We start from the raw sequence: 61,994 nt of genomic DNA, 5'->3' as shown, positions 1-61,994 counted from the left end.
TACAACAAGAACACCTTCTATCGGCATTCATATGGAAAATGTTCAGAAATATTCTTCACTCCTGAGAGGCCTGCGAGGATAATGAAGGAACTTAAGTTTTTAAGACCATTCAAAGAAATAGTAGCGATATTGTATTAGGTGCGCATCATTCCCATGTTCCAGTATCTGTTGTTGATAGAATTATTAGATTTGTGGTAATTTTATCTGAAGTATTGGGTATCGTCGACTATTGCTCATCGCTATTAATGACTTTAAGCCGTTTTGCTTTATATCTTAAAGCAATAGCAGCTTTTGATCTTCTCATATTACTGGAACCGGAGGCCATGGCCAGACCATGTACCATCTAACGGAACATGTGATTTTCTGATCGTTTAACATCTAGAGAATACAGTAGTAAGGCTTGAAACTCACATTCGTGTAGGTAAAACTTATTATGCTAAGCTGGCCTTTTTTGCGCAGTGTTCGATTTAATTCCCTTGGTTGGTTTCGATAACATTCTCCAGTGCTGGTTTCATCCGATTGCAACAGCTCATACTAGTTTATGCCGATCTGGTCCCATCAGTGCATTGTCTTTGAACGCTTTTGGTCTTTCTGCACGAAGCAAGCTGTCGGCATCGTCGAAATCGCCGTGTTTAAAGTGACGGAATTACTACTTTACACTTACACGTTTTGCAAATAGCTCACTGCTTGCAACTAGTAAACACTCGCACTCACTCGTTTACTCTTACTCAACATGCACATTATGACTTTAATGGAGTAAATAAATAGCATATGTGTTAATGTCTTAAGTTCAAGCGTGGTGTTTAATGTTTAGGATTGCCAGCACCAGCTCATTCGCATAAAAACAACGGACGTTACTTATTTGCGTAGTTATTGAAATACGGTAGTTTGAAGCCCATTTAAAGATATTTGCGAAAGAGCCTATGAGAAATGACTACCTCACGGACACAACATCAACAGTGAACAACTTTCTCACAAGGTAGAACCCAAACCAAACCGCAGTAAGTGTTTAACACTTACAGAAATCGTTACATATAGAACCAGAACAACTGTTGTTTGTTGTCCAAATTTTTATTTACATTACACCATTACGAGTTTCACGCATTTTGCAACAAACAAAAGAAAAAACATTTACCTAAAATGCATATTGTATGACTTCCACCCCGGGCACTACATTTCAGGTAAAACGTTCACGGGTGAAAATCGATCTTGCTATTACAACACACACTATGGAAACTGTCTCATCTGTCTCGATGCATATTTTCATCACTGATCTATGCAACCCAAACTTGGTTCATACATTCTGCACTTTATAGATTCAGCTCGGAAAATATTCAAATTCATCTGCTATTCTCTTGAAATAGCGAAAAATAACTACAATTTCATTTTCAAAACATTTTCATGGTTCTTAATTTTTTCAGTCCCCTTGATTTGTGGGAACGGTTTCGAATTGGATTACTAAAACACCACCTTACACCCACCTATGACGAAAGGTAACTGAACTCTTCACCCTAGCCGACCGGGGTCCGTATCGCAGGAGGCTTGTTACCTGCTTTTCGCGATACCACCAGATTCATATGCTACGAAACACGGCACGAAAGACGGCTCGGTTGCATTACGGACCGACAACTGATTTGAAATTCTCAACGCAGTCCCGAGCGTCCCGAGCCCTGGTAGTAAACGGCAAATGCGCGCGCTCTTCTTGTGCATAGCTACCATAGGCATGTGGTAACCATGGAGTCGCGAAGCAAATAACACACTCATATTGCAACCAAGTCCAAACCACGGTCGTAGTAACTCGTTTTATCGAATCGTCGCCAGCGTCGCCTGGTGTGTCTACACTGGCAGCAAGGATCTGACACCCTTGTCCGGGTAGGGCGCGAAGGGCCAAGGGGTAAGTTGAGAGCAATCAGTTTAAGTGAACGCTATTTGCGACTTGTTTAGCGTGAATAGATTTAATTGCGATAGTCTTTCGAGTAAATTGAAGCGAACGTGCTAAAAGTTAGGCTCACTTGAAAAAAAAAATCATTTTTGGGATTTTTTATTCAACGGAAACTATTTATGTTGAAACGGAATGTTTTCACAGTAGAGAATTTTTTTGTTAGTCCTTTTTTAGATCGCTGTAAATAAACGAATTGGTGAATCCCATTTGCGTTTCATGAAAGCATTACGAAAACCAAAAATTATATATTAACAGTTAATAAACAAAGGCTGGTACTTGATTCGCCAGATGCAGAAAATGTCCATCCATGACCCGTGGTCGTTTAAAGTTGAGAAAGAGATTGGTGAATGAGCCGATTCAATTCGTTATTTACAGTATGTTAGTTTATAATAATAATTTTAAATATCCCTTCAGCTTACGGTAAATGCAAACAAACTATCATTTATTTTTACGAATATGTTGACTACTTATATCCCCTTAATTACTTCCATGCTCTCTGGCATAACATATGGCCATATGGTATCATTGATTTTACCGGGAGACTTTCTGCTGTCGGTAGTGACGGATTGACACTCGTGGGGCCCTAAGCGGCAAAATGAACGGGGCCCCTGTAAAATGCTTGATAGACATCGCTGAATGGCACATAGCAGTAGTACATTAATTCTGTCACGTGTAAAACAGAAAAGAACGTATGTGTCAGAAAAATCTCACATATTTCAAAAGCAATCATATCACTTTAAAAAAATGATTCCACAATATTGGAAACCGTTTTGGATTATTTCCGAACATATCAAAAACACCCATTGAAAAACTAGCAATACCATTTTTACTAGATCCCAGAAAGATGCTTAAAAGGATTTTTGACCCAAGAATGTGTGAAAGGACAATGGAGGAGTCACACTCTGCGAGCTGTACGGCGAACTCACTGTCGTACGGCGAATTACACACAATCAAAAGACTTCAGTGGGTTGGTCACGTCATTAGAATGACACCGAACGACCCAGCCCGTAAAGTCCTGTTAGGTCGTCCATATGTGATGGCGTTGATGCTTCCACCCGGCCCGGATTATGGATTGGCGACGATAGCGCTCGACGGCGCCTGCAGCTGGCATAGACCACGAAGCGATATTGGCGGCTGATAAGTCGGTAAGTTCTTCCTAGTTTTCTAATCATCATGAAAGATCATCCTTCATTTCCTTCATATCATGATGAAAGATCATGATCAATTGATACTAATGTTTTTGATATGTCCTTTATTAATTAAAGGATCAATTGATACTAATGTTTTTGATATGTCCTTTATTAATTACAATGAAAAGGTGGTGTGAGTGGGAACGAGTATAGCCAAATAGAATCTTTATAGATTCTAGGCGATCAAAGGTGTCCATGCTGGGCGATCAAACGAAACTTTTCTCAATTCTCTGTCACTTCATGCTTTGTAGACGCGCCCAAGGCAGGACCTACTTGATTAAAATTTTGTTTGGCATCGTGGACTTTGGGAAGTCTGAGGGTCTAAGTGTATGCGAAGCCTATGATATCAGCAACCAGGTACAGCAGGGCAAAATTGAGGCTTCTGGTGGACTCGGCCTCATTTGAGGTTGGGCCCCTTTTCGGCTCGATATCTTCCGGGACCGCTCAATCCGCTTACCGTTAAACCCTGTTGGCCAGCCAGGCTGTTGGATAGAAGCATTACATTTGTTACCATACTCGTGCGTCGAATTAAGATAGCTTTCGAGATAGGAGTTAGCTCCACTGTGGGTGTTCTCCTCAATGATCAACCGATGGGGATTTCAACGAAAGGAAAGCGATGACCTAATATACAATTGAAATAGAATCACTTTAGAGCTAACGATCGGCATCGTTTTAATGTACATTTGTAGTATTGATGAGAGCAAAATTGTACAAAGATGATCTGCACCACATAATACATGAAATAATATAGAAAATCTTAACAAAAATGCATTTTTGCACTCGTAGAACACTGCTCATGAACAATCGAGAAGAAAATCTTGGGGCTATAATACGGTAATAATGAATTGTGATAGTATACTGACAAATAATTATGTAGAAAGTAGATGCATCCGGAAAAATCTATAGCAATTCGTATTGTTTCTCCAGAAGTCCTTCGTAGTTTGGAGCATCCGAGAGTCATCCAGAGATGCATAGAGTGCCGGTGATGACGTACCCTTAACTTTGAGCTCTGCCCATAGTAAATAAAGAGTTCGGATCCATTTCGGATATGTTTAAAGTCGTTTGTACTCAAAAAGAGGAAGCATCGTTTTTTCCGTTTTCCGATCGTTTTTTAAATGCAAGAGGCATGTAATAATGTCTCTCACATGTTTAGATTATTTTCTTCTTTTTTTTTCTTACTTTCTTTTGTTTACATTGTTTTTTTCCATAACGTATGCTCCATTAGTTTGTTTCCCGTATCTTATGTTACATGCATTATAGCTTTACAAAGGTGTAGGTTGGAATAAAATAACGCAACAGTTAGTACATTATTGCATAAAAAAATCATTAAATCTCCCTCTCCATCGCTATTGCAAGCGTGTTCTTGCAGATAGACGAATATAGAAAATATTTGGGTGATTTGATAAATACATATCTGAGATAAATGTGTTAGTTTAGCTCACTTTTAGCTACTATTCCCTTTGTGTTTTTGCCGTTGTTTATCTTAAGTACTGTTTGCGTGCTAAATAAAATATGCCCTTCCTAAAGTAATTCCTTGAAAAAGAAATAAAAAAAACGTAATAATCTGTTAATCAATGCATGCACATTCGCTAATTGTGCGTAATGAATGTATGTGCAACATGAATCGTAATCTAAAAGATTGCATGGATATAATCATATAAAGAAGTTACATAAACTATCCTTCTGATATTGATGTAGTTCGTACACACTGTGGTTGATTATTCGGCAAAATAAGTCACATAAATTTTGGTTGGACAAGGTCTTCGGTTCTATATGAATTATGCATTTACGGGGCACAGTATAATTCAAGAGTAGTGCACCCAACGTAAAGGTCACTATGAACAAGCAGATCCTAAACAACATGAACATAAAAAAAAAAAACAAAATTTTTTGAGTTCCGCTACATATCAAGCCCATTAGTATTGCTACCTACAAATTACACTACGATAACTTAGTTCGATCGTACACGGTACGACATTGTATGTACACTAATGTTAAATAAAGCCATTATTTCTGATGCATCACTAACTATGGATGTGGGTGTGTGTAAACTTTCACGTTGCTTGTGTTGGCGTTGTAGATATCAGTAGACGCAGAATCATTTGTATGGTGTCTTTTAGATGTGTAGCGTAATAGTGATTACTACTATCTACCCTGTGCCAGTGGTTATTTGTTTTTTTTCCTTCTATACCACCACTTGTTTACTAATGCTATGCCATATACTAACTAAAATATGCGGTAATCAAATTATCATGCTTGACAAACTTTGCAATGCATCATTAGTCAAAAGAGAAGGAGCAACAGATTACTAATTTCAGTTATCTTTTCAAACCTAATACATTCCACCACCTAGTTTAATGCAGTGAGTAAATAGGTGCAGTAAATGTATACCATTTTCAGTAACATAACGCGCAAACCTTGTTGTTAAGGCGCACAGCCGTAATATAGCTGTTGCATACATACATACGATTGTACGCAGCAACTAAACAATAGCGCAACACTGTTGAAAAAGTATTTAAACAAACATAAAAGATTAAAGGGCTGCACCCCTCTACTTGATAGAGGGAAATATGATGTATGCACAAACCAAGGGTTCCGCGTACTGTAAATCCGCAGTGTCTCAAAAGAGTCGTGTCGAAACTCTATGAAGCTATTAAGTCAATCTAGGGCCCGTTCTGATGTAGCAGGTGGTGTAACACCTGCGGCCATACACTTTAGATCAAGCTTGCCAGCTTGTGATCTAAGCCTTAAGGATTGAAGTACTACAGAAGAACCTATATCCATACCTTGAACAATGAATGCTAACATATTGCCAGACAGATTTACATGTATCCCCGACATCTGACAGCTACATGCGATTTTAATTGTTTAATAATCTCGAAATAATCACAAAAAAACGTCAATGATACGCAACGAAATTTGTGTTACAGGTGATCAAATTGGGTATCATTTTTCCATTTTTGGAGCAGTTATATTACAAGCAGCCTTCAATATTCTCATCCCCTAACTTATACACGCACACACCATTGCGAATCACATATAATGGTTTAAACACAAAATCACCATCACATTGCCACACCTAATCCGTCATATAATACGGTGCTTTGAATTCTAGCTACACAGTGGACTATATCTGCTCGTATTTTTATATCTTCGGTAACTTATCCGCCACAACAAGTGGATTATTCTTCTCAAGCACCTTACGGCCCTCAACTTTGAAATCGTACGAACAGTTGTGGGCCTCGGCGTATCGATGCTGTGCGCAGAAAATTTTCTCACAGTGACACTTCATGATCATGATGACGCCCAGCTTCTTGTTGCACTGAGCGCACCGCAGCTTCTTAGATTTGATCTGTTCCGTTGTATGGTGTTGAGTTCCGTTTGCATTCGTTCCACCGGTTACAGCTTGCGGGTTGCGATCTGCAGGATAGTCCGTGAGCCTCAACAGTCTTTCACTATCATCACGAAAGATTATGGAAGATGCCGTCGTCGCGTCTGGCGGCAATGACGATGTGCGCTGTTCGCACAACCGTTCTTGATCGATGTGTTGAATGATTGAAGCGATACCTTCCTCCTCCGCGTCCCGCATATTCTGGCCGGCTTGCAGGAAGGCTCGATGGGCGGAAAAGTGTATACCTCCTTCTGCTACACCGTCGGAATCCGTTACTGATGAGCTACCCTGACCGTTTCCGGCTCGGAAGTATTGCTTTCGAGCATCATCGCCACTTGTCGAAGTGAACGACTTTAAATTTCGAAGCACTCGCAGCTGATGCTGTTGCAGTTCCAAGTTCTCGTTGACACCGTACTGTGAACGTTGCAATGTATGGTGATTCAACTGTTGCTGCGACGGAGGCTGCTGCGGATGCTGCTGCTTCGGATGTATATCGGGCAGCACAAGGGTCGTCGAGGCGTTAGAGGAAGAATCACATTTTCTTCCCCCAGAGCCAGATTTAATATTGATAAATTCTGTACTTTCAAATATGTCGCTAGTGTCAATCTCAACGAAATCGTCAAAAAACGAATCCATATTGAACAAACTTTCGTCCGAAGGGAAGTAATAGTCCGTCGGCTTTAGATGTGCCGAAGATGAGCTTCCATTATACTGCAATGAGGTTGAGTCCTCGCCAAACAAGAAGCGACTACGATCGTCAGCGGTTGATGTGGTTCGCATCAGTCCTGCACTACTACCGACAGTCGACGAATGTTCCTTAGTACGATAGTTCGATGTTCCCGTTGGTCGATTACCACCGGGAGAGAACGGCTTCGAAGGAACATCTACGCTTGGAGCCGAACAGCAACTTAATCTTGAAAATCTACTCTCAAAATCACCACTAACCACGAAGGTGCGATTCGGGTTGGCATTTTCATTGGATGCATTAACGCTGTTGTTACCGTTACAAGCGCCGTCCGCCGTTTCGTTTGCTTCCGAATCTGCGATGCTGGCTAGATGATCGCGAATGCTTGGCAAATGTCGACCGGCGCCTATCGACTGTTGCCGCTGCCTCAGGTACAAGGCATCGCTTCCAGCAAGAGCTTCATCACTGTCGCCCATACGCCGACGTGCCGCAGGGCCCGAGCACAACGAAATCTTGTACCGATTTAAATTTTCGTTACTTCGCACGTAAGGAACACTGCCATCTTTGCGGTACTTTAGCAATGTCGATGAAAGAACGCTCGAATCGTCGTTCGGTGGAGGCAACAATCCTGGATGCTTTTTCTTGGCCGCTCCATTGCTTACACACTCCAGTTCCGAGGTAGAACTCGAGAGGCACGCATCGTTCAAGTTGGTGTAGCCTCGCCTGTACTGCGAGGGAATTGTCTCGAGACGAGAAAGCTGTGGTACAAGTCGGGTACAACTCGCTCCTCCACGAAATCCGTTCAAAAGAGTTGGACTGCTACCGAACGCTTTGCGAAATTCGTTTAGGTCGATCGATTTTGATTTGTTACCGCCTGGTTTGTAAGCACCTCCAACTACGCCAGCACCATCACGCATTTCTGCAACATTCAGCAGATCATCCTCATCGGATGATATCGAAAGGTGACTATGAATGAAACTGGTCGAGTTCGAAGATTCGCGCGGTCTTCGTATGGAAGAGCACGAGGATGATGTAACTCTGTCTCGATCCTGCTCATTGTCCTCTTCCTCTTCTTCTTCATCATCTTCCTCATCGTGATCAACTTCCTCGTGGTCGGGTATGTCCTCTTCGTCCACCACTTCCTCGTCGTCCGCATCTTCGTCTTCTCGCCCGAAACGCACAGTGTCCCACGATGATAACTGGAGCCAGCCGTTATCTGTGCCCAGGTTTGGTATCGCCGGTAGTTTGATAAGGTTTGTGTAGTCGCCTGTGTCATTCGTTACGTTACCACATTCGGGAACACGATTCGACACATTCGCATCGGTATTAATAAACTTCAACTCTAGCTCGCTGATATCCAAATCCGAATGATGGCGCCGGGGATTTATCAAATGCGAATCGTTTGAACTAACAAAATTACCACCGTGCGGTTGCTGATGTTCTTGCCGATGATTCCAGTGTTGGCACCAGGCAGCAGACGAACTACCACCACCGTTCACTGTAGCGCCTGCAAAGCCTGTACTGTCACCACCGACCGCCGTACCAGTTAGACTACTATTGCTTCCGAACAGCGAACTCGAGCTTAACGATGTGGCGGTAGTCTGGCTTGATTTTACGCTTTCGGCTGCAATTTGCGCGAATTGAAGCAGGGATTCTGATGCTAACTTCGCTTCGCCAACAATCGCAGCCGATGAGCTGCTGGGTAGTGGTCTTAGTTCCAGCATCCCTGGTTCAGGCAATACACTTTGCGTATCCGGATCGAGTGAATCTGTACCTTCCATATCTTGCAGATGGGTTGAAGAGGTAAAATTATTTTTGGGTGACTCCCCTCGCCGTGCTGCGACTGTTTCCAGTTGCGAGTAGGAGCCAAGGAACGATTCGACCGGCGAATCTTCACGGATGAGTAATTTCGGAAGTTCGTAAACGCTGTTATCTATATTTACAAGAAAGTTGTGAAAGAAGAAAAAAAACCTTATAATAACCAAAATGACACAAAATAATAATTGTTGGAAGTGTTCAATTACCCTCTGACGTTGTTTTGTACAGCGTGCGGTACGACTTGTCCATTCCTCCACTGCCAGCATTCTTAAAGGCATATTCCGCCGAAGCAATCTTGCAGTCTAATGAATCTTCGCTTCTCGTCGCCATCTTCGGTATAGCGCCAGCTGCTGCAGATGCTGCACTAGCAGCAGTAGTTGCTGAAGACGTGCCGGAAGAAGTCTTCAACCCGAAGTCATAGTCTGGTAAATACTCATCGATGTTGTTCAAAGAGGGATTTATCTCTGGAAGCGATTTTTTACCCGTCTGCGAATGATGATACAGATGGTGCGGCACGTACACTTTCTTCGAGTAGTTCAGCATCAGCTTATTGAGCGAATCGTTAGAAATGGTGCGCTGTTTTGATTGTGTGTATTTCAGCAATTCGATAAGGTCATGCAACGAAGCGGACGATACACGACTCTCATCCAACTTGTGTAGTGACTGTGTCGTACATGCTGCGCCTCCACCTCCACTACCAGCGTGCCGTGTGCCTAGACTAGCGTGATTATTACGCAATTGGCTGCCAGCGGTACAGCGCCGAATGTTGCTGTAACCGCTATCTAGTGTCGTTTCTGATCCCATTCGGCTCAATATGCCGTTCGAATGGAACGATAGTGATCGTTCAAGACCGGCCGATCCGGAGTGTCTATCGCTTAAGCCACCACCGCTAACCTGTGGTGAACCTTCGCGTACAAAATCCAAATTTTTCGCGCTAATAGTTTTGAAGGAACGGTTTCTCTGCAGATGTTCTCTAATTTGAGATCGTTTTTCTAGCTCCAAGGTTGGTGAACGCCCTGCAGTAGTGGCGGCGGTCGAACCGTGCACTAGGTTGACCAACCCGTAGCTTATGGGTGGTATGGTCTGTTCTTGCTCCGACCGGCCAATATCAATCACAGTGGGCATGGATTTGCGGTGTGCGGAACTTGCTGTTCCGGCACTTGGTAACATGGATCCGATCGTTCCCACCATGGAAGCGTTGTGTCCACTGGCTACAAGCGCTGCGCCACCTCCACTCCCTGCCGTTCCTGGCCGATAGCCTATGGGTGTCTTTTCCTCTTTAATAACAGTCTCATGTTGATGCGGGTGGTGCTGATGATGATGATGGTGATAGTGATGATGCCGTTTCTTGTGTCGGTACTGTTGCGTTGGATTGCGAATTGCCTTGCTGCTACCGCTCTCGGCAAAATCGTTCAAACCAAATCCGGCACGATCTTCTAACTGTTCCATTGGTTTCGATTGTTGCAGATGTACACTTTCTTCCTCGTTATTAACCTGTGTACCGCCGAGTCTTTTCTTTTTCATACTTAACTTAGCCTTAATTTGATCCATTTTCTGCAAAAATCGGAGCGAATTTGGCAATCATTATACACTATACTTTTGTATGCAATGTCGTTCAATTTTCAAGTACCTGCTTAGTTATTGCAGCATCACGTTCTTTCTGGCTGATGAGGTTCCCGGGACCATATGAACCCTGCCCGGAAGCACCGCTTCCAATAATGGAACGCGACATCGACCCCTTCATGCCATCGCAACTTTTTTCTGCCCGAACCTTCATCAATCGATGAACGTTCTTTTTGCTGTCTTTGTAGAGAAGAAGCTTCAATCCTGGACTCTGCAGGTTTATTAAATCTTCGCTGTAAGTAGTGGAAGAGAATATAAGATTGTTATTCAACATTGTATCAACAAATAAATAGAATTATGCTAACAGTTTCATAGAAGAAACATTGCATGACTGGGTGCAATGTTTCGTTAAAATCCGATGTAGGCGGGATCGAGTCGAGACTTGATCAAAGAAAAAAAGACGGCAACACATACTAACGCATCACACCAACATCCCCATCAGGGCGACATCAATGAGTCGCGTGATTTAGAAATAGTTAAATATAGCCCCACTGACCGACCCCAGTGCCGCCAGCAAAACGGACTTTTTTTTTGGTGCTTTTTTGCCACTTCCTCCTCCCGGAGCTATCCGGCTATCCGGAAGAAGGTGAAGACTAATCTGCATTAAGAATAAGCAAGACACGCCCTAACACTAGAAAGCGTTCAAAAATAAATAAAAACCGATCGAAGCTGACACAAGACACAGCCACGAGTGTTTTCCGCCCATCGTGCAGCACAGTGACCGCAAGAGCTCGTGTACACAGGAAGGATATGAAGTTCCTGTGATATATTTTGGCACCGATGCAAAAAAAACCACGATGCTTGACAATACAGTGTTTTTTGCTTCTTTTTCGGCAAACCGTATGACCCCTAACGATACTTACCCGGACAGTACATCGCTCATGTCAAGCCAGTTGTCGTAGTCTGAGGATATCGTGAAGAGTCGCTTGGAGGAGATTGGGCCTCCCTTCATGCCGAGAACAAGCTTCACGCGCGAACCCTTCACCAGTGGGATATCTTTCATCTCCATCGCGTCGCTCAGCTCCTTGTGATTGTACAGCAAATGCTGCTGGCTGATCGGAATGCCTGTAAGCAATAAAGAAAACTTAGTAAATCAAAACCGTATTGAATAACCACTAAAGTTAGGAAACAAGGGACTGATTAAAGAATAGAAACATTTAGAAGTAACAGTGGTGATGGTAAATAAACTTACACACTATAACTCACATATGGAATCACACAGTAGAGCATAGTAAAAAAATAATAATAGTAATGCACAAATATACTATCCCTGGCATGTGCGCCGGCGTCAAAAGCTGCACCGCCATATGACTGGGATAGATGGGTTTATAAATAGAATCGTATTTTGCATCGTTTTGAAGGCGCCTTCCTTCCGTTTTGCTATTGCGGGGTTGGACCGGCCGCCCGTTCGAAGGCGATTCGAACATATACACGGTAAAATATACTGTTATGAACCTAGCACGAGCTTTTGCTTTGACACACGACGACAAAAACCGCCCATCGGTGAAAGTGTGGCATGGAATGAATGGAATGAAATTGAATGAATGATAAGACCCTTCAAGCTGTGCGATGAGGAACTACCTAGGATCCAGTGTCTTCCGTTCCATTGTTATTGCCAAAATAATGATTGACACCAAGTCAGAAATGGTGTCCAGCAATCTGTCACGGAGAATTCCCAAACCGAACGTGATGCAAAACCAACACTCCATGTAGCAAAAACGTTTGAGATAACTGCATTTGGGCCATGCTCGACCGAATCCGAACCAAAGCAATGGCACCTGAAGCAATGGAAGCTGATATGACCAATTACTGACTGAGTGATATAGTAACTATAAGCAGACACGTTTGAGGTTGAATCTAAGCATAAAAACAATAGCAACTTAACGCAGATTTGCTTATTGTTTACAACAATTGCATCAAACAAAGAAATGGAAAGATGGCATTAAAAAAAAACACACGATTCAGTATCGCAACGAAAGGATCTGGAGCAGAGGTTGAACTAATCCATCCCTGAGACTATCGTGTAGGAGACTTTGACTGATTAGATTGTCTCCCCAGCCATGGTGAGAACTAAGGAACTGGTTCTCTAACACGGCAACATCAACACCTTTACCGGTATCGGCAAAAATACTCGGTTCGAATGGACGACCGTCATAGCGCTCGATTTAATCTGTATGAACTGTCACGTATCGTATGGATGGTCAAAAAAAGGCAGTGAAAATTTCTTTCCTCAATTTTCACCCAACAAACAATAGCTGGGGTAGCATCTAAGCCAATGTAAAACAAGAAAAATTGTTTGCTGTTGCCGTAATTGGTTAGCAGTCTTCTTCTTAGATAAGCTCTGATCGTTTGAAGGATCATGGCTCATCAATCAAACCATGAATAAAACAGTGCAACGCACGGGATGACCAAAAGGCGAACAAACGCACCGGTATGATCTCGATTGCACCAGAAAAAATTTGTAGTAATAACCAACGCCGGCGTGTGCATGACCAACTCAATGACGGGTACCGTTTTGCATCTTTGTCATCGCGTCAACTGACAGAAACTACGTGGGAACGTGTGACTGATTGATAAGAAGACTCGGGGGAATCTCTTTCACGGTGCTAATGCACATCAGTGCCACCTTCATATGGTCCGTTACCATCCGCATGAAATTGTGCATATATTAGTTTACACATAAACACACACACGCGCATTCGCATCATTCCCTACACCCATTTCCAGGGTGTTATCAGTGCATTGGAATCGGTGACACGCGGCACAAAGTGCACGTGAAACGATCGTGGGTGGACTATTGGCACGATACAAGTGTAATTGTAAGTCTTGTATCGCTGAAAATAATACTACCAACGCATTAGGAAAAAACCTTTACCATTAACAATCTTGTTGTGTCTATTATTAGCGATCGAATTGAATTGTTTATTGAATTCTCTATCCCTTGCATTCCATCAAACTTGGACATAAAAAAGGGTTGGTCCCTTTCAGAGAAGATTGCATAAAACTTCAACTGTATTCTTAATACTACCGTTCTATACAGTATCACGGTATGAATCTAGTTTCAGCAGTATATAGATGAATAATTTCAACTTTTGAACGAGATTATAAATCTACCGTATCTTTAGATTTTTTATTCGTTCTTTTACCAATTGGAAACGCTCTTAGTGCCATTATGTGCTAAAATTAGAAACAAAAATTAGCTAGTTAATTTGTTTACGTATAGACTTACCTTCATATTTTTGAATTTCCGACTTCAGATATCCAACTGTGTCTCGATCGTTGACCGTCACCTCGAACTCGGATCCGGTCAATGTTTCGATTATGATGTCATACGATGGGGTCCACATGGTGCTGAGAAGGTTGAAGTTCAAAAGCTATGCAATAAAGTAAGCTCCTGCAGCCGAATTCCCTTCGCACGGATGTATGCACCAATCGGCGAATTAAGTAACTCTGTTTCTTCTTGGAACACAGGTTATACACTGGACGAAACGCACGTAAAACTGTGTTCAATGTTAGATAGCAAACGTTTCACTATTTTTTTACAGTGAAAAATTAACAACACTATTCTGAAGTGCGTGATAAAGGCAACCATACACAAGCTTACATTTCTAGCTCACTTAGATCACAGCCGGTGTGATAATCAGGCGGCAACACACCTGATAAATATACGTCGTTTCGTCCAAACTATTCGGTCATCTGCTGCAAACACAGTTTTTTGCGATGACTTGATGTTGATGGTTTGTCTCCCTGGGTAACATCCCACAGGCAACACAGAAAGATCACAATAGCAGTGGACACTTGTTCTGTCTCGAACGTAGGTTCCGTTGCAGCTCGCTTTATCACATTCACATCATGTAGGCTTCTCTCGGTTCTGGTATGTTCCGTGTAAATGGGGGTTGTCTGTAACCAGCGAAGATTAGCGACCTATCACCGCACTTGGACGATTCATTATCACTTCAACCTTTCTGCCTATTCCTCTACTCTCCTTCGTCTTCACCCCGGGGGCTGAAATCAAACTCAAGCTGCAACTACGTCTTTTGTTATGTTGCCGCGGATGGACATAAAATCGTGAGGTCGTTCCGTTGGATTCAACGACACACTGAAGAAACCCACACACACACTACACACGGGGGTTTTTCTCGCCCGCACAGTAACGGAGAAAATTTCAGCACTTTTTCAACACACCCAACACACTAAAACGAATCGCGAGCAGCCGCACGAACGGGAAAATAATGGTGAAATGAAACATCTATTTAATTTAAGAACCTAGGCAACTCCGTGTAAACACCTCCGCGTAGACAAAACGAAACTCTACCCATCACCGCCCTTCGACCGTAGTATTATTTTTGTTTTTCTGTCACATTCTCTCGCTCGCACACGGCGCAAAGTGGCGACGGTGGTGCTTCTCTTTCCTCCTTTTGCCTACAACTGACAGTTGTTTGAGCGATAACACACACTACTGCACATGCACGTACGTACACCACACGATGCACGTCACCTTGGTGCAGCTAAGTACAGGCGTATGTGTGAGTGTGTGGTTCGAGGAACGCAGTCTGCAAGTGTGCGTTGGATGGTGATTCGATGAGTAAGTGCGGTATGTAAACGTCGCCAAAAGAAGCGACGACGACGTTGAATCGACACATACGCATTAACACAGAAACGCCACTGCTACGGGAAGTGGTCCGCAATGATGGGAGGGATGGTATGCACGCGAATCACGATTATTGAGACTCGCGGCGACACCAATGCGAAGGTGAAACACGACAGGCGACGTAAAATAATGCGTTGTAGCTTTTTTGGGGCCCGTCGTGGCACCGTTCCGTGATGTCCCGTTTTCGATGACGATGACGTTTCTTCCGTTCACTGGCCTCTTGGTACATTGACGATGCACGGACGAAGTGTAGAAAAGCCTCGTAGATGCCAGATGCGGTAAATTAAGGGCCGTACTGCACACAGCTGGACCGCGATGGTGTTCGCAGCTTTCTCCACCGTTCCTCCTAACAGAAGGACACAGGACCTTTTTCACCAACGACGACCGACTGTCGATGCACTGCTGCCCCACTGCACCGTTCTTGGCACTGCCACATTAGCACTTTGATTTACCGGAGGTTAATGCTAACGCATGAAATACGTTTTATTTATGCGCACCAGCAATAGAGGTTCACTTTTGACCGTTTTTCTACGCCCATCTGCACCGAAGAAGAGGCAGCGCAACGCGGACACTTTCTTCTTTCAATAGAGATGCTACGTAAGACCAATAGGCACTAAAGTCGATGGTTGGTCATGGGCGTAAACGTGTGAATGACATTTGACGAGAGGCGTTTTAATTAACATTGGTAAATTATGTTTATATTTACATACCTAAAGCTGTTATTTTTTAACTGTAACATAAATTATACAAATGCTTTAATTAAAAACTTTTTTTTAAGAACCATCTGTTCAATTGACTTGGATTATTTTATTTTCAAAATCAAACCCCATTGATATTGTTGCGAAAACCCCTGTTATCCGAATTTTGACAATTGGGCGAAAAATGTTCGGGCGAAATGACGTGTTCGACTTGCCATCGTCAAGTTTACGTGGTTTTGTTAGTCCTGCAAGGCACGGGTCGTGAAAAAGGCAATTTTTAAACATGGTTCAAGCGTAAAACGATTGATTCTCTCTGTACGGAAATTGTTTTAAATAATTGTGAAGTGTCGTAAGTTGTCGCTGTTTGAAAGGTACGTTTTGGCCGGTTATACTTTAAGACTGTGCACGGTTCAATCATATCTTCCTTCCAGAACAGACACGATGACAACGTACGAGGAATTTATTCAACAAAACGAAGACCGCGATGGTATTCGCTTTACGTGGAACGTTTGGCCTTCGAGCCGTATTGATTCCACGCGTCTGGTTGTACCGCTCGGGTGTCTCTACCAACCGCTGAAAGAACGTCCGGATCTGCCACCGATTCTATACGACCCGGTCGTCTGTACGCGCACAACTTGTCGTGCTATATTGAACCCGCTCTGCCAGGTGGATTACAGGGCGAAGTTGTGGGTGTGCAACTTTTGTTTCCAGCGCAATCCGTTCCCGCCACAGTATGCGGCCATCTCGGAGCAGCACCAACCGGCCGAGCTAATCGCGGGCTTCAGCACGATCGAGTACACGATCACGCGTGCACCGTGTATGCCACCGGTGTTTCTGTTCGTCGTTGATACCTGCATGGACGAAGAGGAGCTGACGGCATTGAAGGACTCGCTGCAGATGTCACTTAGTTTGCTTCCCGCAAATGCGCTCGTTGGTTTGATTACCTTCGGCAAAATGGTGCAAGTGCACGAGCTCGGCACGGAGGGTTGCTCGAAAAGTTATGTGTTCCGCGGTACGAAAGATCTGAATGCGAAGCAAATCCAGGATATGTTGGGAATCGGTCGTGTTCCCGGTCCCCAGCAACCGGGACAGCAGCACCAGCAGCAAGCGATGCGGGGCGCAGCAGCACCAGTTCCGCCGGCCAACCGATTCCTCCAACCTCTGCACAAGTGTGACATGGCATTGACCGATCTGCTTGGCGAACTGCAGCGTGATCCGTGGCCGGTACCTCAAGGCAAACGGTACCTCCGTTCGACGGGAGCTGCACTCTCGATTGCAGTGGGTCTGTTGGAGTGTACGTACCCGAACACGGGTGGCCGTATTATGCTGTTCGTCGGTGGACCTTGCTCCCAAGGGCCGGGTCAGGTGGTGGATGATGAGCTAAAGCACCCGATCCGTTCGCATCATGATATTCAGAAGGACAATGCGAAGTTTATGAAGAAAGCGATCAAACACTACGAAGCACTAGCATTGCGCACGGCTACTAATGGCCACTGCATTGACATTTATTCCTGTGCACTCGATCAGACGGGTTTGATGGAGATGAAGCAGTGTTGCAATTCTACCGGTGGTCATATGGTGATGGGAGATTCGTTCAATTCCTCGCTGTTTAAGCAAACTTATCAGCGAGTGTTTGCCGCGGATCAGAAAGCGGAACTCAAGATGGCGTTTAACGGCACGCTGGAGATCAAATGTTCACGCGAGCTGAAAATCGAGGGTGGTATTGGATCGTGTGTATCATTGAACGTGAAAAATGCGTCCGTCTCGGACACCGAAATCGGCATGGGCAATACGGTACAATGGAAACTGTGCACCATGACCCCCAACACGACCATGGCCTTTTTCTTCGAGGTGGCCAACCAACATGCGGCTCCGATACCACAAGGTGGTCGAGGTTGTCTGCAGTTCATTACACAGTATCAACATTCCAGCGGGCAGCGACGCATTCGTGTGACGACCGTCGCGCGCAGCTGGGCAGACGCAACTGCTAATTTGCATATGATCAGCGCCGGATTCGATCAGGAAGCGGCCGCCGTTTTAATGTCCCGCATGGTCGTGTATCGGGCGGAATCGGATGATGGCCCAGATACGCTCCGTTGGATCGATCGTCAATTGATCCGGCTGTGCCAGAAGTTCGGCGAATACGGCAAGGATGATCCGAACAGCTTTAGGTTGGCAGAAAACTTTTCGCTCTTCCCACAGTTCATGTACCATCTGCGTCGGTCGCAGTTCCTGCAGGTGTTCAACAACAGCCCAGATGAAACAACCTTCTATCGGCATATGCTGATGCGCGAGGATCTCACTCAGTCGTTGATCATGATCCAACCGATACTTTACTCGTACTCGTTCAATGGGCCACCGGAACCGGTGCTGCTCGATACGTCCTCCATCCAGCCTGATCGGATATTGCTGATGGACACGTTCTTCCAGATACTTATCTTCCATGGTGAGACGATCGCGCAGTGGCGCAAAGATAAGTACCAGGACATGCCGGAGTACGAGAACTTCAAGCAGTTGTTGCAGGCGCCCGTAGATGATGCGCAAGAGATTTTGCAGACACGCTTCCCGATGCCGCGATACATCGATACGGAGCAGGGTGGATCCCAAGCTCGGTTCCTCCTGTCGAAGGTTAATCCTTCCCAAACCCACAACAATATGTACGCGTACGGCCAGGTAAGTGTCGTTTGTAGATAGAATATCTGAACAAAAAAAATCAGCTGAACACAGTTTAATCTTTTTTTTTTTATAATCAATTGTACTTAAAATATTCTAAATTGATTCCCATGTGTGTTCTCTTTTTTGCCAATGTGTGAATTGTGTGTCGTGGTGATTGTGATTGAAACTATTCAACATTGATCATGTTTCACACACTGATTACGGTTACCTCCTTCTCAACATCGCCATACGATTGCCATCCCTCTTGAAACGACGTACCCGACTGGTCGGACACACAACATTATTCCTATCCACAATCACTGCCCCGACACGGAACAAACCAAACAATATACTCGAATAACTTTGTTGCCTTCCCGTCCATTTTCCCCTCGTGACTGAAACTTACACGGTTTCATACACGTTGGCAGATGGCGGTACCGAGTGCGGTAGTTATTTTTTTTTTCATTTTTATTATTTTAAATTTACTTATACCACCATTGTAACTCAATCGGTTAAGAATATTAGCATACTATTTGGTATAATCTATGGGACTGGTATGGAACATCGTAAACTATTCTTCACCACACCGGGATTAACCTAACGGTTCTTTCATTCAATCCTACTCCCCCTACACACCCTATTCACTCTAATTATATATCATTTCAATACACACTGATATCGCAAATAAATTAATAACATCAACGGTTCGCTGTGATATACTATAAGGGGGTTACAATTAAAATTTGGAATGCTTCCATCTGCTTACTATTCCTATCCTTAATTTTGTATAATTATGATGTTTTACTTACTTCTGTTAAGATGTTTATGTTTTTGTTATGTAAAAATGGTAACACAACATGCAAATTAAATGAGAATTGTATATTATCGCATTTGTGAATATGGTTAACTTTGATATTTTATGATTTGGATTTTTTTGATAATTTTTTATGATTTATTAAACATTACATATTACTTATATTGTCTAAAATTAATAATAGAATTAAATATTAAAATTATACATTTAGTCAGAGGATTCGTAAATTTATAAATATATTTTATTTTATGCTTTACGTGTTAAATTCTATTACACATACTGGTCTGGTACAAGCTGGTACAGCAATCTTGCAATTTGGGTTAGGTATTTGGATTCAATGGGATGTAATATGCACTTCAAAATTGTTAAAACAAAATCATCTCTACTAACAAAACTTATCGGCCCTCGATCCTTATTCGATTCCATGATTGTAACGTATTTTTATCTCCTTCTTTCTCCATTTAATCAATCAATCTCAACCCCTTATCTAGGACGGTGGTGCCCCCGTGCTTACAGACGACGTTTCGCTACAAGTGTTCATGGAGCATCTGAAGAAATTGGCTGTTTCGTCCACAACCTAACTGCTTCAGGCCGCAACCTCGACATCAGTGCTCAATCCGTTTCAATTAAGTGTTGTTAACTGGAAAAGCCATTTGGACAAAGGAGGGGACGAAACAAGATCGAGCAACGGAGGAATGGGAGTGGGAACCTTCTCGTTACTACAACAGTATATATGTATCCATTTATAGCACCGGAGGTTCTTTTTGAACAGTTCAGCAGCAGTTTGATTTGTAAAATTTTGGAGCAAAACGCGGTTTAAATGTAGCAAAAAAGTGTTTTTTATAAATTTGTGGAGAAAATGCTCGTTTCATGTTAGACGGTTCGTAGGGATTGAATTATATAAATCTTATCTATTTGCTAGTTAAGTTAACATTCACCATAAAGTAATAAAGTGTATCCCTGCACTGCACGCATCAGTGCTCGTCCAGGGAAACTCTAACTCTCTGTTGTCTAGCATTGCTGCGGATTCGATGAAGATGATGACGGTCTCACCCTTTCGCCTTCACAGGTTCGAGAGGGATGAAATTATCTTTCGATATTAAATACACCTGTAAAAGTAAATCAATAGACAATAGTTTACGAGGAGATGCTTGAGTGGACCAATCGACTACTAAGGGTACAACAGCCACATGGATAGCTAAACCCCCAAAACACACACCCACACTCGTTCTATTGTAGCAATCCATCTTTATTACCATTCGCGCGATGCCTATTTACATTCACCTTTCCAAATCCCCCAAGAAATAAGTGTGTTTGTTGGTGTCCCCAACGGTGTCCCCAACGGAAATAATAAGTTTTGTGCCTCTAGAAATTTTCTAACTAATATCTACAGACAGGAATGAGGAAGAAGCAACCGATGCCGCGCATGGTGCGGCTATAGACCATTTGCATCTTCTATTTGGATGTTCTTGTCCCCTTCTAGTTGAGGAAGCGGATAGACATCTTTTGCTCAACTTCCGTTCGTTCCAAGGCGCGACAAAAGTCTTCGAATGAAATTTTGCCCCCACCGACGGTGTCCGCTTCCATGATCGTGCGCTCGGCGATGCTGTTCAACTGATCCTGGCTAATGTTCGCCCCTACCATCATCTGCAGGATGTTGAGAAGCTCGTCGCGCGAGATCGTTTCATCATCATCCAGGTCGTACATCTTGAACGCAAAGCGCAGCTTCTCTTCGCGACTGTTCAGTCGATTTTCCTTGTTGGGCTTGATCGGTCGGAAGTGTGCAAGGACACGGGTGAACTGACGGAAGTTGACACGATCATCGTTGCTATCGGCAAAGAACGAGTGGACGATGCGCTCGCACAGCGGATTGATGGCCAGCTCCGGAATGCGCAGGAAATCTTCCCGCGAAAGTGTACCGCAATCGTTACGATCAAGCGAAGTAAAACGCGAGTACAGTCGTTCAATTTGGTTGGGAGTAACTGGGAAAGAAAGGAACAAGATTTGTAAATGTAATTTAATGAAAAACCTATAACTAAACAATGCCGGAGGGCCAAGAATAGAAAAAAAGGGCTAAGTTATGATTGATACACCTTTTTCACACTCTCACACTTTTTTCTGTGCATATCAGCAAAATATGCAACGACACGCGCAACCTTTCCAATGACGTAGTTTCATCACCGTTCATAAATTTGACGAGCAGCAACGGGGGAAAGCTTTTAATTATCTGTGTTTTTCTAGAATTTAGTGGCGGAGGGTCGCTAAGGCTTCACACCGCAAAACATTGTATTGCCTAACGCATGTACAATATACTACAACCAAGCCCGCTTATCGCGCCCGTGTTTAATTACGAGCACTTCGGGACTGCGAAGGTGAGTTAGATAAAAGACTAGAACGGTGTGTCGCTGCGCTGGCGCTCCAATTCGCCAAAGCCCCCAGTTGAGGATGGATGATTAACTTAATGTTCTCTAACTAATTGCGCTGCACTGGCCACGGGTTCCGTAATGCACGCACGGTACACACACCAGATGCAATTCTCAAGGTTCTTCTCCAACACAACACCACTGTGTTTGCGGTGCAGTTATGATAATAAATGGGCCTTAAACTAATCTACTCACATCCTGTTTCTTCGTGAATTTGGGCAATTTCTTCCTCACGCAACAAGAGAGATGATTTGTTACCCATATTGGTAGCAGAAAGATAAACTGAAATACCAAAATTAATCACTTCTCGATATCCCGATCAAAACAGAGCGAACAAAACAACACACCCGACTGCAAGCTTCTTGCAACTGTGAATGTCACGCATCTGCTGCGCTGTACCTGACGTTTGCCGATGTTGACAAACGGTCTCGGCGTGAAATGTCAAGCGTCTGACACCTCCCCAAAAGAAAATCAAGCATTATTCTTTTCACACACGCAGTAAACTGGAAAAGTGAATCGGATTTCCCTGCTGTTCTAGTCCCAATTCACCACGTTTATGTAGGCGGTGTGAAGCCGCACTTTCGCTGTGTGAATTTTAACTATGAGTGCAAAGACTAGCGAAGAAGCAATAGCGCAAACCAAAGCAGTCAACGACATGCCCACCGACAAGCGGCGGGCGCACGATGATGGCACCACGGAACAATCCACCGCCGGGTCTTCAGCGCGCGAGGATGGTAAAGCCACTTTTACATTCTAAACACCTTCCTATATAAATTGTGCTTTAGGCAGCCCTTAAAATGTCATCTATATGTGATACGCATTCCTCCCCGGTTTTTGTTTTTTCACCACAAGAGACCGGTGAGGGCGAGGCCAAACACTTGGCGTCCGGTAACATCCGAAAGTCTGACTACTTTTTGTTACACCTTTGCGTCACATTTGCGTATCCTTTTGCTCAACTCACACGATTATCCAACATTTTTACCGGATGAAGGCACTCGTTACGAACGGTTTGGTTTCTAGTTTAAATTTCGGTCACCGTTCCTCGAAACAAACGGTCGTGTATCGGTTCGCGTCGCGTAAGTGTTTTATTTATGTTTTGCAGTAATGGTTTAGCTTTAAAAAAAAGCCGTGTCAAGGGGGCTAGACTCTGGAAAAATGATGGGTGAGTGTGATTTTCTCTTGTTTAACACCTACCGATACACGCTAATGGATTACAATCCTTCTTTACCCATCTATTGCTAAAAGCATGTCACGGTAGTTTAATGTTTTATATTACACTTTTTCCCATTTTTCTGCAGACACCTCTACGCCACCCGCAACGAAGCGCACCAAACGCTGCGACGACAGCAACACGGAGCTAGTCTCAATTAATGGATGTTTTTTCAGCGATGACTTTCGCGAACGTTTTAAAGTGGCCTGGCAGGGCAGGGAAAGCATTACCGGTCACAATTACCAGTTGAAACAGGACCCCTTCCAGCTGGCCGTTTTTCAGCACTTTCTCCAGGAGGATGTTAGCCGTGCGAATGCCACAAAACGGCTCGAGGCGGAATTCAGTACGGTCGATTGGAAACGGAAGCAGATGGATCTGTATGAGTTTTACCAGACCAACGATTTGTGCAGCCTCGAGCGGGATTACCTGCAGGCATTTTACACGGTGCTGAAGGAGCAGATGATGCCACTGGTGGAGGAGCTAACCGGGATAAAGCTGACGCACGTGTCGGCTTCCTGCTCGATGTACAATGCAGGCGATTATTTGCTAGTACACGATGATTTACTCTCCGATCGACGGATAGCGTATGTGTTCTACCTCAGTCCGTGGGATTGCCATAGGCAGTGGCGCGAAAAGGATGGCGGTGCATTGGAGCTGTTCAAAGCGGATGGAAATCAGCTGCCCGTTTTCCCAGTAACGGATAAGATATACCCGCAAAACAATCAGCTGGTACTGTTTCGGGTGTGCGAAAAATCCTTCCACCAAGTGGGTGAAGTGACAACCTTCGACTACCCACGGTTAACCATCAACGGATGGTTTCACGGACCAGCACCCGCCGGGAAAGGAAATGGTGCCAATGTTTCGCGCACACCTTCCATCATTGTCGATACACACTACATCAGTCCGCGAAAGATCGAAATCGATCTTGCCGAGTGGATCAATGACGTTTACCTGGTCGATGAGGTAAAACAGAACGTGCAGAAAAAGGTGGAAATGTTTTCGGAAGTTTCATTGGAACAGTTTCTGCTACTGCCCCGATTTGCGGCACTGCTGGAAACACTTGCCGACGAACCAAACCTGGAGTGGAAAATCAAAGGACCGGCACATTTGCGAAAGTACGAAGTGCTGAACTTCAAATCCCTACCCGAAGCTAGTCCGCTCGGAGCGATGTACGATTTGTTCACGAGCAAAACGATGTTTCGCCTGCTGTACGATTATACCGAACTGGATCTGTACGGTAAAAAGGCGAGAGCGCCCAAATGTGCCATCGAGCTGCAACGTTGGGAGCGTGGCTGCTACACGGTGCTTGGCGATTCGTCCACGTACGCTGACAGCACGCTGGATCTAACCTTTTACCTGAACGCGCAGGAAAATGTCGGTGTGATCACATATCTTGTGCCGGAGGGTGATCAACAGCAACAAGGATCGGGCACCACCAACCGGCACGATGATCAACCATCATCGTCATCAGGATCGTCGGCGTACGCGGAATGTTACGACGAGGACCCGGTACTGTTAACGCTGCTCCCGAAGGACAACGTGTTGAACGTGGTGTACCGCGCGGAAGGAACGACCAAGTTTACCAAATACGTCTCGCACAATACGTATCTCGAAAAGGCTAACGATCATGGTCACGCTTATACGTACATACTGGTGTGTAGCTACAAGGAGTAGAACCGAATAACGTTTGCGTACGTGCGTGCAACATCTCTCCTATATTCGTACTGAGTGTTCTTTGGCGTAATAAAACTGCACATGAATAACTATAGCATGTTGAGCGTATTTTATTAAAGATTTTATTTCATTGGTTAACGTTAAAATATGTTGTGTTTTATAAACTGTGAATGTTTTTATCTATACTATTTTTTTAACAGCTGCTGCAATTCACATCTACGCCACCATCGCTTTCATCGTCATCATCATCGTGATTGGAGTGCCAATGTGGTGGAAAACAACGGAAGTATACCGGTGAGATAGTTGTACCAGCGTGTTCATTCATTAAAATTAATTTGATTGTTTAACTATTTTGCAGCGTGTCTCTACCATACTCTGAAATCCGTGCGTTAAACGAAGAACCTATCAAGACCTCGTTTCGGCTGGGTTTGTATTGTCAGTCAGCAGAAAGAGGGGACATTTTGGCATTCGAGTTGCGCAAAAAGTTTGAACAAAATTGTATGTAAATGCAATTTATTTTATTGAATGTTTCCAATTTAAATTATGCCGATTCGCTTCTCTCTTTCTGTAGTTGTGTTTGAATTGGATTTACAGCTTCTATCTCTAGATACCGATATATTGTCCACGATTAAAACACCTGCTAGACTGGAAGCGGAACTGCTGCAACGCTATCCCACATCGGTAGGACATTTTCTGTTCATCGAGTGGCATAAGTTGGACGACGATATTCTCGTCACCTCCGATCGAACGGCTTTTATATCGGAAAGTGCTTGTAAGTGCTGGAAGAATCTGATTGGGAACGAGCTGAGCTTCACCGTGAGGATTCACCATTCGTCAATTATCTTCATTTTAGCATCGCTGAAGGCGTATCAAGTGCTTTCGTCATGGATACTACAGGAGTACAAACTAAAGGCAATACTTGGTTCGAGAGATGCGCAACAGACAATGAAGGGCCGACAGTTACGGTTAAACTCGGCTCCTCTGCAATCACAGTACGAAGTGCTCATTACCGTGTTAAATCCTCGGCCCGAACTTCAAAAAGTACACTGGAATGCGCGCGCAGCAGCAGAAAGTAAGTTGTCACGGATCCTGCCTGGTGACATGCACTGGAAAGATGACTCCTATCGTTTCGTTCTAGATTATATTGAACCATTTCTTAAAGAGCTATCGGGCATTACCAATTTCACCATCAAAACGCAATGGATTTATCAGGTCGCCATTGAAGGTGTTGGTGCACAGTCCAAACAAATCCCGGACGATACAAAACTTGGCCGCCATTACGCACTGGCCGAGGATAGCCTACCGCAAATCATCACTTCGCTAGAGAAAAAGCTTGGCACACAGATCACCGATAATCCTTGCATTCATTTGGTCGTGTACGTTCCGCCTTGTGCGCAAGCGCCGCTTAAAATCTACCGTAAGGACGGTCAACGGGCTATCTCACCGGGCGGTAATGTGGAAGCGTTTACATCCGCCAAATGGGGTGGCATTGTGTTTGCTAACCCAGCCGAAGCAACCTGTGTCCGGTACATGGAAACTGAACAGTTTAGCGATGTGTACATTCATGCACAGGACGTAATGCCGGTGTTGCTGTATCAATTGCGCAAAATATTTGATCTCGAAAACAATACACCTTTGCTAGACACAACTTTGGTACCGTACAGTTCGATCGAACCACGTGTCTGGGAGGTGGATACGTTCGTTCGTACCAACACTATTTATCTGGTGCATTCGGCGACTACGACGCTACAGTCCTTGATTCAACTGCTCGGGGGAATTGAGTATATCGTGATCAACGATGAGGTAGGTGCGGCCATTCAGAATGCGTACCATAAGATAGTGGAAGCAAAGCAGAAGCTGAGTACGGGTAGCTTGGAACAGGCAGCTGTACTGGCAAGGGAAGCTTACACGTCGGCGGAAAGGGCATTCTTTGATCCGAGCATGTTAGCGTTGTTGTACTTTCCAAACGAGCAAAAGTACGCGATCTACATTCCACTGTTTCTGCCCATCATGATTCCGGTTGTGTTTTCGTTTAATACTATTCTGAAATATTTCCGTGGAAAAAAATCGAGCCCTAAAACAAAGGAAGAGTAAATGAACAAATATAAACGAATAAGCGAACGAAATGAGTTTCGCATTGTTCAAACGATAATATTTTATTTCGAAAATTCATCTAATATTAGGTGTACATCTTTTTATTCATAAAGAACGGTCAGGATAAGGTGTATAATTATATATGACCGTTGATAAGCTAGCAAAAAAAAAAAAAAACACACACACATAGAATAATTTACTTCCGTCGGGTTAAATTGGAGAAAATCTCCAAATTTTTCCCCTTTGTGATCTCTTTTGCCTCCTGCAGCCCGATGTTGTACGCTTGGTCAAATATCTTCTTGATTTCCGCCAGCAGTCCGTTCTTCGATAACGCTCCCAGTTCTGGACAAAAAAATACATCGTTATAACCATTAAGGTCAACAACCATGATAGCTGTTTTGAGTGTGTTTACTTACGATACATGGCATTTATATCGTCCTGCGTCAGGCCCTTCATCCACGAGGGTGGTGTTAAATCTGAAGAGAAACATTTTAAAATTCGTTCAAACATTAACTTCCGAGACGTTTGGTGTGAAATGGCGTTACTGTGTCATACTATTCGATTCCCACATGTCCGGCGATCCGTTACTTTCCATCAGCTCAAACAAGCCGCTATTATCAAGATCTAAGAAAAAATGTTGCTCTCGTTACATTACAGCACGCACGTAAGCATGTTCAGTGAAAATCTTACCATCCTTAACTTCAATATTGTATTTGTTTGGCATTATGGTCCAACGTTCAACGATTGTGCAAACTAGCAAGTGATTCGGAATCAAATTAACTTAACTTTCAAGACTCTCAGTAACGATTCACACTTTTCACGCTTATCCGTAGCAAATGCTATCACCGGGGTTGAAGCAATTATAGTAATTTTGGAGACGAAACGCTTAAAAACGCAGAAATACTACGCACTGTTCTATAATTTGTTGATATGAGCAACTGGAAATTTCGACAACTTTGTTTTCATCTTTCAAGCTGCCCTGTTTACCATAGCGCGTTGAAGAGTGTGATCCGATCCATCGGCCATACAGCATAGCTTCACCAACGATGCACTGTGGTCGGTCACTGTTTTTAAATAAATTCGTTTTTTATCGTTTTGTTCAATTGTTTTTACTTAGAGTAGACATGAAAGGGCATAAATGTATACGTATAGATTATGAAACAGTTGAGCTTTATTCACAGCAATGGAAAATATAGTGAAATATCAAATAATAAAATAATTTATATTGCTCATTGCCGATTGCGGTGTCGTGTGTGCGCATCTTTTTGTCGTTCAATGTTGTTTGGAAGCGGCATGACATAAGATTCGTTAAAAAAAGATTGTTTTTCAATTTCTTCGTTAAAACACCAGCGATCCAAGCAGTTGCTAGAAAACCTTGACAAAATCCTTCAGCTGTCCAGCGGGCAACGAACGGCACGACGGTCGGCCCAAGTAGATGCGAAGTTAGTGCAACTGTTTCTGTAACCGTTCAGTACATTTTAGTGCTAGTTTTTTGCCACACAACTGCTAAAAAACCACGATTTAAGAATCCTATGTAAGCTGCTGGAGCGAAGAAATCAGGGTTCCTCCCAGTGGTTGTGTGCTACATTTTTTCGTTCATTTCCGCAATGGACAAAGAACACGAAGTTTTGCTCAATGCGTTTGTGATAGCCAAGAAACGGTATCGTGTGTTCTATAACGCAGGGATCTTAGTGTGGGAAGATGAATCTTCCAAGAAAGGTAATTAACGGTGCATTATTTCGTGTTGTGACGGTCGGAATCGTGACGAGTGAGGCATAGAGGAGCGTTGATCAGTGGCCTTGACCTTAAACCACGTAATACCACCTATCAATATAGAGACAAAAAAGAAAACACCAACGAACCAGGAAGTGCGTTGAACGAACTCACCGTTTCGGAAATAGGAAAAGTAAACAATACGAAATTAATACGCTAAAAATCATAGCAGCTAACCTTGCCAAGCTCAGAAATTGTTTTTCGTGGCATAATTTAATCTGGTGATTAGTTGAGTTGTTAGAATGATATGAGTTTATAAGAATTATCTTATCAAATATCCTTCGCGAATCGATACCCGTCTCCTCTAATCGATTTTCTCATTTTAGCCAAAACCACCGTACCGATAACGGATGTACTTTCGGTCGCAATATCTAAACTCCCCCACGCTAATGGCAAACAATGGATGAAACGTAGCAAAGCACCATCAGCGGCGGGACCAATAGCACGAAACGAAGCCCACGGCAGCCTAGACAGCGATCGAATTCCAGTGCTCTCCGGTTCGACCACGACCAACACGCTTGCGACGAACGCCAGTAACAACATTCCGCACAATCACAGCAATCGAGGTAATAGAAGGCTGCAAAGAAGTAAAGTGGTTTTCAAGGAATCACAGCAACACGTTTACCTCGTTAGAAGTCTCGTTGCTCCATGTATCCGCCTGTCCGTCCGCCCGCTCATTCGTTTCAATGACCTCCGTAATTGGCGGTGAGAGAACCATCGGGTTACGTCATGAGCAGAATGATTTGCGCTAAGTTGCAGTACTGGCAGCAATTGCTCCAATGAACCTTATGGCACGGGATGATTGGAGCGAAAACTTTACTGATCCGTAGATCGAAACGATTTTTTGCCCATCGCTTTGGTATAACATGAATGGGCACTATTTACCTTTATTTTATTTTTCTTTATTTTGTAGGCAGTTTGAATGAACTATCCGACTCTAATGATGATCGCGTCTACTTTGATACTGGGATACAAACGGGAAATTTCAACTACTTAATTGTTCACTATGCAGCACTTGTTTGTTTAAAAACCCATCGATGGCGGGTGAAATCCGTTGCCCTGCACAACAGCGAGCATCGTATCGTGGAACTGTGGTACAATCGTCTATTGAGCGATCTTAAAGGTAATCTTGTTTATCTAGTGCTGCAACAGTGGAATTAGTGACCTTTATGTAAAAATCCTCTTTTTGTAGATCAAAACCGGCCCAAAAATTTGCTTCTGTTTCTCAACCCTTACGGTGGCAAGAAGAATGCGTTGGCTCTGTACGAACGATTCGCAAAGCCGCTGTTCGGTTTGGCAGAGGTTGACATTAATTTAATTATAACGCAACGCGCGCAACAGATCTATGACATCGTCACCTCCAAGAGTATTGCGTTGGACAACTATGATGGTCTGGTTTGCTGCGGCGGTGATGGCACGTTTGCCGAATTGTTCAATGGATTGGTCACGCGTACGATGATAGATCGCGGTTAGAAAAATGCTAGAAAGATGGTTGTTTGAATGTTTATACATTTGGTGCGTTTTGCTTTCAGGTATCGATGTAAAACATCCACCGTTCCTACCGAAACCTAACATTCCGATCGGCATCATTCCGGCTGGCAGTACTGATACGGTAGCATGCTGTTTGAACGGTACCACCGACATCAAGACTTCGATTATACACATAATACTGGGGCAGCACAGTGGCCTTGACATATCCGCCGTATACGATGCGGATTCTGTTGCGCGGGCTGATGGGGAATCTCCGTTCTCGACGAGTAAACCGCGACCTCAGCTGCTGAAACTATTCGCAAGTGCACTGTCGTACGGTTATTTGGGAGACATTGCATACGATAGTGAAAAGTATCGTTGGATGGGACCAAAGAGATACGATTATTCGGGTACGATTGTGTTGCGGAATGTTAATAGAATGTGTTTTAAATCAGTGTCTTGTTTTTTGCAGGATTTAAGAAATTTCTTGCCAATCGAGGATACAATGCAGAAATTGTAGTACATCTTGATCAGCGCGGAAAACAAGACCCCAACGACGGTATCCGCTGTTTGGATAAGTGTAATCGTTGTAAAAAGGCTCTTTATGGTCATGGTGGTGAAGATGGTGGTACCAGCGTTGAGAATAGCGACACGGAGCCTTTAATCGTGCGTGGCAAGTTTCTTATGGTGAGCGGTGCTAACATTTCTTGCTCTTGTGAACGAAGTCCACAGGGATTTTCGCCTTACTGCCATCTGGGCGATGGATTGCTGGATTTGGTGCTTGTACGTCATACATCAATGTTTAACAACTTGCGACTACTGCTGACAATGACATCGAAAACGAAGAAAATTGTACGTATTGATTGATTTTGCTGATCGGTTCTTGTGGTAAACAGCAATTTTTCTCACTTTTTCTTATCGTAGAGTGAATTGCCGTTTGTGGAAATTTATCGTACGAAAGAGTTTCGGTTCACTGCGAACCGTCAGCCAGAGCTTAATGGTGGTGGTGAGGTTGCACCTGCAATATCTTCCGATACGATGCGGCGCTCTAAGTGGAACTGTGATGGAGAAGTGTTGCTGAATACGAATATAGTTGTCGAGTAAGTGTTTCAGGAAACTATCCTTTTTACGTAACACTCTTGAAACTAATCACCTTGCAACACATATTAGGTCCAACTGCCAATTGATACAAGTTTTTAGACGAGGAATCTTACCTAGTACCGGTCACGGTGCATCGGAACAACGGGCAACATCGAATGCATTGGATGTGGACGATAAAGAATCCTGCTGTTTTGGCCTGTGCAACTAATTTTGGGCCTTACTTTATGAGATTTTTCTGTTTTGGATCGACTCATTCGTCATTAGCACGTATTCAATTGTACGTGTCTACTATTTCTTTCGTATTGCTATCCTAGTTCCTTTCTTCTGAAGCTGTATCGTGACGATAAACTGTGATCATATCTTTACTATTATTTGTATTACTCTGCAGCAGCTGCTACAGCGTATAACTAACACTGCTATAACAGGCATCAATTCCTACTAGAAGGACCTTAAAAAAACGTGCGAACAAACCATTTTCTATAAATTAGGACAGGCGTATAGCTGTTTAACCCTTATCATCTTGCCGGGATTCTTATTTTTGTAAGATCTGCAACGCGTAAGCAATTTTAGATTGTGTGAAACGGACAATATCATTAGGCATGTGCAGGAAAGGTATAGTAATTGTCGGAATTTGCATTTGCTCAATCGAATGGAACTAGAAATTGACTCTCGTGTAGTTGTATTTTAACACATTCGTACAGTTATTCGGACAATATTCGACGACTTCACGGATACTAATTGTACACATGATACAGTCGTGCTCAAAATTAGCAGTGATGCCTAAAGTAACGTATCAAATGCACGGAAAGTGTTAGAAATAGTTTTCTATGCGGTTGTTCCACCGGTGAAACTACGAGTTCCTTCGTAGGGCAATAAGTATTTCTCATTGTAGTATTGTGGTTTAAAGTTTCGAACGTAGACAAGCAATGTAGCGCCAGTTTGTGCCGTTTTTGCAATAATCGGGAAAATTATTAGTCTGTTGTAGAGCATTACGAATGCAATACCTATTTGTATACCTTGGCCACAAGTTATGATTATAAATTCTATGTGAAGTATCATTTTAATACTGCTTTTAAAAGACGCATTCCACAAGCCGTATGCATAATACTTTCCCCCTATTACTTTCTATCAATAATGTGATTTTACTTCCTTTTGCCAATAGTGTCACTTATTGTGGGAGAAGCAATAAAAGCAATACAATGTAATGTTCTATCGATTAACAAACAGTAGTTAGCTAGAATTGGGCGAGGATCAAATGAGTCTATAGGGGTAGAGGTGCATTGGTAGTGTAATTTGAAAAATGAACAAAACTTTGTGATTCCTTTGGATATGGGGTCTACTGTATTAAGTGAATGATGTAAAAAAACAAAAATCACAAAGACTTGAGCTCATTCTCCCATTGCAGCCTTCGAAGGGAAAAAGGTAATTGTAGTTCGGTAGTGTGTAAATTATTTTCTAGACTGTTATGTAAGGGATTGAAATAGAAACTATTATGATGCTCAATGCAATAAATCAATTTTCCTACATCTGTTTATTGTACATTTTGTGAATAAGCTATCGTAGGTAGAGGATATCTAAACACAAATATCCGATTTCCACATATCAATGGCATATGTGCAACCTGTGATAGATTACAAACATTCAACTTATTGTCAATGGACGAATCACGAATTATCATCTGAAATAACTACTTTGTCCAAGCGATGATAACGCTTATCGGTCTGAAACATCTAGTCACATCCGAAATCGGATGCTGGTTTGTGAACTTTGATTGAAATTGGAACACTACACTGTGGTTGCGTTTACTCACGTTAATGGTTGGAATTTTCATCCTATTGTTTATTCATATGAAACAATGAAATTGTATAAGGGATACACCAGCGTCTTAAAAATAAACTTCTCCAGCACAGCAGCTCGGTCGACAAAGACCAGATTATCATCACTTTTTAGCCAACTCGTTTGACAACCAATCTAGTCCTTCGTACAATCCGTGGCCCTGAGTGGCGCAAGTCGCTTGTATGTACCACTGAAAGACAATTGCGCGGAGAGATTCGTTATAACAATATGTACCTCAGTCGCCTTCCAATATGACGTCATCGAGCTTTACTTACGTGTCTGTTCCGTAGCTGATTCAGGTGCAATTTATCGGTCAGTTCGGCTGCCGTCATTGCGTTGGGTAGATCCTGCTTGTTGGCAAACACCAACAATACAGCATCGCGCAGTTCGTCTTCTTGCAGCATACTATGCAACTCCTTTTCCGCTTCTACGATACGCTCACGATCGTTTGAATCAACCACAAAGATAAGTCCCTGCGTGTTTTGGAAATAATGACGCCAGAGTGGACGAATCTTGTCCTGACCACCGACATCCCACACGGTGAAGCAGATGTTTTTGTACTCGACCGTTTCGACGTTGAAGCCGATCGTCGGAATGGTGGTAACGATTTCACCCAGCTTCAGCTTGTACAGGATTGTTGTTTTACCGGCTGCATCAAGACCGACTTAAATGAAACAAAAAAGGCAAAATGGTAATATAGAGCGTAAAAGTCTGTAATAGATGACTCAACTACAACGTCCGATCTGGTCATGGCTAGTTTAAACCATAGATGACCATCTATGGATGGAATGAATGGAAACATTTCAAGACCGACAACGAGCCAAGTGGAGCCGAATAAAAAGATAATCTTTCAAAAGTGGTTCAAAAGGCATTGGTAAAAAGGGTTGTTATATCGAAAACTCTGCATACCACGTTAAAGAGTGAATACATTTATGAGACTTACCCATTAATATGCGCATTTGCTTTTTGCCGAACAACCGAGTTAGAACGCTGGAAATTGTCAGGCCCATCGCGTAGAGTCAAGGGTTGTGTTTACGTTTTGCTTCGATTCCTTGCTTTTCTGCTGCCCTGTAAATAAAGGATCACCGTTCGTTAGAGAGGAATCCATCTATAATCTGTATATCTAGTGGTACTCATTGATCCTACATGTCCCACTTTGATCACAATATCGGTAGCGCGGACATAACAAAGCCACAGCAGGCCAGTGTTAACGAGATGCGTCACGTACAGCGACGATTATTGGGAGCGATGAAAGGAGGAAACCTGCCTGCTTACCTTGCCCTTGAGCTACGCCGTGCGGCTTACGCGTGGATTGTCGCCTGCTTTTATCGAGATTTCTACCACCACCGGTGTATGCACGTTGGTGACGGCTAGCGTATTTTGTGAAATTTCTATTGTTACACGATTCAAAACATAACAATATGCCACGTCAGTGTCGCTAAAGGGAGCCTGTTTTGCTGGAATACAAATTACAACAGGGATTTTAGTAAATTCTGACAGCACTGAACTGTGGACACCCATTCGGACATCGTGCAAAACAGCACTGGTTTTTTTTTTAATACAGGCAGTCCCCGAGATACGCGGTTCCTTTTATACGCGGATTCGTAGATACGCGGTTTTTGGAAATGTGACAGCTGAGTTAGTTTATAGCACATAATATAAGCAAAAAGGTGTAAAATTGGTCTAAAACAGTTTCCTCTGTCATATAAAATTTTTGTTTTTAGTTTTTTTAAATGTATTCTACCAAAAAGCCAACTGACATGCTGAATAAATTAAGTACAGAGAAGCAAGTCAACTATCTAACTTTGAAGTATAAACGATTTTACTTCCGGAATCGACTAACGCGGAAATTCGAGATGCAGGGATTTTTCCCGGGTTATAGCGGATCGCTGTAATAGCGTATCTCGGAGCCAAAGGAACAAAGGAAAGGCAAAGGACAAAGGAATCACAAAGGAAGCTATTTTAAACCAATTTTACACCTTTTTCAATTTCAATTCAATCCAACTTAAATTTCCAAAAACCACTCCAAATCCGCGTATAAGAGGAACCGCATATCTCAGGGACTGCCTGTAGTTTGATATTACAACAAAATAAAAAATACACGTTAAAGCAAAATTGTTAAAAGCAATTTAACAAAATTATCCTTTATTTTGAACGAAACTACCACTGTATCATGTAACAGCATGACAAACTTTATTTAACCAGGCCGGTTAATAATTCATATGACATGAAAACAACTGAGGTTCGCGCAAATAAAACACTTTGCAAGAGCAGGTTCAGACAAAGCTTGGAAAAAATAAGATTTTTTTACGTGCCTTATATACATATACGTGCCCTTTTTATATATCTATGAGTACAATTCATTTCAAATGAACGTTGAAATTCATTTCTCAGCATATGCGACTATGCAGTATGGAAATGATTTTAAATGTACAAATTTTTGGCATTTGAAAATATTTTGTTATATGGGAAATGGATCCTATACGTCATATTGGATAACGGACGAACGAAGAACTGTTTACTGTTTCGTTGTTTACGCTTTAGACGGCTTCGCTTCGTTTTGAACTCAACGGATGCAATTGTGGAATTTGAAACTTTGGCTGGAACTGGTGCTGCAGCTGTACTGTGTGCCAAGTTAAATATGTGTGCATTGAACATTTCATGAACAGTTCACATTCAATTGATATATTTTTCTTTCATTAAAACATTCTGAAAGAGCGTGCGTTCGATCGTGCTTCGTTTTGAAAACATTTTGACACACGCACTCGTCAACTAGATGTCATAAACGATTACATTTAGCGCCATACCCAGGCGATTGTGAGCTTGCTTGGTGAGAAAAGGGATTGATTATTTCGGCCTGCGCTGTGTTGGCCGGAAAAAATATCGTTTTGTATCATGATTCCTAGCAACCTTACGTGAACGACATAGTTAAGTAGTGCGTTCAACCATTTTCACCTATATCTGCGGAAACCATGAGTAAGAAATGCTTTCTGTGCAAGAGCAGCGAGGACAACGAGCTGCTTTTTGGGAAATTTTACTCCAAATGGAAGCTGACCGTTCATTACTATTGCCTGGTAAGGAATGCTGCAGGATGTAAGTGCTGCATAAAACTGTTCTAACATTGCGATCGTGTGTTTTGTTTTCATTTTTCTACATAGCTCCTATCTTCAAATCTGGTGCAGAGAGGCAGCAATGACACGGTTGGAATTTTCGGTTTTTTAGAATCGGACATCCGTAAGGAGAACGAGCGGACAAAGAAATGCCGCTGTTATATCTGCAAGGATATGCATGCAAATGTATCTTGCTGTTCGAAGAAATGTTTACGAACATTTCACACGGCGTGTGGCATCATGAACGGTTGTTTGTCCCACTATACGGACACGTACCAGTCGTGGTGCTCTGCGCACGTACCACTCGAGCCGGACAGCAGTCCGCACACAAGTGTAGAACCGTGCTCGATATGCTACGATGAGATGGGCCAGTACGATGTGATCACTTCCATAAAGGCTCCGTGCTGCCGAAACGGATGGTTTCATAAAGGCTGCGTTGCACAATACGCCCAATCTGCTGGATATTTCTTCAAGTGTCCGCTGTGCAAAAATGAGGATAAATTCTTGGCCGAGATTCCATTGCGCGGCGTGTTTGTGCCTGAGCGTGATGCTGCCTGGGAGCTGGAACCGAACGCATTTCAGGAGCAGCTGCAGCGGCCTACGGATTGTGATGCGGTGGATTGTAAGTGCCAGGAAGGAAGAAGTGTAAACAACCGTGAATGGCGACTGGCAGTTTGTGGATCTTGTGGTTCGACATGCCGGCACTGGCAGTGCATGGAGCAGCCGGTCGAGAGCCCTGTAGTCTACCTTTGCCAGTTTTGTCGGCCAATACTCGGAGACCGCGTGAAATTGCTGGAAATAACCGATGGCAGTGATGATAGCAGCGACGACGATATAGCTTCTACGTCTTCGTCCACGTCACTCGACAGAACGTTGTCGGGCCGGGCAAGGAGAAATCTCTCCAGTGCACGTTACGGGGAGTCCGGTGCCTACAATTCGAGCAGCGATGAAACGCTTGGCAACATCCGTTGCTTAGTCAATTCTAGAAGAACCATATCAGATAATTCGGATTGTGAGGGATCTGATGGGAGTTCCGTTGAAATCAGGCGATGTATCCGACAAAACACGGGCAAGCGTGTGCGTCGTTTGCTATCTGATGGATCGGAGAATGAGAAAAGCCCTATCCCATCGCCTTCTGATGATCTGTTAAGAGCGGATGTCTGCAAACGGTTGGAAGGTGGTAATTCAGAATCATCCGGTGCGCTTGTTCCGATGCATCCTGATCGCCCATCACCGACGGGAGAGACGGATGAAAATTCATGTTCATCTAGTAGATTGATGGCTGCAGTAAGAAGAACAAGACAGCTTACAAGAAGACTATCGTCGCTAAGCGATTCCAGTAAACGATCGACAAGCGATGCCAACATGGATGAAAGTGGACTCAAAAGTAAGACGTCGCGCCGACCCATAATTTATTCGTCATCTGATGATTCTGAAAAAGTGTCGGAAGGGGAAGCACATAATTCTAACAAGATCGATGATTCCCCGGCGGGTAAGGAACGCAATGCTACTCGCCAACAGGAAAACAAACCGTCACCTCCAGCCAAAATCCGTAGACTAAGACTTTCATCTTCGTCGGATGACTTCGACAATAGATCGGAAAGCAAAACAAACAAGTTGGATGCGTTCGATGGTCCGTTGATATGTTCACAGCACCATACTACATCCCCACCGACCAACAAAGCGAGCCTTCGTTCAACCAGAAGAAAGGATGCATCAACATTAGTCAGCCGCACCACAGAAGCAATGAACAATACCAAAAGCGCACAGGAAACAAATAGTTCTTGTAATGAGGAAATATCAAAACGGTGGGACGACAATTCAAACACCGGTACGGTATTAGTGGGCGAAAGTCGATCACCACCGGTAAGCGAGAAGAGTGAGAATGCAAACGCGTCTGATACGTCGCTGGAAAACGTAACAGCAGCAACGAGGCGCACGAGACAACTAACCAGAAGGCTGTCGGTGAGTGAAGCCGGAAAACGTTCCACCAGTGAGAGCAGCATGGACATAACAAGGCCGAAACGCACACGCACAGTTCGAATCGCTACCCTTTTCGATGATCCAGACAAACAAACGGAAGATTCCGAAAGTGGGTCCACGGATAACCATGATTTTGCACCACAGAACAAACGACGCCGAGTTATCCGGGAACAATGCAACAAAGCGAATCCGTGCGCTACTACTACGAATCGGCGCAAGACATCATCGATTAGCCCACCAAGTACACCATCATCACTTGCCTCGGATTCTTCGCAACCGTCGGATGCAAGTAACAGCGATGACAACAAATCCGGCACCATTGAGAATGGAAAACAAACTGGCAGCGATACGTTAAATCTGCAGCAGCGATCAATGTTACAGTTCCTCACGTGTTCCGCCAGCAAATCGGCCACAACTTCGGGCAGTAGCGATCAGTCGATGGAGGAGACAGTTTCAGCATCCCCCTGGTCACGATTTGGGAGTAGCAACAAGATTGTTAGTGAGATTAGTCCGATTAGTTCCAACCGCGCTGCTACAACAGCTAAGCGAAGGCGAACGCGTTCTCATAAAAAGTCCAACAAAGTCTGCTCCAGCAATAAAAAACAAACAGGATCATCACCGTCATCGAGTCATGCAGATTCGGCACAACAAACCACACAAAAAGACAACATCGTACACAAGGTACGGTAGAAGAAAGCATTCATTCTGTACTAGAAGATAAATACTCATGGTTTTTTCCATTCTTTCCTTCTACATTTTTTTTTTTTACTTTTAGGATAAAGGACAGAAGAACATACTAGATTACTTCAATCGTTACTAATCGTGATTGTCGTTTACATTGGAGCGGATTCGAGTAGAATGCTTTGCTCTCGGTATGGTAATTGACCGTTAATTCTAGATTCAAGAAATTGTGCAATTACAATATACCGACGCAGTATAACAAATTTTCATAGTTGATTTGAGTAGTTATGTTAGCGTGTTTTACGTTTTTCTCTCGCGTCCATGGCGTGAATTATTGAGTGATGCGTTAGAATGGTCACTGCGCCAACAAATCGTAGCTAGCAATATCGTTTATGAATGATTTTAGTTTCGTTTGTGTTTTCCTTTTGAATTCCTTTTGAACAATTGTCAATTATTACGCCAGGTTTGTTGTTCTTCAATAATTTCAATGGAACTCTCCACATAATTGAAAGATTTAACTTATACATACGGTTTAAATGTTAGTTGTAAAATTGTAAAATATATGAGAAGTTTCAACTTCAACAAGCCTCGTTTACGAGTGATATATACATTCGAAATGATGCTTTGGAAAATTTGAGATGTTTCACTTGGCCTGCTGCAGAAGTCCATTAAACCGCACACGATCGAGTGACGTCGTCTACATCAGTCAATTTCCCGGCCTTTCTGGCGGACGCATTACCGCCATCACCCAATCTCAATTTGAGCCGACCACACCTCCTCTGCCCATGTGGACGAGCTAAAAAGCCTTTACGGGGGGTGGGTTGTTCGGTGTCATTCTCGTGAGAAGGCGACTAATGTGTTCATTGTACAGCTTGTAGAGTTTGTCATCGTAGCGGCTCTTCCATTGTCCTATCACACATGCGGGACTAAAAATCCTGATGAGCATCTTCCAATGGAACGCGGCTTAGAGGCTTTCGTCAGTTTTAGACAAGTCCATATCCAATACGATAAAATAGAAAAAGGTGAACTACAAAAGAATGCAGTTAATTTGCTTTTAATTCAATTTAATTTTCAAGTTTAAGCTTTTATTCTTGTGACTGTTTTCCCTAACGGACGGGATAACACCCGTGAGCAACAGAAAACCGACGAAACACATCATTCGAACAAGGAAAAACGGATGGAAAACGTTACCCCGCATGCTGTTGCGATCACCATTGGTTACCGTCTATGCGTCGATCACAAGAACTGGTTGCTTTCCAAAAGCTGCGCGTTTACGTGTTTGTGTGTGTGTATGCTCACATATACACGTGCGCACGCACGCACGCTCACTTGCTCGTTCGCTTTTGCGGGAGCGGACCCGCGAGCGCGATGAGAAGAAAATCATCGATCAGTATAATTTTTATCATCACCACTGGCGGACCCATTTCGGTGGTGGTGTACGCACCGAACGGCATGTGCGGAAATTGACGGGTACGTTTCCGTTTGGTATCATTTGCTTATATCGATGAATGGAAGGTTTGTTATCTTGCCGGTCTTGGGGTAGAGACTCGTCACCTTTTATCTACTTCCGCATCTTGGCGGCTGCTCACACAGCTAAGAGCTTGATTGTACACACAGCTGAGACAATCGAAGGAACGCGATTAGAGTACCTGAAGGGTGTACGAAACAAGGAAAGTCGGTGGGGGAGGTGGTGTAAGCTTTCCGTGTGAGCTGTCAACGTGCGTGAAATCAAAGTCGGCTTCGGCACATCGACTATCTGATGGGGTTTTTGTGCACAAATGTTCTGTCACTTTGAATTACTCTAGCGCCCACTTATTTTTTTTTTCTTCTGTAACAATTATGTGCGCGTGTGTGTGTGTGTTTGTTTGTGCAGGCAAGTGCGTGTGTGGGGTTATAGATCCGTGCGTGCATGTAATGCAAGCGGGTACGAGCACTTTGGCGCCCTAGAGTAAAAGCACCACTTAGCTAGTGGTGTGTACGCGTGACACACCAACACCATGCTGTACCCTACACGACCTGGCGATCGGTTTCTACTGCACAACGTTCGTGACAGCTGACAGCGATTGCGTGCTGTGAGAACGAAAACCGTGCTCCGTAGTATTTGTTCCTATCACTGCTGCTTTACGCAGTTATACCGGGCTAACGTAGGGAGTGTGTATGTGTTAAAGCTCCAGAACTGAAAGAAAAGAACTCTGCCCCCCCCAACGGGAAGCTGCCTCTTTTTTCAACAACAACGGAAAGATGTGTGCGTCCGCGAGATAATCTGCTGTGTTTCGTATTGTTGCTGTGGTTTCTCGGCTTTATCTCGGTGTTTCTGGTAGAGAGGTTCCTCTACCGGGGTCAGAACCTGAACCGCGATACTGTCCAACCGAACGGCACACGGTGAGGACGGGTGCGCACCGAATTCTCGATCGCTCTCTCATTGTTTTGCTGCATCGGTGTGTGTTTATTGTGGTGTTGTTGTTTGACGATCATTCTTTGGGATCCCATTGATAAGCGATCGAGGGGAAGGTGTGACAAAGTGCGCTGGGGGGAATGCCATTGTGTTGTTGTTATTATTGATGCTTTTTTCTGCGCCTATGCTCGTTGTGTTTGTCTATCGTGTAGACCGGTACGATCAGCATCACCGTAGTGATCTTCATCAATTGATTCGTGAGTGTGTGCGTGTAATATGTTTGTGAAGCGATGATGATGATAAGGGATGATTAGAGGAAGTGCATCAGCGGGATCTATAGAGGGCTGTGTGAATGGGATGGAGTGTGCTGCATTTCGAGCTCACTCTCACCCTAAACTTGTGCTCAGCATACTCAGCTGTCCGAGATAGCAGCTTTCTAGGAGCGAAGAAACATAAGAAGCTTATCAGCGCGTGCCCTTATCAACTGTGCGCTATCACTCTCCCTCGGTCGCTCTCGCTCACTCGCTCTTTCCCACGAGAGCACGAAGCTAGGCCTTTCGTCTAATGATCTTGTAAACTGGGCCCAGTGCGAAGCGTGAAGATCAGTTCTGTTTCTCTGTTTTCATCCGGATGGCATCCACTCTCCAAAGTTGTCATCCGCGGTGTCACGATCAACCGAACGGAACCGGATCCGAGCGAGCGGTTTTATTGTAGGCTGCAACCAGACGCAGAAGAAGTAGCAACAATACAAACAACCAAAGCAAGGTAGGTACGATGCGTGCGAAATGTGTCTGTGTGGGTGTGTATGGACGGGCGGGCGTTGTGTATGGACGGGCGGAAGATTGTAACATGATCATTCCAACCAGCAGGCACTGGTTGCGAATAGGGAATGGAACCTGGACGCAGCATCCACACACGTTCTCGCCTTTCAGCGAACAGGGTGTAGAGAAACGGGTGAAGGCACCCGTTTGAAACGAAGTGAAAGCACCGATCGAGGCAGGGGGCGCGGTTAGAATGCAACAACGGTGGCGGAACGGTGGCAAGGTCGTCGTGGTCCCCGTTTGAGTCCCCCGAGACGCATTTTGAGATAGATCGAATGTGACCGAATGTATATTATTACAAGCATCGGTCGGACGGATGGCGCCAACTGCGCCTCAATGATATTGGTGATGGTGATGGTTGATCGTGAATGCTTAGCGTATGCAACTAACCGATGCAACGCGTTGCACCCCACGGTTGAACCGGTTTGTTCTTACGCCCAACAACTTTCTCCCTCCCTGGTGCTGATGCTGATGCTGCCTCTGATACTGCGCTTCAGTTCTTTCTTCTCATTGGCTCATTGCTATTGATGGAGGGTAGTTCTAACGCATTTAAACGAATTCTAACACAGCTGAAACGGAAGGCGACATGTAAACGGAATCGAATGTATCCCGTTAAATATTGGTGACCGTTTTGGGGTAGTTTCCTTTTAAACGCGATGGTACACACTGGCGACGTGAAAAAAGATTACTTTGGGTTGCTTGAAGGATTACTATAAATGAAGCACAAAAATGGAACACACGATTTTTGTGTCATTTTGTGACGACAAAAACTTTGTTTTGGCTCACGTTGAGTGACTCTTTGGTCGCTACACATCAGCTGCGCTGTGATACCTTTGATGGCATTCTGCAGATCGATGGACGTTAAAGTTACAAAACATAATTGATATTTTGAATTTATACTTCTTCTTCTTCTTCTTTCTTAGTAGTATTGTAAGAGATTTAAGCCTGTCATTCATAGTTTTCTTTGACTTCAATTACCCGGATCCGGAAGGTACGGAACTCCTTTAATCTACCAACTTTAAAAACATGGTTCCGAGATAACTGAGGTTGAGGTTTTGTGTTCTTGTTTGGAGCGTTGCGACTCTGCTTCTGCCTGTACTATTAGAACGAAATGTTTGATATATTTCTGGTGATGTATACGACAAAGTAGACACTCCAAAGTAATGGTTTTTGAAACTTGCAAGGGTAATATCCCCTTAAGAGGTGTTCTAGCATGTAATTTTAGTAGCCCACTGTACTCGGAACTGCTACGTTCGAGATCGCTATTATCTGTACAAAAAATCTCATTATTATGCAGTATTCCAGATTCGTCGCATGCTTGTGGACTGGTTTGTGAAGTGCTGTTTTAACTGATATGAGAAGACATCTGGGATGCGTCTGCCGAGAAGCTAGATGCTTCAGGATAATCCTTCAGAAGGTTGCAGATAATCAACTAGCGTTAAATTATTATTGATAATCGCTTTAATGTTACCAGAACGGCAACATTCTCCATCTCTTAGTTCGTTATATATATTTTAGAGGTAAAATTCTGCGACAAACAGTTAAATTAGGCACAGACACTGCATGTAAAGGATATCTAACATCTCAATTTGATATGGTCATTTATCATACTCTCGGTAGAATTCTGTTTCACTTTATCTAATTATCACCAGTACCATTTCGGTCTGTGGGGGTATGGTTTGAGACCTGTGAGTGGAATCTATGAGATGAAGATGGAACAGTTAATTATATTAAACTTCTAAATCAACACGACACGTTGTAATCGAATATACATATTGACCAACCCGGGAATAGAATTTCGTTACAGTATGGATAGTATTCGAACATATCGGGAAGTATTTGGCCCTGGCTCGGTATTGCAGTGTGTTGCACCTTTGGTTCTTACGCGATAAGCGACCTGCCATGAAATCCCAACTTCTGTATGCAAGATTGAAAATTTAGCTAGTGTTAAGGCCCCGTTACCTCTTTTGGTTCTGGTGTCAAAAAAGGAGACCAGATGTTAGTAGATCTTGACATTACGGATATCTCTCTACACGTGCTCACTTTTGTAAACGATACCTTGTGCAGGATGTTGTAGCGAATTGATTGAGCCATCAGAAAAGATCAGCTAGACGATAAACTGACCGATCATCTTACCTTACCTTATGCTCGTAGCCAAGATACACGATGACAAACATTGACTACTGAATGGAAAATGTGGATCACTCGATCTTATTCACACCTTCGTACGGTTCTAACTCCCGTTTGCTAAAAATGACCCTGTCGTATTTGTGCACATTATTAGCAAGGTGTATTTTTGGATGTGCGCAGATGTGTGGCTTACGTTGGTAGTAGTCTGAATGGTACGCACGATATGTTGCATCTTGCGGTTGAAGCTAATCATGTTTCTCCACACATCCAAACAATTTAAGATGCAGTGAGTTGGCGACAAGCTACCTGCTGATGATGATTGTTCCACGCTGTGTGATAGCGAACTGATCAATTCGATTGAATAAAGCATAAGGTAAAGATCGATAATATTCATACGATATATAACATGCGCTTGCTTAAGTCCATCACTTCAACCAGCCTCAACCGTCAACCGAACGATGGACGAGATTTGTGTGAAATGCTGCACTCAGCACTTATTGCACCTTCGTGAAAGGGACAGACCTGACGAGGAAAACAAATAAAGGCCAACCGAGCTGCCCGTCGGCACGAATTTCTTCGTGCGTTAATGAATTTAAATAAATACATTGCTCGGTGTGCTCGGTGATCGCGCTCGTTGGGCGAACAATTTGTTTGGCTGCGTATTTTCGATCGTCACCATCGGCCTCATTTCGTTTTATGGTTTCAGCTTCGCTTGGTTTGTGTTCGTTTTACTATGTGAGCGTGTTTTTTTTAACGATTTTTGTACACATGTTTATATTTTAATATCAGCACCGGTTGGACCTGATATCATTGCGGGTTGGTGATGATTTTTGATGCCGGTGATAAATTGCAATGGAATTGTTGAAAGTGTCGGCAGAGATAATGTTACCTCTTGTAAGCTTAGTAAAGGCATTTCAATTGACATAATTTCTTGTTTGTTATAAATTTATTTATAGTACGTTACTTCAGCTACAATCTGAAAGTATTGCCCCATCGCTCTTTACTTGATATAGTTTTCGAAATCTGCTCCAGGGTGTCTCGCGGTAACCTTTTTCCACCGCAACCTCTATCGAACCGATCTGGGGCAGCTGGCATCGCCACTTCGTTGCCACAGAATAAACGGAACGCGCTCACATAAATCAGTCAATTGTGAGTAAATAAATAAATAGTCCTCTAGCTGCGTGTGTAGCTGTGCGGTCACCGCGTACGCTAGCCGCGTCACAATTTACGCAAACGCAATTAAAACACTAAGTTCCCCTCAAGGGGACCATCGCTGAGTATTTTGACGGCGGTGTGGATATGCCAGAAGAATGATAGTTTAGAAAGCCGGCTTTAGAATTCATTTCTTTATTTCGATTCCTAACTTAAACGACAAAATTTTGAGACAAGAGAAGATGGAAAAGATGGAAAAATTGTCTCAATTCAAGGACTTTGGAGTTGGTTAAAGTGCTAATGTAATGGGAAAGTGCTTTTGATCGCTTGGATAATTCCAAATGTAAAAATAGTCAGCTATTTGCATCTTGCATCGACGGGATTTTCCCGGTTATCGCTTCTTGGCTTTATGAGTTCAACCATCTTCCTAACCATTTAACCGTAAGAGTCGGATCTTACCGATAAGCAGCTGAAATGGAACACAGTAAAAATGGCACAGCATATCGTCTCCATACCGACTCGAGCAGCTGCTACGTCGATCGTGCCTTTTTTTCCCACTAACTGTTTGTCTAGCTATGGGTTGTAGGTCTTATCTCGAAGGTTGCCAAATATGTTGTCACCAACTATCGTACGACTTATGTTGCGGGTCAGAGCGCAGAACACTCGTTTCATCAATCGTTCACTTTCACTCAAATCACTAAAAGTTTCTGTTCGCTAAAGTATAAATAAAAAAGATCATATCGAAAAGATCATAAACGTTTTAATTTAACTATATTTATCTTAACAACATATTTGTAAAGACACATTTGATAAACTTAGACAAAATAACGTTACAGCTGTTTTCACAACCTCATGCAATCCGTTTATCGAAGCAAGCATTTGTCTGTTAATTAACAACACTTGTGAAATACACCAACAAGTCTTGCGAAGGAAGTTGGGCAGCATTTTAAGTGTGGCCACCTTCATGTAGGCGGCAATTATGAATATATCCACCGTAAGATACTGTTCTTTTACAGCGCTGGAATGAAAGTTATCGTACCAGTTTTGTACCGCACAAAATGTTTCAGCTTTATGTATAATAGTTTGGCTAAATGTACCGGATATGGAAATCCATCGAAGTGGTAAAGATGACCTTATACTTTAATAGTTGTTGACATTGTTGGTAAATAGCAAATGACCAGTCCAAGTTTTGCGATATTTAACATTTCCAAATGAAATGGCTTTATTTGTTCAGTTTAATGTCTTCTTTTAATTAAAGCCATTCAGTCAAAGTTGCGTCAGTTTTGTCAAGAGCTTGATTCCGTTGTTGTTATAGACAATTTACTTACACGATTTATGGTTCTTTCGAGAATAAAAAAGACACACTTAGTCGTAAATGACAAGAAGCGTTTTTAGCTCCATTTACCTCCACTCCTACAAGCTGTATGAATTGTACGATAATCTCATTATTACTTAAATGTTTTGAGAACAGCATGTTTTGGAACATTTGGGATGTCGTGCTCGTTAACATGCTGTTGTTCCAGTGATCAAATATCAAATTTTTCGCGTAGATCGAATATATTTTATTCATTAAACGTAATGTCTGAACGCAATGTTCATGAAAGGGGGAAACACGACAACCCAAGTGAACTTCGTAGTAAATGTAATTTTTGGTACAAATCTAAGTTCAAACAACATTTGATTTCTGAAAAAGAAAAAAAAAACAAAACATATTTTGTTTCTTCTGTTTTAAGCAATAGTTTAGCCAACTTCTTGTCGTAAGGAATGTCCGTATGATAACTCTTGCAACTGACTGCTCTTGAACATGACTGCGCAGTCATATGGAAGACAAATTGGGGTTTCATGAAGATGGGTAACCGTGACTTGTCTTGCCTACGGTCTCTAGAAGCACGGGTAAATGTGACTGTTGCAACGAAACGTTCGACGTCGCTGGCCTTTCCACACCCCTGGCGCGGTGACAGACGACAGGACGAATGTTAAGTTGACCACGCAAGCAAGCTGGACACAAGTCAAGTCGGCAAATTATCAAGTGGTGAAGCAGTGGTGAAGAAAAGGGACGAAAGTAGGTGAAAAGGAATTAATGAAATTGTAAGTGAAATTAATACCGAACTTTAGTTTCAGAACCCTTCCACCGTTTAATACAGCGTCTGGCGGTAGATAGGAAGCGCCGTGCCAAACTTATTAAATCTAGCAAGCGAATGAGAAAAAACGGTGCGATTGATAGTGAAACAAAAAACGCTTTACGGTATCGCAAAAACTAGATATGGAATCGCATGCATAATTTAGTGAATGCCAATTCGGCCAGGCTGTTTACGCGCACGTGGATTCAAGAGTTTTCAAAATGCAAAATTCTACGATATTTTAAACAAATGATGTGCAGAATAGAATTTAACAATTATGTTAAATAATGATAAAGAATTGTGTTTAGTTTTAATCTAATTTAATCGTCAAAAATTTCATTTAATATCTCAACTTTTGAATCCGTGGGTCCGTTAACAGGCTGGCCGAATTAGCATTCACTAAATTGTGCACGCGATATCATATCCAGATTTTGCGTAAAGTGTTTTATGTTTCACTATCAATTTCACCGTTTTTTCTTATTCGCTTGCGCGTTTCATTAAGTTGGGCACGCCACTTATTATCTATCGCCGGACCCTGTAAAGGTTAGAGAAAATCTCCCACAACATGAGTATCTGTTCTTAGGTTGATCAGCCTCTGGTTGGGTCTGGTCATGTTATTAGAATGAAACCGGATGTCTCCGCATGTAAAATGGTTTAAGCCATCCAGAGAACCAAAGGAAAGGCCATACTACGGTATTTGGAGCGGGTTCCTTATTAATTTACGCCTTAAAATTACCTACAAATCCGATCCTTCTGCCTAGATGAAGTAAAAAGGACTTCACGGGTGAGCTTTCCGGCGTCCCTTTCATGATTATCTCTGCCGACGAATGTTTTGCACTGTACTGTACAGTGAAATTTAATGTGAATTTGTTGAAAAAAATAAACCTCTCAGTACAAATAAGTAATATATTGAAGGCGTCATCATCACCTTTCTGATGCAAAGCGTATGTGTAGCGTATTGGATTACATTTACCGTTTTCCCACTGAGATCCATATGGGTTCCTGTAACGGGTCTGTTTTTTTTTCTCTCTCTCTCTCTATCATATATACCGTTGTCAACGCATCTTTGATTGATCGACAAGGGCCATCGACGAGCGCCCAGGTTTACACGCACATGTCTGGCGCATAAAACCGAACGCTGGTGCACAGGTGGAAAACTTTACCTATCGCGCGTGCCCTGGTTGTCGTCTACAAAAGGGCGGGCACTTTTTTGCAGCGTTCCACCCTCCGACGACCAGTTTTGTGCAGCGTGCCATGCCATACATATGGACCATTGAAATGGGGAGATTGGTAGGGAGCGTTTGAGAAGCTGAGATGATCTTGCTCTTGGGTTGTTTGCGGACCATGCCGGTAGGATGTTGTTGAACAACCTGAACCAGTTGCTGTGTGTGTGTGTGTTTGTTTTTTTTTGTCCAAGGGTTCCGGAATGGTGTATGCGTGCTGCTCGTGTTAGGCTTTCCGTTAGCGTAAGTTCTTCGCGGAATTTTTCACTCTGGTCATCGCGTCGCCGTCATGTCGCGTCATCCCGTCGTTGGAATGTGCCCTGGAAGTGTGTACCGGTGTCCGTTTGTGCCGGACGAAAGCATCTCATCGGACGCCGCCATTGGACGTCAGATTTTGCATGTTTACGTCGCGCTTCACCATGCTGCTATTGGAGTTGAGATGGGGAAAGTTATTGGTTGTGCTTATGAAGTGTAAATTTATTTTAAAATTACAATAGATGTGGAATCGTTATGCTGTATAAAGCATAATTGTAGGTACGTAGGGATCCGTGCTAAGCTGGATGCTAACAGACGAACACAAAACGACAGAACGGTAAAGAAAATAAATTAACGTAAGTGTATATTTTCAAATCGTAAACAGCAGTAAAATGTTTTTGAATTATTTTAATAATAATCATTTGTCAAAAGAATTATTTTTGGAAGAATACCGGAAAAGTTGTTCAACAATAACGATTTTAATTATGTGAAATAAATTTTTGCCAATTTTTACCTGACATAATTTCTTTGTTTTCTTCTTTGACACTATCTAAGCTATCTTCAGTTCTGCATAGAAAAAAACTTCGTGGAATAAGCAACAGATTATATACAATTCTGTTTTTTTTTCAATAAATTTTGTTGTATAATTGCATAAGCTTTGTATTTATTCTTCAAAAATATTATTAAACATGTATTGTTAATTACGGATTGATAAAAATAGTTTTATATTTTTCTCTTCTATTGATGTGATAGTTAAACAAGTTTTCTGTCTCAGTCTCTCCTTAAGATATCGTTTATACCCTCGATCTCCTCACTTAATTTTTCTCCTGACATCTGTGCTTAATCTTCCCCTTTCGGTACGCGCAAAACCTAACCGAAGCAACCGTGCCGAAGGTCGTTTACATGGCCTTCACATTGGCACAGAACAGCACGAGCAGGACTGGAGCAACCTTGGCCCGGGACCAGAGGGATGAAACCAACGGTCAATGGAGTTTCCCCGCTCGCGGAATCTGGTTTATCGAACCTGGACAGTGCATTTAGAGTTACGAGTGTATCTGTCTCTATCCCTACCTATCTCTTTCTCTCTGTATTCTGCTTGCGATCGTATTCGCAACGCTGGGAATGATCGGAAAGATCATTGTGTGATTTTTTGATTGAAGCATGAAGGGATAAAAAGACAGTCACTATCCAACGAAGACTTATTACGATGAAAACATGTGGTGATGCGGAAAAAATACACACACTTTACAGCCGGTGGTTGTTTGTCATGGACAGTGAAACATTTAATTGAATATTAATAACGTCTGACCAACGCCTCGTCCGTTTTATTCACGAGAAATCAAACGTTGCACAGGGCTTGGCACAGGCATAGGCAAACGCATTGGTAAATTACATATCAATCCCGACCGTTTGCTCGAGAAAGCAGGAAGCAGCTAATCGTAAAGACATTACATGCAGCAGTGTAATATCCAAAACAATGTATGCAAAATGTAAACATGTCGTTAATTTTCGATTAATGTCATGACATAGTTATCATAAATGATATGGATAAGTATTAGTTTAGTTGGTTGCTTGAACTTGTGAGTCAGCAAATTAATTAATAAAACAAGTCATTGTGAATAATTTATTGCTAGTGACATTTTACCGAGTTCACTTCTAATGATTTTAAATTAAGTAGCAACACGGCCTGGCAGTTCTTCTAGAATAAAAAGTATCAAGTTAACTTAATTAAATAAAGTTAACTATCTATTTAAGAATATCTCAATGAAATGCAATCACAAGAGAACTCGTGTCTCGTAGAGTGGAAGTTGACTTCTTAAGATTGTTGAATATTGAGACCTCATCTTGAAAATAGCTCACGAAGAATTTGATCGAATTGAAAGGAGAGTGGAGTGGAGAGTGGCTTTCTTAAGGGTGAAAGCGATAAATTGAGAAAGAGAGAGAGTGAGTTAGAGCTGGAAAGAGAATCAAACTTCGAATATCGTTCTCGTTTCTGTTAGCTAGAAGCTGTATTTCAACGTTGTCAACCGACTTCTACTGGAAAAGGCTGATCAATGAATGTTAGTGTTAATGAATGTCAAGTCAACCATAGGTAAGCTTACACATCTTGGCAAGTTGAAGCGTGTTAATTATATTCCATCTATTGCTAGACTATGTATAGGTCACATATACTTATTTCTACTACTATCGTGTGATAAATGCTTTCTACCGAAGGCTGAATCCAGAGTAATAACAGTAATAACATTGGTAATAAAAGTAAGAATAGTTTCTTCTACATTTTTTGTTGTTTCTGAACTGTAGGATTTTCTTTTTCTGTTGTGACACTACAACTCCAAACAGCAACATGATGTGTTTTGGTTTTTTTTAGCTTTTTGTACCTAGTAATACGACCAAGCGATTGAAATATAGAAATAAACAAAAAAAATTATTTGCCCGTTGTTAGTCAGTTCCGCGTGCATGAGTTGAGCCTTAAAGGAATTTAGTTTCGGTCCTACCGGGTGAAGACGAACTACGTTACCATCAAACCGCCCAGAAGAACACTCACGATGTCTAGTGAGTGTTATATTTCTTGGAATGGTGGCATCAGACACATTCTTGTATACATAACGCAGGATAAAACAGAGAACGCAGAGAGAAAGAGAGAGAGAGAGACAACAAGAAAGAGAAAGCAATGGTAATGATTATGTTATCCTTTATAGTGATTCTATTAGCAGGATTAGATCACTTGCACGTTGATTTAAACAATCACTGGCAGCAAGTCTTTGCCGTCTGAGGTAATGGTTCCGTAGGAAAGGATGGACACGCCACCATTGCAAAAGATCCTCCCAAAGACGTATACACTAAAGCTCGGGCTGTACAGTGGCATTTCCATAGGAACGCTCAGTTGGCAGTTAGTATGGCATGTGCGGAAAACACACGCAAGCTGGACCATGGAGACTCATCATTCTGCATGCGATGGTAAGCTGAGGGGCGATAAAATGCTGCGTGTGTCTGTGTATGACTCCCGGAAACGGAAATATATCACGTCATCTCCCGTCCCATTTTACTGCATCACTGGCTGGCCCTGACTCCAGGGTATTTGTTTCCTTTTAGCAATCGGCGAAGGATAACTGATACGATTGGATCTGTTTTCCGCCCGAGCAGATAGATATCCTTACCGTATGGTTCGATTGCTAGGAGAGGTGTCCGGTTTCCCGCATTGGTAGGGTTGTGACCAGCCGTACCAAACATATTGATCTCGAGCTTAGCTACGCGAGCTTGTGGTGAATGTACCTTAAAGTGTTATCGATGACGTCCTTCCACGGAGGATGTTTTGCAGAAGCGTTACCATGCTCGACGAGATGGCCAAGGTTTGACATCTATTAGGCACTTTGGCTACCTTTTACACCGCGCTCAACAGCGAATGAGCGCAGCGTCCATTAGCCATGATTGATGATGATTGGGTGGCGTCAGCGCTTTTTTTTTTTTGTAAACCCTGCTCCATTATTATGACGCTCTTCCAAAGGTGTTGGCATGCCAAAAGATCACAATTTGCGGTGGAGTGAGGTGAGCAAGTGCAACAAACTGATCGTTTCAAAGCGAGCGGAGGAAGAAAATTGTATGAAACAAACTCAATCATTTATCATCCCGTGCTCATGGTTGGTGCAGTTCATACAGTGGAAAAAGGTCAAATGAGGTACGTGCACGTGTGCGCGCAGAATGCATTTTCATTGTGCCCTCGGTTGCACGCATTTGCTCGGCCACAAATGACGGATGCAGTGCAATATGAAACTAAGCTCCATTCGTTAGCCGTAAGCCTTCCGTTACGTTGTGGCAATTTATTCGCTAGGACAGGATCAATCGATTGTGTGAAAAAGCATGGATTTAATTTTCATTTTTTGCTTTTTGCGCTCACGCTGTTCAATGTTTACTTGGTATCAACTGTGCCGCAGCAATTCTGGATTGAAGCGCACGTGAATTTATTTATTGTTTGCCATCCGACGATCAGCTGTAATGGTGCGAAACGAAACACATTCGGGCATGTGAGAGTGTAGCGGGCTGATGTTTGCTTGCAAATCATCAACTTCTCTCACCGCCCCATTCTATCCATCGGGAAAAATCATTTTCCTCGAACCAGTTCAGCAAGTCTTACAGCCAACCCACACCTGTCCAATTCCAATTTTCGGTGGTCGGCTTTGTGGTTGGCCTAAGATTTGGTCTGGTTTTTTTTTTGTTTGTTTGGTTATTGTTGTGGTTGTGTGCATATAGATGCGTGTGTCTGTGCCATTAATTCGACCGTGATTAATGGTTTCATCGGTAGCCTTCTTCCCTGATATAAACCTTCCCTGGTCTTTGGTACAGAAACACTGGCGGCTCCCCGATGGGATTTGTTTATCCAGCACCTGCGTGGCCACGGTTTGCCGTGCACTGCGGTCAGGTGTTCGCTTTATTTGATTTTCGTTGGCCAAAACAAACCAAGACCGTGGCAGGCAATAGCGTTTGTTGGCGGGGCGTGTTAGAGCCGAGACAATACATGCCAGGGAATGGGGGCGACCAGGGCTAACGAGACCGATGTCCAATTATTTGTAGGCGTTTAACGATGTCGATTATCCAAACACATTTATGGGCAAGAGATTCTGCTAAAAGGAACGATTAATTTGTGACATTGCTTGTTGGAAGCGTTAATCGTATCTTTCTTCTTTGTAATGCAATCGGGTAGGTAATACATCTGTTTTCGTTTTCAGTAGTTTCTTAACTTACCACTGCTAACACTTGATACCGTTCCATCGTTACATTGTAACGCTAAGTCAACAAATTCCAGTTGTTTTATGTGAACCGCAACGATTTTGACAGTTGCATTTTGCATACCGCTGCGGACGTATTTTAGTGATGCATTTCATACCCCAACCGGACGCCAAAAAAGGGCCGCCCTACGCGCGTTAAAAAGTACTCCCGCCGTTTATTTGTCCAACTCACGGTTGTGCCAACTATTCGCATCAGGTGTTTGTAGATTAGGTAGGCTCTTGAGCGGACCGCCACGAAACGGCTAATGGCGGACGTTTGCGATCGAATGCATCCGGGGTTGGTTGCCGTTGTCGCGCAACTGCATCGTGAGTTTATTTTGGGCCAGCTTCAAGTGTGCTGCTCTTCCCTTATTTCCTTATTTTTGGGTTTCAGCAAATAGGAGCCGCATGAATATGATCAGCCGTTCCAATTTCGTTTGCGTAAGTTTGTGACGGGATACATGTGGGTTGGGGGTTTGCGGGGGGGCGTCGAAGTGTTATGGCCCGGATGGTGGAATAGGCCAATAAATTTTCCTAAGCAAAACATCCCAACTTCCGCCCGCTCTACCCATGCGAACGCTCGTCTGGCTCCATCTCTTTTTTTTCCATCTCATTTCACGTGAAATTTTCTCGCTAGAACGGTTGACAGCAAACGCTTGCGTACACGTTCATATCCATCCCGTGAGCCGTTGCGGGATTGAACGAACTCGCCCGCACCAAGATCTGGGCGCACGCTGGGCAATCTGGGAAGGCAATGGTGGAGCAACATGGTGGACGGTAGCCAAAGGTCGATCGACCGCTTGTCGAACGGTTTGACGTTTCGCGCTGGATCTCGTGCACTTCGCACATACAGCACGTGTTGTCGCGACGGTCCAAGTGAATATTCAGATGAGCAGAACACGCGGCGTCAAACCTTTGCAACCTTTTCCGGTCGCCCGCACTGCTTCCACCGCCCTTTTTCCTTGGCCGTTAGGATGGGCCGTGGATGATAAATAGGAATTTGGTTACTATTTGCATCGGCACTGGGCGAGCAGATTGGAAGCCGCCAGGTTTAGTGCCGCGCTTGGCAAAGGTGACATGACGGATGAAGCCTGCGTTGATGTAGCAAACTTCTAAATGGGATACCGGCCAGCAGGAGTCGACAACCACGACGTTACGTGACGTGTTTCAAACGCATTCCAACAGCTGCAATGGGTGTCATGTTTCCTGGCTTGATACGATCACGGTCGATCCTCAGACACTCGAACATTCTTGTGGGAAAATCGAGTTAATCAATTCGCACTAACGCGGGTGATAATGTTTTAGACGTAACGCTACCTTACCCACAGCCCGCTCATGATCGATTGTCTTGCGGCAGTAACAATGCTTCACTGTCAAACAGCGCTAAATTTATGGCATTTACTTACGCGCGGTCGGTATGGCCTTTTGCGAAGCTGCCGATAAGTTGTCTCAGCAGCGTTGGCTGCAGCTTTTTCAATTAAACTTTAGATGACATTCCGTTGAGGTGTGCGCTTTATGCGTGTGTGTATGTGTGTGTGTGTTTTGTTCGTTTGTGCAAACGTATTTTTCATACTACACGTCCCCGTTTGTTTGCCAGACGACATGAAGCGCCTGGACTCGGCGAAGAGAACTGTAGTGCCGGCCTGCCAAAGCTTCTCGATGCGCCCGGTCAAACTCAGCGCAAGTCGCGCTACGTTGCATAACCATCGGTCGTGTTCATCTTTGCTTTGTTCGGGCGGGTATTTGCATACGTGCAAATATGCATGCATGTAGCCAGAGGACGTATCAATCGGGTGGGATTCCCCGGGAATGGTAGCGCAACCATAGGGCGCGCTTAAACGCTCGTGTGGATGCAGTTGGTGCGGTGTTTGCAACATTCGACATTGCCGGCATACAATGGCAGAGCTGCGTGGTTAAGAAGCAGATGTGCCACCGCCGTACAGCCTTTGGGCGAATGGGGAATTGTTTGTTGATGAAAATTATGAATAATCAGCGGATGGCAAACGAATGTGAAAATGCAGCGCAGGTATCGGTCAACTGACTTTAGGCGGTACTTGAATCGTCCTTACATGCAGTCCTGTGGGTTAATTTGAGAACATTCGTGCAATTGTGCAATAACCGTTTGATCGGTTAGAAATGTGTGTTGCCCGTAGACTTGTAGAATCATGTTACTTATTCTAAAGTATTTTTTCCATCTAAAATTCCCATTCATTGATCTCTTATCCATGCACTCGTTTTTCTACTATCGACAGTCTTTCGACGCCAGAATAGAATAAAATTGAATATGAATCGTTGAGAATGACTTGATCGACAGTCTCGGTGCTGAACGACAACTCGCTGGTGACAACATCTCGTACCGAATTCCAACTTGCGAAATTGCAGCCTTTATTAAGCAGAACTGCAGGGTTCCAGCTGAATGTAGGATAAAAACAACAGCACAAGACGTCGGACATGTAACACCTATCTCTCTGAGAGATGATCCAGAGTTACGCACTGTAGAAACGTCTGCGTCCAACAGCAAACTGGGTGTAGAGGTAACCGTTCATAATATATATTCAATTTCTATTCAAGCGATGGTTGGTGCTGTCCTGTCAATAGATAATAGATATCCATTGTCACAGGTACATTGCTGGTGATTCTGCACGTTGCCAAACAGTAATGTTTGAGGATCGGTACCGTTTTCTCAACTTGTCTTTGGCTGCGTATAGTGATCCAGAATTTGGCGTACTTCTCTACTCAAACTAGCATCAGTACCATACAATTTTCGTCGATTTGTGATTGACTGATTTCCGAAGGTCCATATGATTACTTACTTGCATACAAGGCGCTACAACCGCTTCTCGGTCTTGGTCTGCTGCAGGAGTTCTTTACACCGTTCGATCCCCGCCTTTTTGGAGGATGCATAAACGCCAGCATTCCATCTCAATTTGAGCCTACCAGCAGTCCTTTGTCCAATGTGGACGAGCTCAAAGGACTTTACGGATTGAGTCGTCCGGTGTCATTCTCATGACGTGACCAGCCCACCAGAGCTTGGCGATTCTAATCCGCTTTACGACAGTATGTTCGCCGTACAGCTCATAGAGCTCGTTATTATAGCGGCTCTTCCATTGTCCATCCACACATTTGGGGCCAAAAATCCTTCTAAGCATCCTCCTGTCGAACGCGTCTAAGAGGCTTTCATCAGTTTTAAAAAAAGTCCATGTCTCAGAGGTGCCTGTGAGTACTGAAACTATATAAGCTCTATATAGTTCCAGCTTCGTTATTCGCGACAGGTGTTATGAGTGGAGATGTTTCCTCAGACCGGCAGAAAGACCGGTTGGCAGCCAGCAACCAAGCGCGTATTTCAACATCAATGTTAGTGTCGGTGCTGACTTTTGACCCAAGATTGGTTGAATTTTGGACGACTACGAAAGAGCGCACACCAATTTGTTCCATATGGTACATATTGATTAGCAACAAGATCCCGCTCAGACTAATAAAGCAGAGGCTGAATCGAGTGTTCTCGATCTGCTTCCTGGTTGAAACCCTGGAGCTCTTCTAAAATTTGTCAACATCTTAAACCACTACATTTATAAGTGTTAGGAATAAGTGTTTTGTACTGATTTTATTTATTTTATTTATTGCATCAAAGCATTTTATTCATTGGAATTTTAAGTTTACAAGTCATTTAACAAGAATCAAATTAATTCAATCGCCAATTGTGAAACCTAGCACAATTTTCTAGAATGTTCACCCCAAACTAAACCTAAATGTATAACTGTATGCATTGGAAGTCCTATAGTAAATGATAAGAATTTCTAGTCCTCATTAACCCTTTCCACACCGTGTCAAAATCGTGCAAGGCAATTTTTATAGAACCTCACCCAAATTCGGGTAATGCGGTTCTGAACGAGTTAAAGCAACACCCTCAATTGCCTCTATATTCAACGATCAAAACCCAAGACTAATGAACGGTAACCATGTGCCTGTGAATGTGTGTGTGTATTTGTCGTTACACTCACGATATAAGGTCAACTGTGTATTTCAGCTTCGAATCATCTCAAAATGCTGGGCGAACTGCCCCCGGTCATGTGTTGGTTTTAATTAATTGAGAAAATTTCTTAATCTAATCAGCTATCAGCTTGCGGTCATGTATGCCAGTCCCGATTGCTGATCCTTACTGCCAGTTTCAGTGGGCAATGTTGGCGAGAGATTGCTAGCATGGTTTGATGGTAGCCACGTTCCAGAACATCTCACACAATGCATGCTAAATTCGAAGAAGACGCTTCCGCTTCGCCCAAAGAAAGTCTTTCATGGTACGGTAGTGCTGCGCTTGGTGTAATACTGCTTCGTCTTTCTATCGTGTTGTTCAGGCGGGTTCCGCTAGCGCCGAGGGGTTCGGGTTTGGTTTTGAATAGCATTTTGAGACGTTGTCATGCCAAGAAGCAACCGCTTTTATACCGTGTCCGGTACCTTTTCGAATGCATCGAGGGTACAGACGTTCGCTATGGAACGGGGAAGATCCCTTCAAAACAGCCCAGATCCTACCGGTTCATCCTGCTCGAACTGCCGTCCGATCAAGCTCGTCCAAAGATGGTCGTGGTTACCAGACAAGCCAATCATTTTGGTGCATTCTCGAATGTCGGACCGTTGCACCAACTCGCCCAAACCCGCCATCATCCGCTGTATTGCATAGTGTCGAAGGAAGAGCGCATGTAACAAAGCTCGACGATTTCCCGTTGAACGGATATAGGGCTGAGAGGGGAGAGTGTAGGGTGCGAGTGTTTATTTACGAAGATGCACTTCCGCTGCATCACAGTGGAGGGGATTCACTAAAGCCCAGAAATAGAAGTCATCATTTCCCTTCGCTTCCGGTTCGGTCCTGCTGCCTGTCGTCAACCGCCAGCTTAGCTTCCGTTCCGTGGTGAGCTTTAAGGTGAAAAATATTCAATACTTGATTGTGTTGCCTGCGAGTGCTGCACTCGGTGCGCTCCGAGTGGTTGCAGGAAGCATTAAATTGTACTGCGAGTGAAGATGTGAAAGTATGCCAGGGTAGGCGGCCAAACGGACGGTATGTTTTATAATATTTTATTTAATCAGCTCACCGTCCGGTGCCTGGTGCTAGCATCATTGCAACATTTCGTGTTTTTTTTTTGTTGTTTTACTCACAGCAGGAGAAAAATATATTAGCATGTGATCATAAATTTGCTTTTCAATCTGCAGCGGGAAATATAAATTGAGAAGCTTTTAGGAGCAAGTCAGCAAGATGGATACGAGAATAGGTTTTATGGAATGAAACATGACTTTTATCAATCTTAGTGAAAGGTTTTCTATCCAGCAATGTATATGGAAAAAAATGACACTTTTTGGAACGTGTTGCTGTAGTAAAACTATCGCACACTTTGAACAGCTAATGTAAAACAAATGATTGCTCATATTTTAGCGTTCATGCTTAACAATTCTTGCCGTTAGAACAGAAACAAAATGTCAAATAAAACAGCTTGCTATGAAAAAGATTACATGGAAATGATTCGTGTTATTAATCACAGTAAACCTTGCAAAAGGTGGACCAACACAGTTCGAATGCTCCAATATTTTGTGAAAAGTTTGCATGACAATAATACTGATGCAGAGGGTTCGTATTATGTCAATCACACTGCAATATTACCTAAAATGTATTCAATTAATGTATTTAATTTACTTGCCTGTACGGTGATGGTGATAATTAAAGACTCATGCATTTATTTTAATCGTATTTACTTTACTGTATTTTATGTTGTATTGAAAAGTTAATGTTGATTTAATTCTACTAAAGCTTGGTGTCACATTAAACTCACATTATAGCACCATTACGTTATCATCGTTCTCTGTTCTCTGAGTTTCTTCCATTTACTACCGATGCAACAGATCTCCAATGGAGAAAGTTTGTCGCATTGTGTTTGTGTGTGTGTGTGTTTTTTTTAGCAAATGAGAGTATAACGTTAGAGCCATTAGTAGTTTTTTATGTGATTAAGTTAAGTAACTCACACACACACACATAACTACACAAAGTGTGTCCTACACCGTAGGATGCACTTTACCGGTGCTGCCGTTAATCTGTGCAATAATTTTTCCTAGTCTTAGCTACTTTCTGAGCTTTAGATTAGAGCTTTAGATGTGTGGGATGAAACTGGAAATTAAGTAAGTAAGCAGATGGAAATTAATTTTCGTTCAGTATCACTATCCCAATACGCTCTTTCTATTGTTCGTGAGTGTCACGGTCGGGTGCATTAACGTGGGTGATTTGTCAATGGTAAACCAGCGTGTTTAAAAGGTGAACTATCATTTACAAGAAGCTTCAACTAATCAAAGCAAATGTTATTTAATTTCCTTTGTGTCACTTGCAACGGTTTTTGTTTTTTGCTCTTACGTGCAATACTAAGACATAACAATCACCCACACGACCCATCTACACGACATGCTATAGCCGTCCACTAGCCAGGGATGATCTGTAACAAAGGCAAAGTAAGATTGCACTGCACGTACCGTACAAAGCTTGTGTAGTGGGGTATGTTCTTTTTCCACGACAGTATCTACGTTGAATGTCCGGTTGCAGTTCAATCGGAAAGTGTCGAATGCAACACGAAGGAAGAGGGACGTTTTCTTTATCGTGTTGCTACTCCTTAACAGCGGACAGCGCACGAGAGCGTGGGGAAGAAAATAAACCTCTTCTACATACCCTTCGAGGGAAGATTGTTATTCCGAGTGTAACTTAATTATCGGTAGTCATTGTGCTACGCGTTTGGTATTCGCGTGGCTTCGTGTCTGGGTGCATTTACTCGTCCCGGATATCCGGGCACTCCGGGCTAGACTAGCACGCTGGGGGCTTTTTTGTTCAGTGCAAAGATGCAGTGCGTTAGGTGTCCTAAATGGTTGTTCCAATTTTCCTCTATTTTACTTGATTTTCCGTTCACTTTTTTATAACTTATTTTATATTATATTCCCTATTGTACAATTGCATAAAAACTTTCCTTTTGATTGTAATATGAGACGTTTTTCGACCTTTTTTTTTCTTTTTATTGCATTTTTATAAAGATTGATTAATTTTTTTTGGTTTAATTTCATGTGTTGTATCACACAATTTTTTTTTTGTGAAGAAAAATAAATAAATAAAGCAATATTTCCACACCTACTGGCGACCCACACGTGTATCGATGCATCCAATAACAATAGACGATGCGAGAATGGTTTCGTTGTCCTGTTTTATTGTACTTGTACAACAGCACTGGATGTGTGTGGGGCATACCGTGTCCGTTCGGAAAAGTGATTGGTTCCGGTGGAGAAAGGTAAAGAAAGTGACACAACAAGCAATAATTAAACTCGGCTATGTAAATTAAAGAGCGAAATATCACGACCAACCGTTCGGTATTGTGCTGGAATTGTTACAGAAGTTGGCCGGAACTACCTTTAGTAAATTATCAATAGTCACAAATATTGAACTACGATTAAATTGTACATTGCTACAAGATTGTGAACGTCATTGAACTCAGTTGTAGCGTTACCAAGGGGTTTTTTTTTGTTTAATAACTAAGGTTATACCATCGATACACGATATATTCAAAAATATTGTTAATAGTCCTGTAAAAGCAAATGTTGAACGTACACATTCGGGTACAACCATATAAATAGCAACATCGACGTAAATGAAAAACAAACCAACAAAAGAAAACATAAGCGGAAAAGCAATCTCCCAACCCACGCGGAAGCTGAAGCAAGCTGGTAACAAACTTTAATTACAAGCAATTAAGCACGTTAATGTCCAGTGTGAGCGCGAAATCCACTGGGCGTTGGGTGTCGCTGGGCTTGGGCTTGATGCCGAACATGTTCGCACACGGATGGAGAATTCGAAATCAAAAGTTCATCGCCTACGGGCCACCAGGCGTCTCCATTGGAAAGGATATGGTACCGAAATGTCGAGGCGGTTGATAAAGCAATACCCATGCACGACTGGCTCGGTTTTTTTTTTCCTTTCCATCGTCTTTGTATTGATGGTTGTTTAATCTTTGTTGCCTTTTGTTTTCCCCCGATCAAGGTTCAATTTTTTTCCGTCTATAAAAAAAAACGTTGTACGGTATGGGAAAATTAAAATGCTTCTCAACTTGGAATGAAGAAGCTCAGCCGTTGCGGTGCCTTGCAGTTAGCAACGATAATGCCAGGAGACTGGAAGCTTCCACTTTCATTACCCGGTCAGCGGCTCAGTGATTAAGAGAGATAATAACAGAAAAAGGTCAATTCGTGTCCCATTCCCATTCTGCCTTCTTAGCTAATGCATCGGGCGAGGTCGTTGCACGGGTT

At 43.0% G+C, this 61,994-nt stretch overlaps 9 protein-coding genes across 11 annotated transcripts; 5 read left to right on the top strand and 4 right to left on the bottom strand.

Moving 5' to 3' along the window:
- Positions 1–6,277: 6,277 nt before the first annotated feature.
- LOC128708056 (uncharacterized) lies at positions 6,278–13,999 on the bottom strand. The gene is made up of 5 exons (XM_053803014.1): positions 13,879–13,999; positions 11,513–11,714; positions 10,657–10,882; positions 9,233–10,580; positions 6,278–9,141 (listed from the first exon to the last, which is right to left on the bottom strand). Exons 1-5 carry the CDS (start codon positions 13,994–13,996, stop codon positions 6,278–6,280), a joined length of 4,758 nt encoding a protein of 1,585 aa, XP_053658989.1. The 5' UTR covers positions 13,997–13,999.
- A 2,440-nt stretch (positions 14,000–16,439) lies between these two features.
- Positions 16,440–20,048, top strand: LOC128715428 (protein transport protein Sec23A). Of its 3 annotated transcripts, none has more exons than XM_053810343.1 (2): positions 16,440–18,671; positions 19,959–20,048. In XM_053810343.1, exons 1-2 carry the CDS (start codon positions 16,440–16,442, stop codon positions 20,046–20,048), a joined length of 2,322 nt encoding a protein of 773 aa, XP_053666318.1. The 3 variants fall into 3 exon arrangements, with proteins under 3 accessions (XP_053666318.1, XP_053666310.1, XP_053666303.1); XM_053810335.1 differs by having other exon boundaries at positions 16,440–18,677; XM_053810328.1 differs by having other exon boundaries at positions 16,440–18,680.
- Positions 20,049–20,946: 898 nt separating this feature from the next.
- On the bottom strand, positions 20,947–22,152 carry LOC128719299 (calcineurin B homologous protein 1). Its single transcript, XM_053812923.1, has 2 exons — positions 22,086–22,152; positions 20,947–21,449 (listed from the first exon to the last, which is right to left on the bottom strand). Exons 1-2 carry the CDS (start codon positions 22,150–22,152, stop codon positions 20,947–20,949), a joined length of 570 nt encoding a protein of 189 aa, XP_053668898.1.
- Positions 22,153–22,491: 339 nt separating this feature from the next.
- On the top strand, positions 22,492–26,868 carry LOC128706918 (GPI transamidase component PIG-S). Its single transcript, XM_053801861.1, has 6 exons — positions 22,492–22,624; positions 24,975–25,068; positions 25,133–25,272; positions 25,346–25,546; positions 25,628–25,846; positions 25,913–26,868. Exons 1-6 carry the CDS (start codon positions 22,492–22,494, stop codon positions 26,866–26,868), a joined length of 1,743 nt encoding a protein of 580 aa, XP_053657836.1.
- LOC128709251 (prolyl 3-hydroxylase sudestada1) lies at positions 23,046–24,774 on the top strand. Its single transcript, XM_053804238.1, has 2 exons — positions 23,046–23,052; positions 23,189–24,774. The coding sequence occupies exons 1-2, from the start codon at positions 23,046–23,048 to the stop codon at positions 24,772–24,774; spliced, it is 1,593 nt and encodes a 530-aa protein (XP_053660213.1).
- Positions 26,869–27,064: 196 nt separating the features above from the next.
- On the bottom strand, positions 27,065–27,592 carry LOC128708359 (protein lin-52 homolog). Its single transcript, XM_053803334.1, has 4 exons — positions 27,559–27,592; positions 27,424–27,492; positions 27,285–27,344; positions 27,065–27,210 (listed from the first exon to the last, which is right to left on the bottom strand). The coding sequence occupies exons 1-4, from the start codon at positions 27,590–27,592 to the stop codon at positions 27,065–27,067; spliced, it is 309 nt and encodes a 102-aa protein (XP_053659309.1).
- An 883-nt stretch (positions 27,593–28,475) lies between these two features.
- Positions 28,476–31,420, top strand: LOC128719746 (ceramide kinase). Its single transcript, XM_053813376.1, has 8 exons — positions 28,476–28,587; positions 28,968–29,207; positions 29,555–29,764; positions 29,834–30,109; positions 30,174–30,521; positions 30,584–30,963; positions 31,036–31,211; positions 31,282–31,420. Exons 1-8 carry the CDS (start codon positions 28,476–28,478, stop codon positions 31,418–31,420), a joined length of 1,881 nt encoding a protein of 626 aa, XP_053669351.1.
- A 1,731-nt stretch (positions 31,421–33,151) lies between these two features.
- LOC128718951 (ADP-ribosylation factor 2) lies at positions 33,152–34,058 on the bottom strand. The gene is made up of 3 exons (XM_053812569.1): positions 33,992–34,058; positions 33,324–33,712; positions 33,152–33,238 (listed from the first exon to the last, which is right to left on the bottom strand). Exons 1-3 carry the CDS (start codon positions 34,056–34,058, stop codon positions 33,152–33,154), a joined length of 543 nt encoding a protein of 180 aa, XP_053668544.1.
- A 1,962-nt stretch (positions 34,059–36,020) lies between these two features.
- Positions 36,021–38,961, top strand: LOC128718030 (uncharacterized). The gene is made up of 3 exons (XM_053811704.1): positions 36,021–36,122; positions 36,207–38,822; positions 38,917–38,961. Exons 1-3 carry the CDS (start codon positions 36,021–36,023, stop codon positions 38,959–38,961), a joined length of 2,763 nt encoding a protein of 920 aa, XP_053667679.1.
- The last annotated feature ends 23,033 nt before the right edge of the window (positions 38,962–61,994 follow it).

This window comes from Anopheles marshallii, chromosome 2, assembly GCF_943734725.1.
Source record: "Anopheles marshallii chromosome 2, idAnoMarsDA_429_01, whole genome shotgun sequence".
In the NCBI taxonomy this organism is placed as follows: Eukaryota; Metazoa; Arthropoda; class Insecta; order Diptera; family Culicidae; genus Anopheles; species Anopheles marshallii.
Note: the sequence above shows the minus strand (reverse complement) of the source record. Positions and strands in the feature narration are given on the sequence as shown.

Coding starts and splice junctions, on each gene's coding strand:
- LOC128708056 (XM_053803014.1), bottom strand. CDS start 13,996: ATGTGGACCCCATCGTATGACATCATAATCGAAACATTGACCGGATCC. Junction 10,883..11,512: donor ATGAGCGATGTACTGTCCGG/GTAAGTATCGTT, acceptor CACTACTTACAG/CGAAGATTTAATAAACCTGC. Junction 10,581..10,656: donor ATGCTGCAATAACTAAGCAG/GTACTTGAAAAT, acceptor CGATTTTTGCAG/AAAATGGATCAAATTAAGGC.
- LOC128715428 (XM_053810328.1), top strand. CDS start 16,440: ATGACAACGTACGAGGAATTTATTCAACAAAACGAAGACCGCGATGGT. Junction 18,681..19,958: donor CGTACGGCCAGGTAAGTGTC/GTTTGTAGATAG, acceptor CCCCTTATCTAG/GACGGTGGTGCCCCCGTGCT.
- LOC128719299 (XM_053812923.1), bottom strand. CDS start 22,152: ATGGGTAACAAATCATCTCTCTTGTTGCGTGAGGAAGAAATTGCCCAA. Junction 21,450..22,085: donor AATTCACGAAGAAACAGGAT/GTGAGTAGATTA, acceptor TTTCTTTCCCAG/TTACTCCCAACCAAATTGAA.
- LOC128706918 (XM_053801861.1), top strand. CDS start 22,492: ATGAGTGCAAAGACTAGCGAAGAAGCAATAGCGCAAACCAAAGCAGTC. Junction 22,625..24,974: donor GTCTTCAGCGCGCGAGGATG/GTAAAGCCACTT, acceptor TTTTTTTAACAG/CTGCTGCAATTCACATCTAC. Junction 25,069..25,132: donor AAAACAACGGAAGTATACCG/GTGAGATAGTTG, acceptor ACTATTTTGCAG/CGTGTCTCTACCATACTCTG.
- LOC128708359 (XM_053803334.1), bottom strand. CDS start 27,592: ATGCCAAACAAATACAATATTGAAGTTAAGGATG. Junction 27,493..27,558: donor CAATATTGAAGTTAAGGATG/GTAAGATTTTCA, acceptor ATTTTTTCTTAG/ATCTTGATAATAGCGGCTTG. Junction 27,211..27,284: donor CGATATAAATGCCATGTATC/GTAAGTAAACAC, acceptor TTTTTTGTCCAG/AACTGGGAGCGTTATCGAAG.
- LOC128719746 (XM_053813376.1), top strand. CDS start 28,476: ATGGACAAAGAACACGAAGTTTTGCTCAATGCGTTTGTGATAGCCAAG. Junction 28,588..28,967: donor AGATGAATCTTCCAAGAAAG/GTAATTAACGGT, acceptor TTCTCATTTTAG/CCAAAACCACCGTACCGATA. Junction 29,208..29,554: donor GCACAATCACAGCAATCGAG/GTAATAGAAGGC, acceptor TTTATTTTGTAG/GCAGTTTGAATGAACTATCC.
- LOC128718951 (XM_053812569.1), bottom strand. CDS start 34,058: ATGGGCCTGACAATTTCCAGCGTTCTAACTCGGTTGTTCGGCAAAAAG. Junction 33,713..33,991: donor GCAAATGCGCATATTAATGG/GTAAGTCTCATA, acceptor GTTTCATTTAAG/TCGGTCTTGATGCAGCCGGT. Junction 33,239..33,323: donor ATCAGCTACGGAACAGACAC/GTAAGTAAAGCT, acceptor ATTGTCTTTCAG/TGGTACATACAAGCGACTTG.
- LOC128718030 (XM_053811704.1), top strand. CDS start 36,021: ATGAGTAAGAAATGCTTTCTGTGCAAGAGCAGCGAGGACAACGAGCTG. Junction 36,123..36,206: donor CCGTTCATTACTATTGCCTG/GTAAGGAATGCT, acceptor TTTTCTACATAG/CTCCTATCTTCAAATCTGGT. Junction 38,823..38,916: donor AAGACAACATCGTACACAAG/GTACGGTAGAAG, acceptor TTTTACTTTTAG/GATAAAGGACAGAAGAACAT.